The 60,397-nt window shown below is 36.5% G+C and overlaps 3 protein-coding genes across 4 annotated transcripts; 2 read left to right on the forward strand and 1 right to left on the reverse strand.

Moving 5' to 3' along the window:
* Positions 1-8,744: 8,744 nt before the first annotated feature.
* selenoe (selenoprotein e) lies at positions 8,745-10,271 on the forward strand. Its single transcript, XM_055039649.1, has 4 exons — positions 8,745-8,914; positions 9,208-9,284; positions 9,478-9,556; positions 9,944-10,271. Exons 1-4 carry the CDS (start codon positions 8,807-8,809, stop codon positions 10,085-10,087), a joined length of 408 nt encoding a protein of 135 aa, XP_054895624.1. The 5' UTR covers positions 8,745-8,806; the 3' UTR covers positions 10,088-10,271.
* Positions 10,272-10,537: 266 nt separating this feature from the next.
* On the forward strand, positions 10,538-14,273 carry zgc:112294 (transmembrane protein 17A). Its single transcript, XM_055039073.1, has 4 exons — positions 10,538-10,802; positions 11,674-11,780; positions 12,769-12,882; positions 13,181-14,273. Exons 1-4 carry the CDS (start codon positions 10,676-10,678, stop codon positions 13,487-13,489), a joined length of 657 nt encoding a protein of 218 aa, XP_054895048.1. The 5' UTR covers positions 10,538-10,675; the 3' UTR covers positions 13,490-14,273.
* A 12,015-nt stretch (positions 14,274-26,288) lies between these two features.
* On the reverse strand, positions 26,289-52,639 carry LOC129366254 (calcium-binding protein 7). Of its 2 annotated transcripts, none has more exons than XM_055039995.1 (5): positions 51,896-52,639; positions 34,009-34,152; positions 32,907-33,019; positions 30,638-30,788; positions 26,289-29,508 (listed from the first exon to the last, which is right to left on the reverse strand). In XM_055039995.1, the coding sequence occupies exons 1-5, from the start codon at positions 52,002-52,004 to the stop codon at positions 29,378-29,380; spliced, it is 648 nt and encodes a 215-aa protein (XP_054895970.1). In that variant the 5' UTR covers positions 52,005-52,639; the 3' UTR covers positions 26,289-29,377. The 2 variants fall into 2 exon arrangements, with proteins under 2 accessions (XP_054895970.1, XP_054895971.1); XM_055039996.1 differs by lacking the exon at positions 26,289-29,508 and adding an exon at positions 30,011-30,097.
* Between the last annotated feature and the right edge of the window lie 7,758 nt (positions 52,640-60,397).

Below are 60,397 nucleotides of genomic sequence, written 5' to 3' on the forward strand. Positions count from 1 at the left end.
ATGATTAAGAGCTTGAAAGCAAAGACAAGTTTATGACATCCTTTTTTTCTATTAAAATCTAACTTTGGTTAAAAGGGGTCTTGAAAAACATTAATGCCGTTTTGATGTTTCTTTGTTTCAAGCTGTGGCACAGTTTTCTGAGATGGTGTCATTTCCTTGCATCAGATGTTGCCAGAGGAGATTTTAAAAATACAATTTTCATCTCCCCTCTCTGTCGACGCTCAGTCTACGAGAAACATTGTCTAATTGCAGCCCTTCCTACACGATAAACGCTGCTCCTCAGCTCTGTGGAAATGCAGAAACTATGAAATGACATTTACTGGAAATGGAGCTGGTGCTTTTCTTAAGCCAAAACCGCTGAGAACTGAGGTCAGCGTGCAACTTGAATGATGGGGGAAGGAAGGGGGTACCACTCACATTGTATGTGTTCAGAGGTTTCCAGTGGCATCTACACACTCTGTGATTTGAGACTGTCTTATAATAAGACATGACACTACTCTGTCTTGGCACAGGGCTAAATTAGGGTATTCTTACTGCACAAATTAAAACGAACCACACAGCAAGGCGACCTCCCATACAGTCACTCAGACAAGCTGGTAAAGTGCAGAAAGTGGGTCAGGGCAGATGAAGCTTGAGGACATTGCTTTGGGTGGAGAAAATCTTCAGTGTTGTGCTTAATGCCACTTTGCAAAAGAGCTGCTGCTATTCTTTTAGTTCAGCCACCTTTCTGAAGTCCCTGATTTTTTTTTTTCTGACCGCCTTTAGCCTAATTTTTGCATCACTATTTTTATATAAAAAAGTTTTTCTCTAAAGAGCATACCTCTCTAAACTTGGAAATTTACAGTTCTTTATAAATGTTTATAAATTTATTTATTTTATTTGGATTTTATTGTACTATTAGCACACATTTGTTAAGAGAAACTTATTGCAAATCCGACAATTTTGGGTTCTGCATTTGTTGTCATCTCTTCCCCAAATTTAAAAGACTTGTCTCCATTCATCTAACCAGTTTTCCTGTCTCAGTTGCAGAAAAGCATGCCCATATCACTGTCACTAAAATGTTTCACCATGGGTTTTATGTTGTCAGACTGATGAATGATTTTCCTCGAGGTTCTTAGCTGTTTTTGTGACTAATGCTCTCCAGTTCTGTCCTGTCAATTTAGTTGAACAAGATTTCTAACCAATGTCATCTTGTTTTTACTCTTTACAGATTATCACACATTTACCATGACCACTTTGTCATGGTGGTTTAAGAACCAAACCAGTAATGCCTGTTGATGCATATTTTACACAAACCAATAAATATATTAGTGGAACTTTTGTGCCATGCAGCAATTGGATTATAAAAAATCCAAATTATAATTTTGCTTATTACTGCACTTACACATGAGCATTTTTTTAAAGATTTTCCCTATTTTCATTTGAAAATAGGGAAAAGGTGTAATGAGAATGGGGGAAACATAGGCAAATATCACCAGGCTGGGAATAGAAGTTGCTATTTCTGCCACGAGGACAAAGGCCTCCATACATAGTTCTGCTTTGCCCCTGCACCACCACAGCACCCCACCTGAGAAATGTTTAAGATAAAATCATGTGGGGTCCAGATTCTACTAAATTTAGAATCTGGACACTGAGCAGCCATGAAAAATAGCATTCCAGCTATTTCTGGCACATCTACAGGATTGTTAATTAATGTACACTGTCCCTACAAAACAATTCAGATGTTTGTTTTTTTTTTGTTTGTTTGTTTTTTTTTATGTAATTGCAATTAAGTTCAGCCAGCGAGGGTTTTTTTTAATGTCTTTACTGTTTCTTGGCCTTTATAATGTTTCTCCAAAAATGTTTTCTGACAAACTTCTAAGGACTAGAATTATATTGAGATTAATTTATTTTGTGACCTCTGCTGCTACTGATCACACCAGGTTATATTTAGCAGAATCAGAAAAAACAGGAACTAACCAAAAGAATTATCCCCCCCAAAAAAAGAAATGTAGAAAGCCATGAATGATTTTCCTTCTTTTTGGCAAATATGCAATATGTTGTGCTCTTCTGTCACATCAAATACCCATTAAAGTACACTGAGGTTTGGTTGCGTAACATTTGAAATAGGTTTAAGGGTTTCAAATGTTTTTGCATAGCTCTGCAAAAATGATACAAACTGTCAGATATATAATTAAGCTATGGGCCTTTTCCATCCAGACTAAGATCGTTCTGTTTTTCTTTTCCCATTGCATGTATGTGTGTGCAAACAGTTGTCTAGAACTTCAAATTGCCCTGGATTTTCCCCCTTTGTCAGCAGTATTCCAGGGAGTGCATTAGGGGAAAAGATTTGGATGGCTAATAAAAAGCAGATCAGTCATATGACTTTTCTCAGTCTTTGTCTTCTTCTTTCCTATTAAATCCTCTCTCTTTCTTTTTCATGTCTCTTTGTCTGTAGTCTATTGTGCTTCCTTTTCTCTGTCACTTATTCCACCTTCTTCTAACTGCTAGCTGTTCTCCTGTGCAGCCATCCAGCCAATATCTGTGCACTAAATGGGACTTCAGATTTCCTAATGTGACTTGAGGTTTCAGCTTTCATATAATTCCACACGATCACTTCAGGGTTTTTTTTTTTCCCTTTTCTTTCCTCCCGCTTCTTACTCACTCCATCCCAAAGCAGCCAAAGGGGAGATATTGGATGGAAAATGATCACAAGACCCAATGTGTCTGCCCAAAACCAAGGAAAATAAGCAGATGGCTTATGTTTTTATGCAGTGAACCCCAGCTGTCCCAGCGCTCAGTCCAGTTTGTGGCCGGCGGACTGTAGTTTGCAACAGCTTTGTTATTCGAGAGGCAAAGCTTCGCTAAAGTTTTTCTTTTCACAAAACAAGTCACAAGAGCATGTTAGTTGCTGTAAGCCTGAAGAAAAAGACCATTTAATTTGAAACTTCATCCATGCTTTTCCATTTTCATTACATTTTGTTATTTGAACAGTACTTTGATTTCATCAGAAAATTCAGGGGTTTCACAAATCGTGTGAAACCCTGAAACTCATGATCGTTAAACAGTTTCCTATTGTACTGCAACCAGAAATATCAATGTACTTTAATTGGGATTATGTGCTATAGATAAACACAATGAAGTGCATATTGTGATGTGAAAGAAAAAAATATTTTTATTTGCTTTATAAACAAAAATCCATAAAGTATGACCTGCATTCATGCTGGAAATTCGGACTTTCCAGTGTAAAATCAACTGAAATACCTTCTGACGTCAGATTTCCCACTGGGAAAGAGGGAGCAAGTCAAACTAAGGTCAACTTTAAGTTTCAGCTTGTCTGAAATCAAAGTTACTGTAAATTGAACAACTTAATATTGGTGTTTTTTTGTCAGAAATAAAAAAAAATTGAACAATATACGGGAATTGCCACATTGAAATCCCAACGGTATTTGATGTAGTAAAACTACTCCTAAAAGAACTTCTTTTCCACAAAGTTACCGAAGGAAATGTAATTAAGTACTACCCACCTCTGTCTTTATCACACACATTTTTCACAAGCATTTAAAGAAACATCTGTTTTAACTTGTTTGACAGCTGTACATAAGTTAAACTTACATACAGATGGACTATATTTATGTGAATTCTAAAGGGTATTTGTTGCATATTTAGGTGCATCAGAGCATAGGAGATATAGTTCTGATTTTTATTTTCAAAAATGTTTTCAAAACTTTGTCTTGCTGCACAGATATGCATGAACTCCTAACACAACTACACTGAAGTTTATGGTTGTGACATGAGAAATTGTTCAAAATTACAATTAATATAATTGCTATTGAACAGCATTGGAATTTAAAAGAATATCTTCATCACAATGGCTTTTGTCACTGTGTGTTTGTGTGTAGCAATGATACCACCATTTGACCCTCACAACTCATTCTGTTTCACAGTGCAACACTGGAGTCATTATAGGAAGCCATGTGTTTCTGATTAGGCAGAAACAGATTACAGGGTGGGGAACAGCGCTTGCTGTCTGTTTGCCCCCTGGCTTCTATTATGTGGCCAGAAACTGGACGTCTATAAGTGCAAAAACTCCACTGCGCTCACCTCATTCCCACTTCCCCGACAAACTCTTTCACACATCCTGTCACTCCTGTCTATTATTTCATCTCCTTCCCCATGGAAGTGTGCGAATGCGGGGATTACTGTCTGCTAACCTCTGCATGCCGAGCAGAGGTCTGTCACTGCAGTGTTTTTAGAAAGGTTCTATAGTTGGTAAGACAGCTGTGGCTATGGCATGTGACGACAGATGACAAAAGCATGGGTTCTGTTGTTGCTTTAGCAATCTGATACATTCATGACCTTAGAGGAGGGAAATTGTTTTTTGATTCTTCTCCCTTGAGGAAAGTTAGAAGTCAGGGTTAAACACAGAGAATGGATCGCAACCATTTCCTCAAGAACTATCTTCACAGGACCGAACAGCCAACAGCTGTTTGCCTTGATAATTTGCTGACATCCTCCATAAGTTCAAAAACTTACCTAGAGCTGTTCTTTTGAGAGATGTTTTTTTGTTTCTATTTCTTCTAACAAGGAAAACAAATTTGTTTTAATTATGAAAAATGGTACCACTGGCCAATACTTTGACTGTTTTGCTTGGTGCTTTTCATAACTTTTCTACCTTTTAATTAGAGTGAAAATGTTTATACCAAGAAAATAATGTACATTTTATAATAACTACATTCTGGGGGAAACATTGGTTGAACTACATCATTAAAAGATCAAAGTGGTGGCATTCATGGCCATGTAAAGTGCATATAAACATTTGACTGCAACTGAAGGAAGAATTATTATGTTGATGTCAAATATTCAAGCAAAATCAAGATCTGAAAGCAAACAATTTTCATTATAAATTCTATCCAGTGAAGTTGCAACATCTTTATTTTTTTAACAATTTCTGAATGATAATCTGAAGTACAATTGAGAAAATTAACTCATTTCCACCAAAAGACACCAGAAAATTTAACAACAGTCAGCTTAAATGCCTTCATTATCTTAATAAAACCAAAGCTAAGATGGACTTTAAATCCTTCAAATATTCAAGACTACAACTGACATATCTTGTTCCAAAGCTGGCATAGCTGGACAGTGTCTGCATGCCTGGAGCTTTTATGCTATTAAATAATGCTAACTGTAAGTTCAATTAACCATGGTGGCCCTTATTTAGCATGCAGGCACTTCAAAATAGTTTATTTGTTCTGCCACGACAAGTTAGCTCTATAACAAAGCTATAATTGTCTATTTTACATAACTTTGTTAAGTAGTGGCAATTGTGTATCACGACTTTAATGGTAGTTTTGCTGGTAGCTGACTGGAGCACAGCAGGGTGAGGTATATTATACTTTGTAGCCAATTGCCCTGAGGACCCCAACAGGCAAATACACACAGACGAAAGTCAGCAAAAACCTGAAAGCGTATTTGTGTCGATTTCCTCCATGTATTTGAGCTCACTAATAAAACTCAACAGTAATATATGGGAAGTCAATGCAATATATATATTTTTTACATCTCACATCGAAGGAAAACAACTACACCGCTGTCTACACAAGCTCTGCTGGCTCGAGTAGACAGCATCCGGTGCTTTGGAGAAACAGGAAGTGTGTGTCTCTTTATAACAAGCTCTGAAAAGTAAGCAGGATCTGAGCGAGGTGTTTAGGCGTTTGATCTTTTTTCCAGCTGCAAGTGTTGCATTTTGCCCAAAAGTGCTGCTGGAAAATGTTGCTCAGTCTGAACTTCGTAAACGTTTTCATCATCTGCGTTTCAGCCCCATAACTGCCTGGTTATAAATGGCTACAGTTTCCCTTTGTCAGCACATTAATAACAACAAACCCCTCCTGGCAGACACCATGTGATGTAAGCTAAAACATGCTGATTGTGAACACATATGGGACACATCCACATGTATAGACCTGGCCTCAGCAAAATCACCCCACCCCCACAGTTCATTGTATGTTCTCCCCTCTCATGTGCTGAGCTGCTTTTTTTTTAACATCAACTATTTAAGTTCTCCAAGGTTAAGATCCATTGTGAGAAAAGATTCAGACACAATGATGCAGATGTAAAACAGGAACAGTACAAGCCTACAGAGTTATGACAAATTCCAAAGGGAGGAAACCTTGTTAGAAAGTGGGACAGTTTTATCGCCTTTGGACATGTAATTTCTAAGAGTTGAATGCAGGGTGCAGAACTCTAAAGTGCACAGTTCTGCGTCTGGAAAAGATGGAGATAACAAGATGGTTTTGCTTCAGGATTCCAGGCACGAATGTTTATTTTTGTTGGAATCATAACTGTCTGTGGCTAGAAATTGGAAGAACATTTTTACCCACCAGACTGCCAGTAAGCTCACAGACAGCTGTTGCCACCCTCTTGTGGTGACCTAATGAATTTGCTTTTCTCGCAACATTAAGTGACTGAATAAACTTGGTGAGGAGAAGCTTTTTTTCCACATTCAGGGTGTTCATACACTGCAAATATGCAGCACTGTCACAAGGCCTGAATTCATGCAGAGAGCACAATGGAGTCAAACATTGGTTATCTTGGTAGCAGTAAAGAAGGAAAAGTCAGAAGAAAGGTTTAACAGTACCAGTGTTTGGATGAGCAAAATATAGAGACACAAAATAACACTGAGAGTGCATTGACATGAACCCTACATGTTACACAAAGTGGAATATAAGCCACTCTCATTTTCTTTATTTCCTTTAAGAACAATAGTATCTCTCTATCAATAAATATATATGAACACAAAACTTCCTCCTCAAACTATTCACTTCAGACCTAAGTTCTGTATCAGGTAGATTTGAGTTTTGTTTTTGTGTGTGTGTCAAATTTTAGCTGTTTTAAGGACTGGACTCTTCCCAGTTGAGGTCTTAAAAGTCAATGCTGAAATCTTTTATTTCAGGTTTCCTTGTGCACCTACAACCAACCACTGGCTCCACAAAGGCCAGTGGCTTTTCTGTTTGTGGAGAGTCAAGCAACATAAGTGCTTGCTGGCTTCAAATGTTTCTTTTTCTTGCTATTCGATGGCATTCCAACATATAGCAATATGGCTCACTGCTTTGTCTGCAACCTCAGGTCCAGTTGGATAACCATCACCTGTGCCTGGATCTAAAAAACCCTCAGGATCTTGTACTTATAGTTTTCAGCCGGTCTTGACTATGTCTTGCAGTTTTTCTGTGCTACCTCAGGGCTATCCTCAGCACAGACGATCTATACATTGCTCAGCATGCGACTTAATCATAGAGTCCTATGTACCTTTTGTCTGCCAGTATCTTTCGGCTATCTATTTTGTGTTGAGTCCTGTTTCTAATGGCAGACCCCAGGGTGTTTTGCTGAAAGCCTGTGTCTCTGCAGCCATGATTCGTGGTGCTGCTTTGTCTTTGAATCCAGCCCTTTCTGCAGGTAAGTGAAGAACATTAATCCAGCACAAATGATTCCCGGCTGAACTCACCTTCCCAAGCTACATGCCATTCTAAAACAGACCTAACTAATATAGTACCAAACAGTGGAAACAAACTCCAGCAGCTGAACTATGGCAACATTCCCATTCTAAACTTAGAAAGTTTCTAAATAGACATTGTGACTCACTCACTGCATTCAGTAGACTGAAAGAGGCCACTCTTCAAAAAACTGGCTCCATTTTAGGTTTTTTGACCACTTCAGACCTAGCTATATATTAAACTTCTGTTATTTACCAGATTAACTAAAGCAAGATTTAACTATCTTGAGCTGCATGATTGAGAGGTGGTTTGGAAGAAAGTGAAGCAAGTCTGTTTTTCCTCTACCATTGGCCAAGAAAAATTGGATGCAATTCAATAATAACCTTAAACTTTTGAACAAAATGTAAACTTTCAAAGATAAGTAACAGCTACAAACAAGCTCCAAGTTGTTATAAAAATTCAGAGTTTCACATTAGACTTGGTAAAGCAAATAAACTTCCACTTTAATTTTAATCATTTTAAGAGGCCCCTTCAAAGAAAAAAACACACGTTGAGTGTTTCGTCGTAAGTAGACTCTGTGAAGGCCTCCAGGGTCTAAGTTAGTAAACATGTAAACAGTGTTGGATAAAATGTTAGCAAAAAATCTCTGTGAAATTTCCATGAGAAATAATCTACCTGGTCGATTTAAATATTTACTAAATTTTCAAATACATTTTCTTCAGTTATTTGAAGTAAAGCCAAACATATGAATTACTTTTTAAGAAAAAAATATGCCAAAAGTAAAGCTCACAAAGTTTGAATTAGATTTTGATGTTACAAAACAAGCATATGTTTTACTTTTAAATGAACAAATTGCATTATTTTTACATTGGAATCGGGTCAGTTACCAAAGACTGAACTTTAGCTGTCAGTGAACGAGAGCATCTGGCTTGCTCCCAGGGGCTACATCTTGTGGACTGTGTACTGTATGGGAAAAAGTGATAACAGTAAAGATGTTCTGTGGACTTTCTGGAATCCTGCTGATGTGGAGGAGACTATTCCTCAAAACTAGGGACAGTAAATAAATCAAAAGAGACTGATAACCACGACTTTGGCAATACGACTACATCTATGTCAACCGGGTGACTACATTTGTTTTTGTGGTCTTCATTAATGTCTAAATTTATATAAGTAAAAACGGAAGAAGCACAATGGTTCACTCAGGTGAGCTGAACTACCCCATATGAGTTTCTTATGGACTCATCCATCCTGAAAACCTGTCCAGCAGAATTCAAAAGTTACACATTGCTGGTTATAACTTCAGCAGAAGGATTTAGAGACACAAGCTGATCTCTAGCATGTGGGTCTTGTTGGTGCTCACTTTTGGACTTGTTGCAGGAGCATTAGAAAGCAGCAACAAGACGGCAGATGAAGAGCGGCTTGTTATAGCCAGAGCTAAACTGATGGTGAGTGGAACTAAAAAAATAACACACACAGATAACTTTGAAAAATCACCTCGATTTATTTTCATTAAAAGATTTAACTAAATTTCTTGCTGAGAATGTGTTAAATTAAAACAATGATCTCTGCATTTACAAATAACAGTAGGAAGGTAAACGAAACAAAAGAAAAATAAGTACTACAAAGAATGAGCTGCAGGTTCATTGAGTTATTTTCTATTGAGATATAAGAGCAATGTTCACACAATGAAATACACGCGCACACCAGTTAGAACAACTGTCTGTTGTCAATTTTGCAGGCACCCAGTGTGGTTGGATGAGCCATAAAGAAAATGCCTGAGCTCCATCATTTCCTCATGGAGCGATCGGCTTTATAGTATCCTTCTGCTTCTGTCACATTTCTACATTTTCTTGCTGAGACATGGCTTCAAGCTGTTGGCTAAATCCTGTTCCAGATATGTGAGCTTTCCAAAAGTCTTGCGCTCCCAGTCTTATCAACTTGAGTCAACTGAAACAGACAAATGTGCTTCCTACCTGTTATTTTCCCTGATCTGTTTTTTGCCATACAGCCATAACTTAGAGTATGACTCATCAGAGGAGAAGAAGCCCCGTCTGATATTTTACAATGAAAAGGATGAGGTTGTAAAGGTAAAATTTGCATTTCAGAGGCACATCTCGAAGGTCCCTGACTAAATTATGTTTTTCTTTTCCGCCTGAAGTTTGCATATTCTACCTGTGCATGTGTGGGTTCTGTCCGGGTACTCTGGTTTCCTTTCACAGTCCATTGGTGTGACCGACTGGTGATGTGTGCAGGCTGCACCCTGGATCTCACCCAATTACTCCTAATAAAGATCCTCCACTTTGACTCATGAATTTACAAACCTTTTACTGTTTTTTACCTTCTAATTTCTGTCCAAACAGGAATGTGTTTCAATATAATTTCCAGTATTTAGCCAACAGAGTTACAACTAAACCCCTAGCTGTGGGATGCTGATGTGTCCTTGCTTTTGTTTTTTCTGTTTCCTGAAACATCAGACTGTCCCTGTGAAGAACATGAAGGCAGATGAGATCAGCAGCCTGTTAGAGTCTCTTGGTTTCTATAAGAGGTCCCAGAAAGGGGAAAAAGTACCAGAGGAGTTCCAGAACTTCCCCCTGCACGCACCAAGGGACGAGCTGTGACGACCCCATGTGGCCAAACCTCACATCTGCAACCCAGCCGCATTAATGATGAGTGGGGCTAAAAGGCAAGACTGTTACAGCCAGGCTCCATTCTGAGGACTCGCTGGTTGGATGCAGTGTGGAGAGTGTTCGGCATACTGAAGGCTTACTGTTGGTTTACACACTTAAATAAAAATTACAAAAACACAAATATCTAGATTCCATTTTTATCCATTTTTATCATTGTGCTAAATTGCCAGGAACAAAACAGCGTAAATTGCCAATGTTATCACTGCTGTCCTTATGTCAACTCAGTGTAACTCAATTACCAATTTATTCCCAAAGCATATAAACAGATTTACTCATAAAAAATATCCTCCAACAGACAAAGTATAATGTCAGTGTTTCAGACTAATCCTCAGCCCGCCTCCCTCTTGATAATCTGATTAGCAGTTGCATTGGACTGTCTGTCTCTGTGTAGCCATTACAATCTCTACTGTGCATTTATAGTATTGAGGACAACAAGAATTAGCTGCAGATCCAGATACAGACGCCACAATTAAAGTATTTGGATTGTTAGTTCTGCCATGACCAAAGGTTTTAGCCACCATGCCTGTGTTTTACTCGCCTGTACCGGAGAACCTGCAGATGGGCCTTGCCTACATGGGAGGCTCCGTGTTCACCAACAACAGGACAGCGGACAGTGACTTCAGCAGGGAACAGGAGGATGCATGTGGTTCGTTCAACACTCTGCAACTGTGCTTTTAACATCAGCCTGGCAAATAAATACTGTTTATAACTCCTGTTTACAACTTTACAAACACTACTCTACAACTACCAAGTTTAGGAGTTTCTATTTGATAAAATGCAGGATGACTAGAGAAGTTCATCTCTTGAATGTGCACCAAAAATCCAGGAGCAGCTTGGTGCTATACAGTATAGCACCAAGCTAAACAAGTTCAGGTATTTTTACCCACTATTTAAACTGTAGAAGAATCAAATATTCTTTAAAATAATGTATGGTCTGACAAAACATGTCACTGAAGAGATTTATTATATTTGGGATATCATTATATCTAGCTAAAGAATAACTTTTAGATGATTAAAAGTCAGCACATATACTGTTTCTTTATTTGAATCACCATATGCATATGAGCATGCAGCAGCCACTTGTGTTGTTTCAACTCATGAACTTGATGTTACACTTCATTATGCATTCATGAAAAGCATAGCCAATAAAAGCTGTCAGCATCTTCCTTGGTAAAACATAATCTATATGAATGTACAGTTCAATGTTTTTTGTGGGAGACTAAACTAGATTTAATAGAACTGATTGTGACAGATGTCATGTGTACTAACAACACATTATTTTCATATTCGCTCAGAACAAAACATATGAAAATTCACCTTCTTTATATGTTTTAAAATCTCTTGTAGTTACATGAGATTTGGATATTGTTATATTGCTTACATACTGTATTACTCTTTTTTGGTAAGGATTTCAAACAGATTATTCCACATGTATTTCCCAACAAACCACATTTATTTTAATGTTGCTGTAAAATTATCTAAAATTCTCTGATTTTTTATTTTTTTATTTTTTTCAGTGGTCAACGAGTTGATTTCTCACCTTCCCCTTCAAATGCTCTTGTACTTCAACCTGTTTTACTTTCCTTGTTGGTGGTTTTCTGCTGTATTTATGTTGGAAGTGAAAGTAAGTATTTGGAAAATCACTATTAACTTGAAATATTTCTCAAAACAACTGCATTAAATGGAAGCAAGTTTTGAAATATTTTTTACCAACCATAATTGTATGTAATGCTTCACTCTATATAAATAGAATTGCACTCTAAGTTTTACACCTATGAAGTGACATAATCAAAAACCGTGGAAACTGTGAACCTCCAGTCACAGAAAGTCAATCAAACATATTTTACAAACAAGTGACACAACGCAAATAATAAGTAAATAATCAAGAAAAAAAATTAAAGAATGGAAAATCATCAACTTCCAAATATGAAAAATGTCATATTATTCTGATTTTTTTTCTTTAAAAAAAGGCTTTAATTGTGGCACCACCTAGTGGTTTCTCCTAAAAAAAGTATTTTCATATGGTGACTCTAGTTCTCACTTTTACTCAATACAATTGTCCTTAAACCACAATAAACTGTATTAACCTTTTAAATTTTAGTCACATTTTCTAGATTCTTCATAGTACTATTTGTTTATTTGGTACTTAAATAACTTTTATATATATATATAAAAAAACATTGTTGTAAAAATGTATTTAAAAAAATAACGTTAAAAAACAATGTACTGTAAATAAGAGAAATGATTATGGAAGCAGTGTGCAGAAATTGATGGAAAACACAGTGAAGAAAAGTTATTTTATTAAATTATGAAATGCAAAGTTATTAAGAGTGAAGGAATGAATTTTTTTTCCCAGAGCAGCAGATTACAAACGACTCTACAAAGTAAATATTAAAGTAAGTAGTTAAAAAATAGGTTTTGCTGCTATTTGAAAATGCTTTGCTCTTAAGTTTTGTATGTAATATAATAAGAAGCCAAAGTGAAAATAATGCTTATCATGTATGCATATTAAACAAAGCCAAGGGACCTCTCAGAAGATACAGAAACAGGTTTTAATGCATTGTGTTTGTGTAAATTACAATTTTCTCATGACATCTCTTCTCTGTTTACAGTATCACTATCTTCCTGGATATTACCAGGCTCTGCTCATAACTGGGTTGGTCCTTGTCACGGTGATTGAAGTGATCCGACTCTATCTGGGCTACATTGGCAACCTTGAAGAAAAGGTAACTCAGAAACACATCCATTCTGAACCACAAGAAAAGTTCTCATGCGACAATACATCTCAACATTTATTGTTCCCTGCAAAACTGTTCATTCCCCTTTAAAAAAATATATATTTTTAATCCACATCTTAATCTCTAAATTTGAGTTAAAGTCTTTTTACATGTTTTTGTGTTCTCTACATGACTTGCAATTGCAAACTGGACTTCTTAAGAAATTGATTCATCAATAGCTTTTCTCAGGGATGTTCAGTCTTTCACTCTTTGCACCAGACTCTGTTTCTTTCCTCTCTGTCATCAGGTGCCAGCCCTGGCAGCCTTCTGGCTCCTGTCTTTCACGTTCCAGCTGCCCGTGCTGCTGTTCTTCATCACAGATGAAGGCGTTATCATTCTGCCTCTGGAGAGAGCCGTTCACTCCATCTATCTTACTTTCCTGATCGCCCAAATCCTGGCTTCCTTCTTGGCGCTGAGGACAATGACCCGAAAACTCACCCTTCTCTTCCACCTGCGGCAATTTGGCAAGGTGGAGAGCTTGCGGCATGCAGAGATGAGTCCCATCTACGGGCTTTCTTATAACCGCAGTGTGCTTCCACTTTCACCCACTCATTAGAGACAGGCAACAGTCTTTCTGACATGACTGTGGTTTTAATAAAACATCCACTGTTTTTTATTATTATTATTATTATCATTAGCGTACTTGCCCATGAAATGAGTTTGATAAATGAAAAGTTTAGAGTTATCGTACATGATTGGCTTTTTTATTGTAGCCCACAGATTGTTAGGATTATTATGAATGGATTGTTGTGCAGCATTTTAACCCACTCTAATATACAAGATGATCCAGAAGATGTAAAAGAACAGGTGTGCTGAAATAGATGGAAGACATAGTTTCAGCATCACAAAACTGATACGATGTCAAACCGTCAAAACCTGACTTGGTTTTTAAGGTGAAAAGGAAAACATGATCAAAAACAAGGCTTTGATCACTCGAAGGTTATTTTCTTTAATCTTGATGAATGACACAGGATGAAAATTTGCCAGGGCCTGATTTTTTGCCAAGGCAGATCTAATTTTTGTCTTGCTCCTTAGACAAAAGATAAAAGCAAACTGCTCTGGCTCCCCCCTCTCCCCCCCCAAAAAAAATGCTTTATTTACAGTTGTGCCATATTTGCTGGCAGATCTTTCATTGTAGTAACGTTTGAGTAACATTTTTTGATCTTGAAAATTGTATTCATTAATTGAGGACATCCTGTTTCCCCCTGTGGTTTTGTGTTGTTGTTGTTTTTTTTTTTTTCTAATTTGAAATTTACTCAATTTAAAGGTACATTTCTCAAAACATGACAAATTAACCTGACCTTGTTTTGTAACTGAATAAATGGAGTCAAATTCAATGAGCAATGAAACATTTTTCCCTTCTTTTTCTAAATTAAAACATGTATTCATTTTGACACTTTTCACACATATTCAGCAGGAGTGCAAGAAATGTGACCTTGACTCTTTTACAAATTCATTTATTGTCCTAAAATGGGGAAATTTCTGTCACACCTATGTCTGAACCTTAAATTTTGATACAGGCTTCAGATTTATTGTAGCTAGTGTGGGAAAAGACGGAAGCGGTGTTAAATATTTACGACCACAGAGTGGCAGTCAGAGATCAAAACAGGACGGTGACGTCTCTGACAGTGCTGCAAAGTCCAGTGAGGACAGATTATCATGCAGCACATGTTCGGATCAGGAATGCCTCTGGCAGAGCAAGAAAGGTTAGACCTGTCTACAGCTGAACATAATGTATTATTAGATGATTAATAACTCCAGGTTGAGCATACACGGAAATCAATTGAATATCTTGTCATCATGGCCAATTTTATCCTCTCGTTTGAAGACAGAAGGTTTTAAGTGTTTTGCTGGTTTTACAAGCTGACCAGCAGCAACTGGTGCCTCAGTATTTTGTTTCAGGGCAGAAATAAAGTAGAGGGTGGTGCACTAATATTCAATATGTCGGCTATTTGAGATGCACGGTTTTTTGTGAAATAACATGCTTTTTGCTGTGCTACTTCACATTCAGGGAACAACAAGCTGCAGTGGCTCTTGTTGTTCCCTGAAATTGAGAGGAAAAACAGTGAAATTGAGAGGAAAAACAGTGAAAACAAAGCAGAAACCGTATACTTTATTCATAAGTGCTTTCCTCAAAAGGTTTAATCACATAAAGAAATGAGCTGGAAAATCTTGTTTTCTTTATGTTCCAATTTCTTAAGCCGTGAAATCTGAAAAGGTTCAAACATGTTTATTTCCCGTTTCAGAAGAAACCAATTCACATACCCAACAGCTATATCCTGATATCAGTATCTAATCTGAATTTCATTTGCCTGACCTTTACAAAGTAAGAGACCAATTCTGGTAATGGACCATCTAGCTGTATTTTAAGCAGGGAGATAAAGAAACCAAGCAACTATGTGAGTAATGGAAACATGATATAACTGATTATGTTTCTATTTGTTGTTTTTGGTTTTGTAATGCACAGGTTAATTTTGAGCTTGAGGACAATGCAGTGGTGGCAATTCTGGTTACTTTCAAAAATACAGAAATATTTTTATGTTAGTATTAACTTCTATAGTTTCATAGACATGCATGTGTTAGCTTAAAATAGCCATAAATGTTGTTCTAACAGGGACGTTTTACAACTCTTTTATGAACAACAAATCTCCAAGAAAGGTCAGAATAGAATAGAATAGAATAGAATAGAATAGAATAGAATAGAATAGAATAGAATAGAATAGAATATACTTTATTGATCCCCAAGGGGGAATTACTTATTCCATTCTTATTTTCATTTTATTTCTTATTTTCTTCATTCTCCTCTTACCAGTGTATTTTTCCAGATAATGTAGAATTATCCTGTTTAATAAATAGGTTTTGGATGTTTGGTCATTAAAACAGTGTGTGAAAATCAGATTTTCTGTATGCCCCAAAAATAGAAGTTTTGCTTGAACATTCTGTGTACATTCTTCAGTACCTTTGTCAATTTTGCTGTTTTGGTTTGTTCCAATTGAAAATAAAAAGGCACATTTTAATGTGCAACAACTGGTACCTCAGTATTTTAATTCAGGGCAGCAATAAAGTAGAAAGTGGTGCACTAATACCCAACAAGTCTTTTTTCCTAGCCTAGCAGTCAGGCTAGGAATAAAGAAGCTTCCTGTGCTAATCACAAGCACCTTCACTTGAATACATAAGGAAACCTTTGATCCCTTCAGCAATTATATTTGAGTGGAATGAGATTGTGGGAAGCTGAATTTGATTTTATTTTCCAAAATATTTTTCTTTCCAGCTTCTTTGGTGCAGGTGTGGAGCTGCGGCTTTCTTACAAACTTGGAATTAATTTAGAAATAAACCAGTGAAAGGTTTAGCCTTTAAGCAGTTTGAATTGCTTTCTTGAGAAGGTAGGAGACATTAGTGATTTAATAATCAACCCCACAGCAAGAGGAAAGAGTCTGATTAAATGATAGAGAAGGTAGGAGGGGGAGTAAAACTGGCAGCAGCTCAGAGAAATTTCGTCAGAAATGTGTCAGCAGGCCAGGGGGGGAAGGATACAGCTGGGCAACAGCTGCTGATTTAGTGATGAGATGAGGTCAAACAGGACTCAGAAAATTTTTCAGGTGAGATTTTTTATGCATTCAGAAAAACAAAGTTGATTGGAAATGATTTTTATTTTCATTTTTATAGCAGAGCTGGAAACAAACAAAAAAATAAACAATTTTACAGTGTAATGTTGGATTTGGGATTGTGTACTGGGGAAAGATAAGGGATTTGATTCAACAAAATTATTAGCGCTTCCAGTGCAGAAGAGCCTAAAACTATGTTCACTGGTAAGAGACCGAAGGATGAAAGGACCTGACAGATTTTAAGAAACAAAGGTTGCTCATCTGGCAATATTTCACAGCTGACATGGCACAAAATGTAACCAGGAGTTTTAAACTGGGAAGACAGATTCAATGAGTATTGATAGAAATACAAATTATATAATAGGTATAACAGGAGCATGAGGGAGGAGCACAAAAAGCAAACCAACTGAATCAGATTGACAAATTATGGAGTTACATTAACAATGTAGAAATTCAGTAATGAAAATAAAACAAAAAGTAATATTAGTATATCACATATGCCAAACAACAAGCATTACACTTTATTTTACAAGTAGGATATAAATTATATTGATTTATCAATTCACTGTAATGCATCTACACTTAGCACTGTGAGACGGTAAGCTATTTGAAGCGCTAAAGTCTTTCACAGCCAGATGAAGTGTTTAACACAAATTGTGTTCTGACAAGTTCATGTTTCCTGAGCTTTTCAGGAAACATGTATTACCTTCTTTAGCCTGGAAGTGGAGACAAGCTTAGAGAAACATTCACTTCCATTTTCCACAGGGATTTAAAGAGTTGGGGTGGAAATCAGAAAAAAAGAAATCTGAGGAAACTCTGTGACAGTGGTTGGTCCGGGGAAGGGATGGAACCCCCTCTGGTGAGAAAAAACATAAGACCGGATCTGGAGTAGCCAGGTTTTTATGGTAAAAATACTCAGAAAACAGACAGAAAAGGAGCAAATCAGGATGTAACTGGCATTCAGCATTTCAGTCTAGTTCTCAGTTTAAGCCAATAGTATATGAGAACAAAATAAGCAATGATGGAAAGAAACTGTCCAATCCTATTGTGATTTTTATTCAGAAAGCAATGTGCTCTGTGTTCTTCTTCATCCTGCTTTCATCCTATACTCCAGAGAGGACTTTGTGTTCACCCATTCAGCTTTCTCTACATCCAATATCATTTCTTTTTGAAGCAGGAGAAGAGGATTATCTATCTTCTGATGGAAGAGGAAAATGAATAGAAACCAGAGACACTCCAGTCACATCTTTAGCATCAGCTCACTTTGTCTGCCCTAATCAAATTGCTTCTCTTTGAAGAATGATGAATCTCCTTCATGTGCAGATTACAACTCACAAACTCGCAAACTTTTTAAAAAAAATATTCATTGTTGGTGCTTTTTGAGCATCTGCAAGTTTTTGCTGAAGCCTTGTTAACACTTTGTCTGTTTCCCAATATACGACCATGGCTCAAAATCATCTGGGCTTTACTGAGCCTCTCATCAGGTTAATTATGTCTGGATACAGCTCGGAGGTAATCACAAAATGTGACCGTAGAGGCTGCGCTAAGCACCGGTGAGGAGCAATATCCGAGACATCACAGGGACATCCTCACGGCTTGTTTCAGTAATCCTTCATGGTGGCTCGCTTCAGCTGCCAAGACGGCTGTCTTCTTAATGCCAGATGGTTACACAAGAAGGGCTAACCCTATTGTCGCTCGCATCCATTCATAAAGTGTGACTGCAAGTTACAAACACGCCGGAATTGTTAAAGGATTAAAACACAGAAATGAAGTCATGGTTTTCATAATTTCAATGAAATAAATCCAGGTTCACACAAAAATACCGGAAGGATCCCTTCAAGGAGACTTAACCCTGACTCATTCATTCATGAACATCAGGACAAATTTATATTTAACATTCAGCTTTTATGAGTAATAACAATACAGAAAAGATTTAAGCAGTATCTCATATTCTAAAGAGCGCTTTTGAGGGGAGAAAGAAGCATAAAGTGATCACAAATCAACACCTTAGAAATCTGCCCCACAGTAAGAGAAAAAAACAAAACTGAGAAAGCAAACAAACATATTCATGTATTCCAATAACATCTACACATCACTAGACCAATTTCTGCAGTCTTAGCAAAACTGTACACCCTGTTTCCACAAGCAGCCAAAGTAAAATAACCTCAAAGATTTTATTACACAATCATTGCTTCTTCTTTTCCTTCTTATTGTTTCTTTTATTACTTGATGCCATTTCTACTACTTGGCTGCTCATACCATTAAACCCAGTGTAACCAAAAATACCTTTGAAAGACAGAATATTTGCAGAATTACAAATTCAGATTCATATTGGGGCATGGCATTCAAATCTCATTCTTGAGCCACTTGTGCTGTCTCTACCTTCACAGCCAGCAGAGAATGTAAGATCACACTGAGAATCAGGGAATATTGAAACTCAGAACTGATATCGACAGCAGGATGTTTTCAATTTGCATCTGATTATGTTGGTGAGGAGGGAATGGAAGAGCAATTCACTTCTGCTGGTAGTTTAAGTGTGCATTAATGCTACAGTGCAGATGAATATTTCATCACTGCTAAATCTGCTATACTTAATAGAACAGAGGAATCTTCTGCCTAGAGGAAAAAAAATCAAAATTATTTCATATTATAGAGGAGAATCTGCTGTGGTTTTGTAAGATTAGAGTTACATGATTTTTATAGAACTGATTATGATCCCTTGTTGTTTTGGTTTTCATTTGTGTTTTTTTTTTTATATTTGAAATATCAGACCGTATCTTGTTCATTATAGTAGAAAGGTGTTGTCAGTATTTTTTTTTCCAGGTTGAGTTCTCACTTATTTCTTGCATTCTGTTCTCTGTGTATCTTGATGTAGACTCTTAAATTGGTGTCAGTGAATCCCACAATTAGTTGTTAGTTTTGTTTTCCTAGTTTAGTTTTCTCTTCATGCTCTTTTGCTCAGTCTCCCTCTTTTTACTTACATTCCCAGATGTTCCACATTATTTTGATTAGCTCACCTCTTTCCAATGTCATTTTCCTCCCTTTCCTCTGTATAAAATCTCACTGGCGTCTTAGTTCATTGCTGCTTCCTCTCGTTACTCCTGCATGTTCCATGTCCAGCTTTTCCTTTGAGATTCCCTGTAAGTGTACTTGTTATTTATTATTCAACTCTGCTCCTGCCACATTCTGACTCAGCATTTGGGTCCTTTATGTACTCACAAATATGCCAGAATCTCCTTTTCATGTATGAACGTTTTGGTTTATTTATTTTTTTTGTTTCCCCAGATTTAACTCAAATACATATACTGTGCCATAAAAAAAAGTATTTCCCCAGACAGATGCGCTTTTTTTTTTTTTTTTTTTTTTTTGCAGGGTTGAGTTTCAGATGATCAAACACATTTTTAATGAGAAGATGATCTCACTAAAGCTATTCCAATAAAATTGAATCTGTGTTTTAAAAAAGCAGTCTGTGAGTCTGGAAAGGGTTTCGAAGCCATGTGTAACTATAGTGAGAGCCGTTATCCAAAAGAGCTTTTGCTCTTTAAGCATCGGCTCAGATTGGTGAGCATTGTGTGTTTAGCTTCACATTTTTTAAATCCACCATCAAGAATGATGTTGCATTTAAGAAAGGTTTTCACTACAAATTTCACAACATGTAGCAAGTTGTAAACAATGTGTTTTGCAAATATGTTCTGAAGGGAAAATAATTAGTTTACGTCCTTTAGCCAAATTTGTTGCACAACACCAATGTTTTATGCACCAAAACATTGGTGCATCAGCATCTTTCAGCTTCAAAGATTAAAACTTTGAAAACCATGGAAAAAATCTAACTACCCTAGGTGAAATGCAATGACACAGAAACCTGTATCGAATGCAGAAATAGTGTTCAAGACATGTTAGCGCTGAATTCTTTAAAAGGTCAAACATAAGCCTATCAATCCAGGCAGTTTATTTTTGCGATATGTCAAATGTATTCAGGTTTTACATTTATTATATTAAAGAAATGTAAACATAACATTTAAATACAAATATATGTAAATGTATTTCTATTTCATTTAAATACAAATATATGTAAATGTATTTGTATTTCATTTAAATACAAATAAATACATGTATTTGTATTTAGCACATAAAGTAACTGAAAAAAAGTGTATTTTAAATGTTTCTAAGTGATTTTTTTTCAGTCACTATGAAACATTTCTTGATCTGTTTTCATACCATGTTGGGTAAAAGTCTTGAATTTAAGATCCTGCTTCTTTTTGGTGTTACTTGACTTACACTTTGTTTGCTACCAAGAGACATTTTGATAATGTGACGATGAACATGAATATAAAGACCAGTATAAGAGAGATCCACCTGTAAGCTGGGATGAAGCTGTTGCTCTGCAGCCAGTATTTGATTGAGGCGTTACTCATATTCATATAAAAAAATAGTCTTTGGTCTCTGAGACTTCAGAAGGATAAGAAGTTAAGCTAATTGGGTGGTGGAATATAAGTCTGTTTTGGACATTAGTTTGTTCAATCTGTGAAAGCAGATCAGTTTTAGACTTCACTGGTATAGACTTATGTGATTTCTTGGTTCTCTATTTTTAATGATTTTGCAAATCACTGAAATGAAATTTCCACATTGCTATAATCCACTATTTGTGTGCAGAATTCTGAGGAAAGAAAGAAATGTTTACAATTAGGAATGCAGACCCATTTAAATCCTTTAAAATAAAGTACTAGTCATTATCCTGTGTATTTAAGTCATTGGAGTTAAGACATTTAGTTTTGGGAATGTCTTTTCTGGGGTGAAAAAGGTAATTCCTCTGCAACAGGAAGTGAAGAAAAATTCTGATGAAACTAAGAATCAGCAAAGTAAAGTAGATACTTTGGATGATGTCATACAAATTTGCTTTGCATCATAGACAACAGCTCAAGGTCTTGGAGGAAAACGGCAAATGGAATGAAATCCTGTTGCAATATCCTGTTTTCAATTTGTACTTCTCATTATGCTACTTGATCTGCACAGTGTTTGAATGCTATGAAAGGTGAACTTGTAAATTAGTTGCTGTCAGTATCCTCCTCCTTACAAATTAAGGTTTTTATACCAAAACACTTCATAAATAGTTGAATGAAAAGGATCATACCTACAAAACATAACATAATTTGGCATCATAGGCGGCCCCAGTCTATTTGCAGGCAGATCTATTTACAGATTATCTGTCTCATATTACACTGCCATGACATATTGACAGTTTGAACAAATATATAAAAGCATATTTTTGGAAAGCTACATACTGCAGCTTTATTGTCTTCTATTATTAGACTCTTAGTGTGGTGCTCATAGTTTTATGCCTGATCACAATTCTCCCAATAATTTAGTTTACATTTTGATGCAACAGTAAATGTAGCATCCACAACTAGAGACTCTAATAAAATTGTATCATTTTTTAAAATTTTCTCATGTTTTGTGTGTTGAAAGCAGCCATATTAATAAAGAACATCAATTTGCATGTGTCTGGCTTTCAATCTGTAATATCCACCCAATAAAGTAGTTTCATCCATGAGACCAGTCAGGCTCCGTTCTCGGTGGAAATGCATATGCATGCCTGTGCATGTGGAAAATTAATTAATTTTTTTGACTACTAATTTATTCATAAAACATGATTCATTATCCCAGCAGCCCTAAAAGTACTTGTTTATGAACTCTGTGTTCTGCAGTTTGTGGCCGTATGCTTTCAGTCGCGGGGCAGCAACAGCTGACGCGGGAGACTGCTGAGCTTCTGAGAACTCTTCACATGAGCTTTGGGGAAAACATGCTTTAACTGTGATACTTAGCCAGATGATCATGCTGCCTCCAAGCTGACAAACAGTTGTGAGAAACAACAGCAAAGAGTGATGAATAAACTAATAACTCCTCTCCAACCTGGGAGTTTTTCCAAGGGAAACAAAGCAAATCAAAGAGATGAAAACGTTTGAGAGAACACAGAAATGAAAATGTATGAGGCGAATAGGGCATAGCTGATATCTCATATGACCCCATTTTTCATCCCCCAGTTCATAAACATTTTAAGCAGGCACATCATGTAGCGAAAAACATTTATTTATTTATTTATTTATTGCAGTCTGAATTCAAACCACATGGATTCTGATCACAGTGTCAAAGAAGAAAAGTTACAATTTGATATTCTCAAGCTATTAACCTCCTAAGACCCTCCAGTTAATGTGCCCTTGCCCATCTCATGCATATTCTTAATGCCCTGCTTAGTATTTTCTACACCGTGGGCCACTGGTAGACTCCTGGGGAGACAGTGGATTCAATTCAATTAAAACTCCAAGTTCTGTGGCTTCTGATCCAATCAAGGTCTTGGCTCGAGTCCATGACCATGACAAGAATGATAATGCCACAGAAAACAACTGCAGACACAGGGAAAAACATGACACCATGAACTCTGTCAGGTGAAAACGCAGAAATTTGTGACAAGGAAAAATAAATTATATTAAATTTAAAACATAATGTTGGATTTAATATTTCAGCAAGAAAAATGATGTTTCAAACTGCAAAGTGGGATTCTTGGCAAGTAAGGCGTAATTGTCATTAAGTCACTTTACAAGTTTAGTGATATGCTCTTGCTAATTATTTATTTGTAAGGTTAATTTGTGCCTAAATTGAATTCTTTCCTTACTTCCATGTCTTAAGATGTTATTTTCACTATATGTTCTTTCTTTATGATAGCACTTACTTTGTAAAGTGCACAAGTCCCTGCTGAAGCACAACAGCTTTTTATTATGGCTTTTGCAATTCGCTGGAGATGAACATTAAAATATTCATTTTAAGTAATTTGAGAAAAATAACAAGTAGACATGATAAAAAGACACATTGTCTTTAAAAGTATACAGTTGTATTTTGCTAATCTACATTTTGAAATGTAAAAAAATTTACACACAAGCTTAATTTAGAAGTGATGTTGGTGATTTGAGTGTTGACAGGGATGAAGTAGAAATTAGTGTCAGTAGTTCAACACCCAACCAGATGGGAAATATGATTACAGTCTCCACTTCTTTTTATGAGTTAGAGCATCAAGTAATGACCAGATAAATTTGGTCCATGAAACATTCTGTAACAGTGAAGAAAACTTAAATAACCTTTTTTTTTTGTAAAGATTAAGAGGGCAATGTGTCAATTATGGATGTTTAGATTCAAAATTGCAGACTTTAGAAGAAGCAGAGCTGGATAAAAATGTTTCTATGCCTTTTTATCCAGCCTGGAAATCTGAACAACTTTCAAAAAGACCAAAACAGTTATAATATATCATACACACAGCTTACGTATCATATTGTGTTAAAGTGTTTGCCATCAAACACTGCTGAGAAAACACTCAAGGAAGAGATTTATTTATTCACTGTACTTACATTTTTAGAGACCTAACAGGATTACATGCTACATTTCCTGCTGCTTCTCTGCAGTGCAAATCTTCTGAACTTTTGGTACTGTGTGGTTATCCATCCGTTAGTCCCTGCAGGGCCATCTGACCAAAGCTGAGGGCCACAGGGCACAGAGAAACATGTCCTTATGTTTAACATTATGGTTTTCAACACTTTGAGGCATAAAATTATGCCATAAAAAGACTAGTAGAGTCTTTTACTTGCTGTGATGTCAAACTCTCAGTTAACAGCTTTGTAAAAGCGAAATAATCAAATGTATCCTAATCAGCAGAAAAGAACCTTCCAGCCTTTTCTTAGAACAGAAGCTCAGAATACTTGGGTTTTTCAGAATGAATCTCATGAAATCTTTGCAGTTTGAAGTGTCTTTCTACAAAGGCAAGACAACATTTTGGTTGGTGGTAGAAAAATTGGGGTTTCTAGTAATATTGGTAACATGATGCTTAATAATCAGATTCAAAAATGTTTTGCAGGAATTGTTTTGGTTTCTGACACCTTTAACAGAAGATTCTTTTAATAGACTACGAGTTAATATAAAACCGAGGGATATTTATTTGCAGATCAAGCACAAATGCTTTTTTTAAATTCTGGGAGACTTTAAATGGTTTCTCATCTTTCCATGCCTTTTCAGAGATCCTGTATGAATTGCTTGAGTTATTTCTAACATCTGGCAAGAACATCTATATATTTCTCATTAGAAATGTTCACATTAACTGTGTCCTCCATATGAATGTCAGCATTTACACCAAAAAGACAAGAAACAGAAGTAAATTGGCATTATTTTTAAATAAATGAGAAGTGGGAATAATGGCCATTTGTTTCTAAGGTGAGAACAAACTAAGTAATAAAAGATTTATTTAATCAGATTATGAAGTCATTTGTGACCAATATTTACTCATCTTAAAACTGTCTTACCAACTTTGTCCTTTTAAAATTTTCAAAAACAGGTTTCTATTGATTACACAAAGGCTTGACAAATTGATCCAAGTCACTAAATCTTGAGAGGAAAAAAGATAAAACGATTAACATTTAAAAGTTCTCATTCCTGCTTTCATCAACAGAGGCTATACCTATACCAGCAGTAATAAATGAGAAGTGCTTAATTTTTCTCCACTGCTGCTTCTTTGAGAGGTACCTTTTTTTAATCACTTGCTCATCGTGGGAAAATACCGCAGCTTGATATGAATACTGATGTGTCTGGTGAAAAAAAATGTGATCAGATGCAGCAAAACGAGCAGATATAAATTACCGTGCTGCATTTTGGAGCGAGCTTTGCTATCTGTATCACAAAATGATCATCTGTATGCAGCTTGTTCAGTCCAAATTTATGATGATAGGCAAACAATGGAGATGGTCTCCTGACGGTTCACTTTGTTGGGCTGTGCAAATGGCCTTAGTTTTATTTTCGGTGTAGATAATGATCTGACGTTTACAGGAGTAATGGTAAATTTAAAACTGGTTGAGTGAAACTTAAGTCTGATGCCTTTATTTCTCAGTTTGGGCCTAATATTTAGTGAAAATAATTTAGATGAGTTATGCCTCATAGTTAAACATTAGGAGTTTTTATAAAGTTAATCTTTTCCTAATAAATGAAACAAAAGGTTATCTGTAAAGCATGTACTTTATAAATAGCTTCCAGATAAATTAAATACTTAATTACTTAAATTATTTTCTAATTAATGTAGTTCTTGATCCTGCACAATGTTAGATTAATTGTCCATTTTTGATTGAAATAAAACGTTAATCTCAAAAATCTGAAATAAGACCCTGGCTAACAGATTTGGTGAAACAATGGAGTTACAACAGAGGGTGAAATTCAACCCTCCTACCACATTTTAAAACGAAGCACATAGCGATGATGATCAAAAGCCTCCTGCTTGTGTAGCTTTTTTTTTTTCCATGCAATGTTTGTGTCACATGAAACGTTACTTGTGGCCCTCTGGTGTCAATGTGTAATCAACCGTAAATCAGAAGCTGCTGAAAATTCTGTTACCACTGACTTCCCGCTGAGCCCATCCAGATCCATCAACTCCTGAGACAAAAATACAATTATAGTGTCTCTGGAACATTGTAGTTTGAATTTGTTTTGTTTTGTTTTTCTTTTAAAGACCTTACAATGATCTTTTTGGTTACAGTTTTTTATTTTTATTTTATTGTGTACATGTATTTATGTTTTCAGCAATATGTATGCAACATGTTGCTATTTAAGAGAATCAATAGTTTGAGATGCAATTTTAAAACGAGAATGTGGTTTAAAAGAGATAGTAGGGTGGCAAAGACACATGTTTTATTATAACACTTGACACATAATTCACATTTTTTAATCATTTCCCCCTTATGTTGTATATAGATCTCCAGAGATTTGCGTATCTCTGGATTTGAGGAATCCAGAGACACTCAATATTTCTGCACTACCATATCTCGGGATATGATAGCTTGATACGTTGAATCTTTTAATAAAACTAGTTTCACATAAAGATCCATGTTTATACGTTTGTGCTGCAATTCTTTAAGTGAAAAAAGGTATTACCAAATTACGTAATTCTTCTGTTGTTCATTTGACCTAAAAATAAGTTAAATTTACATTCAAATTTGAAATATTTTTATATACTGTTGCACTTTCTTGTACTATATTTTAGGCCTTTAAACATGTTAGCAGTGGAAAAAAGAGATGTAAAAGGCAATTTATTTGGGATAAATATAACAGATGAGACCAAAAGCACTCCTAAGATTTCTCAAAAAAAAAAAGGGAAAAGAGCAATCCATAAATTCAGTGAACCCTAAAAAATCCATTACTTTTTATAGATTTCAATTTGATATGTCAGGGCTGTCAGTCAATACAATGAAACTGATCCAGGGTGTCTCATAGAATCATCTTAAAGTCTACAACTGTGCATTTGGCAAATTGAAATTTATTTCACACATGCCTCACATAGACACAGTTGTTGTATGGGCTTATTCATACGAAATACCAGCCAACAGACAAAACATCTGAGTCAATGAACAGATATTATGCGTTCAATAAACATTTTTGCAATATTCAAGGACATGTATCAAAAGTACAGTACAGTGGAGAGAAAGTGTAGCAGACTAGCAACAAGTCTGGATAGTTTTTTTATTATTATTATTATTGTTACTCTGTAAATGTAAAATAAAGTTTTCTATAATTAGCTCTGTTGGTAAGTAATACATAGAACAGATTTCTATGTGTATGTACAATGCCAGTGTTAACAAAAATAAGGCAACAGATCAAATGTTTAAAACTCCAAGAATATGACCCCTTCCTAAAAAAACTGACTTATTATTTGCCCTCAGTTTATACCTGTTCTATGACATTCTTATCAAAAATAAATACATCCATGATAAGATTTGTTAATGATAACACTCTTCCAAGAAATGGATGAACAATCATGACACTGAGTTGTGTGTTGAAACACACTTTAAAGTGCTGAATGAGAACAAAGGTACATGTTGTAAGTGATCTAGATTTTTTATTCTGAGCATGTTCCTGATAAGGTTGCTTTTTCTTGTTTTGTTCACTTCAGCAGTATGTCATACAGCTCTGCAGAGACCCGTCAATGAGCCATTCATTGGATTCAGGCGCATTGGAGGAGGGATTTATGTAAAGTCACAGGATGGCAGCTGTGGAGGCCTGGACTGGCCACTCTCGCTCTAGGAGAAAATAGCCCAATTTTGTCACTGTCCATGAAGTGGCCATTCAGTACTCCTAATTAAGTGTAATGACTGGATGCAAATAATTCAGATTTCTGCATTATGGAGCCGAAAATGGAGAAAAGAGTGGAAATATTTCATTCTGGCTCTTTTGAGCCTTTTTTGTGATTTGTTATTTAAATTAAGGTAAAACAAAATGTTTCCTTGCAAAAGGGAAAATGCAAAACGTCGTGATTAAAACATTGTGTCTATATACCATGTGGCCTCTGAGCAATTTAAAATGTAATAAGTCTTTCCTTAGCTTTTGCAATTGATAATACGGACTAATAGACATCATTAAATGCATGCATAAGAATCCAAATCTACACTTCTAATGCATATGGTGCTATTTTTTTTATGTTATTGCATTATTTTACAACTTGTTTCAAACCCATTCTCTTTTAAATGTGGAGAAATTAATAATGTATTACTTTGCCAAACTCCATTGTTTCAACAGATTTCTACTATATGTAGATCCAGTAACAGCTGAAGAACTGCTTGTTCACAGCAGTACACATTTATTGTACGTATTTATTGCTGCATACAGACAGAAAAAAATTAATAAGTACATTTGTTCATATTTGAATCCCTACCACACGCCAGACTGGCTTAAATGGATAACAGCTGATATATCTTTAATACATTTGCTGCTTTGTGGTGGAGAAAGATGACTGAGAGCTGGCAATTGTAGCTAAACATTAGTAGCTAAACTATTTCAAAATATTTTTTTGTCTTTCGAAAAAGCAACCACTTTTTGTCTTGAAGTTGAATTGACTTTCATTTTATCTACCCAGATCTTTTACCACACATCTTGCTCACAGTTTTTTACCTTAATAAAAACAACACAGTGATGATGATTCATACATTAATAGGAACTTTTACAAATGTATCAAGACAACTGTTTAAATCCATGCATTTCATGCATAGATGATAGTACTCCTTTGAGGTCTCCAAATCAGAGTGTGCGAGGAATTTCCAACGTGTCCCATCCCTCTTTGACCAGTCACTTTTCTGTCACATTCTGTCTTGTTGAGAGCTTCACCTCAACAAGAACTGATCTCAAACTGTAAATGAATGAAACCATACACACAATCAACTTAAAGCAAACCCTTTGTGATCTTTGACTCTTGTCAAATGATTCTCAATCCCTACTGTTTTATCGATGCCGTACCTACCAGCAACTTCACTTCAGACCTTGTACATCTTAATCCTGTTGAATCTCTGTAACGCAATTCTGCAAACATTCCAATGATTTCTCTTGGATAACGTTTTTTTTTTTTTTTTTTTTTTGCCTTCATGCCAAACGACATGGTACACTCAACAAATACAAAACAGGACAGCCAAGACAGTTGTCTCAAAAGTGCACACAACTCTGAATGTAACTCTGCTTAATGCAAGCAGCTGATGAGTAGTCAAGGTTTTGTGAAGATTGATATGTATTGTCAATAGTACACACTGGTCTTTTTGAATATGTTATCCTTGTGTCTTTGAAAGGATATTTTTGTCTGTAATTAAGACAAATCCAAGCATTAAGTGTTCTTATTAAATTTGCAATCACATCGTTGCATGTTTTGCATGTCTTGCAGTTCTGGGATGTCCATTTTAAAGTCTTTTAACTGTCTCTTCAGTTGTTGTTTTTTGTTTTTCTTTTTTTATGGTAGCCATTAGGTGGATATCAAAGCTACTAGAGTTCCACAGGCTTTACTTCATGCCACTTCGCAGCACTTGATTGGCTGCAATGAGCATTACGCTGATGATGAAAGCAATGGCAAAGGCGCATATGAGGCTCTTGCGCACGCAGGTTTGCTTGACTTGCTGTGTTGGACTGGAGCCTATAAAAAAAAAAAAACAGAAGGAAAGACAGAAGGAAGACAAATAAAGATTTTGGAGGCCCAGTGACTCATTTAATGCCTGAAAGCTTCTGATAGTTATTTCCGTATGAACAATCTGATTGAAAACACAATGTTAGGGGGCCAACACTGCCACAATGATTTGTTTTCACACCTGTATGCTGCATAATTACACCTAGACTGAAATGCAAATCAGAGATTTGGGATAACAAACAAGTGGAATAGGAGGCATTTGGTGAGTTGAGACTCTTGAAGAGAAGCACAGTCATCTGTAAGTATCTGTAAGTGCAAGATTATTCCTTTTTCCATGCTTTATTGACTTTTTTTCAGTAAAGATTTGCACAAAGATAGACTAAGTAGGAATTTCTGCAATAACTTCCCAAAGAAGTAAGAAAGTGCTTCGCTGAGGTTTTATATCCTCATTTATTATACTTAAATTGTGATTACAGGATGTCATTCATCTTGTTTTGTTTGATTTTCCGCCAATCTTTTCTCTTCCTTCTGCCTCTGATCCTGCTCCTGGCAGGTTATGTCCGATGTTTCCACCGAACCCCACCAAACGGGATTCACCCTGCAGATTGCATTTACTTACTTATTCTTTGGAGATGTCAATTACTTGGCAGTTATTAAAGAAGGGGACTAAAATGAAACAGCGACACAAATGCTCAAATTGATACTACAAAACATATTGAGCACTGACTGACTGAAGCTCTTTAGAACATCCTGAAGATGAAGAATTTGTGAAAATGGAAGAAACAACAAAGTGAGCACCACAATTAGACTCTAACACACAGAGCAGAAATGTCAGAATAAAGTTAGAATGTTAGCTCTCTTTCATAATACCATCTATTAATTGCTATTAGAAAGTTATTACCATCAATTATTTGATGATGAAATGTTATATATCTAAAAAGTAAAAAAGAGCATAAAAATATTTAAAATATTTCCATATTTTCTCAGCCAAGTCACTGTTTTTGCTACAACTTAACATTGAAAAATATTTGCAAAACTTATACATCCAGTATTTTTTATGAACAAAAATGTTATGCATTTGTTTCAGAGAAGTAAAAACACTAAAGAGACAGGATTTGCTAAGAGGTTTGCTACTTACTGTCTATATCGACCTGGCAGTCCTCTGGGTTCTCTATGTGGTTCTCTTCAGTCATAATGATGTTCTCAATGTCTTTCATGGAAAGGTGATCACAGAAGGTGTCATACAAAAGCCTCTTCAGCTCCTCAACTGTCAACTTCTGCATGTCACACTGGAGATACACACACAAAGAAAATTACTATCACACACAGCAAACAAAGACCCACACTAACAAATGTATGCAATAAGCAAACAAACACAAATGGTATTAATTATGCATTACAAATGAACACCAAGATAACGGTCACCTGTTTTACCTATTCTGCAGCACAATGATCAATTTCCATTCTTCATCCCAATAGACACATACTGTACTAAACTGGGAAACATCGTCGATGACACGCTTCATTTACTGACATGAAGATTTTCAAATTGTGCTTCGATTGCATCATATTTAAACCAAGATGAAGCACAGATGCAGTGGTAACATACATAGATAGCAATAGATAAGGACCAGATAGAGATACAGAGACAAACAACCATTGACACACAAACTCATTAGGTAGTACACTTTTCAGTCCCTAATTAACCTTAAATCCACATAGGCTACATTCATTGGGAAAAAATGCAAACTCCACACAGAAAACCTCCAGCTGAAATAAGAGATAACAATCTTGCCACACGTAGCCAAATATTTTCATGTCTCAAGAAAACAAGTATTCTTATCTGAAGGTAAAATATTCAAATCCGAACTGTTAAAAAACAAGCTGTGTACTAAATATTAAACAACTTTTCATCCTCGGTGATCATGAAAATATTTTTTATGCTTAGCCTTAACTGACCACCACATGAATTATTTATAATTTAAATTATCTTTTTAAAAATGCTAAAATAGGTTGCAATACATTTAAATAAGAACATATTTACACCACAGTTAAACTGTGACATTTGCTGCAGTTTAGTGCTTTGAACATGCATCTTTGAAGAAACATTTTCAACAACCACTGAAAAAGTGAAAATAAATCCTGTTTTACCGATGATGATAAACTCTTGCAGAGGAATCGTGAGTTTGAAACTTATCTATTTACAGCTTACAATATCTAGGAAGAGCTCCCTTGCCTTCAAGTTAATTTGGTGTCACGCTGTTAGAAAATTGAAGCAACATTATTTTTTAATTAAAAGAAAACTGTTTCCAACATGCAAGTGCCTCTCAATGTAATGGAATCAGTCAGTAAATGAAACACATTATATGGATTAATTACACACAACCTGATGTTTTCGTGACTTTCTTTCTTGCTTACAGCTGATGGAAATATGGTATTTGAGTTCTTATAATATTAGAATACATAATTTCAATGACAGAAATGTGGGCTTATTAAAAAAAAATAATAATAATAACTGCTGAAAGGTTATTTCTCAAAAAATATGGCTCGTCTCCAGTCAGACTGTTATGTACCTGTATGTAAGTACTAAAATACTCATCATGGTTGGCAGGATTTGCATGTGTCTGTGAGTGCATGAATATAGAAAACAGAAAGCACAGCTAAAACTGTAGCTCTCATAAACAAATGCTGTGATACTGCCAGTCCTACGTTCACCTCAAATGCGATGAACAGAAATTATTATTCCAAAATAAAACAATTCTCACTGAATGATACACAAATATGTCATTTCTTAAACTTAACAAATAATGATCTATTATTAAAACTGAAGTCAACATTTCTCCAATCAGGCATCTGCAGCTGTTTGGATTTGGGTTTGTATTTTACTTATTTTCAGCTCAGCCTGAGCCAAGTGGTGTGACTGGAGGCTCTGTGTGAACAATCGAGCAGCAAACTACCACATGGTTTATGTAATGTTCTGTTAGGCTATCTGGCCCTTTCTGTTCTTCCTTCTCTTCAAGCAGAGTTTTATTATCATGCAGTGGATGTACCAAATGTTCAGAGACCTCCATTATTAGCTCTGTTTCAAGCTCTTCACTGCTCTTATCACACAAGTAGAACAGGAGCAGTTATCACCATCCTTATTTCCATTCCACTGTCAACCTGAGAAGACAATTACCTAATATGATGTCTTTAAATAATTTAGTAATTACTTTGCTATGATGATCAAAGCAATAACATTGTCATAGCAATGAAGTCGTCCTATTAATGCCCCAGAGAACATGACAATTAGAGCCACTTTTTGTCTGACATTAAATGGCTCTTTGCTGGGTAATGTGCAACACCTGAGACTCTTCTGTCAACCCCTCTGTCTCTTGAGGAAAAAATAATGTCTGAATAATAATCACCTTCCAAAAAACTGAGTCAAAGTCAGTGCCGTTGAACTTGTCTGGCATCCCGGCCGCTGTCAGCTTTGGACCCAAAAGAGTAACAAACTCCTCAAAGTCCACCTGGCCGTCGCCTGCAAGAAACAAAAAGAAATCACAGGAGGCTGTGAATTATTCTACAGTTAGGCAATTTGTGGGTGGGAAGAGGATTTCGAATGAGTTTTCTTGAAATGTATGTGTGTAATGTGAACCAGTAATTATCAAAATCTATAGAAGAGTCAATCAAAGTCCTGTCCATTAAGTCATCCTTAATACAAAAGAAAAGAATCAATGAGATTGTAGGTATGATTGTGTATTTCTTGGGACTAAGATTTTTTTTTTTTAATGATTACTAAATTAAATATTCTAATTATGGATTGTAAGACAAAACAACGGCAGCAAGAAACGTTAATCAATGGGCAAAATTCAATGAAAGTATTAAAACGCAATTATTGTAGATTCTAACACTAAGTGTATGCTTCAAACTACAAGTAAAAAGGGAAGATGTTTGATGACTAATGGTTTGATATGCCAAAATAATTAAACTAAAATAAGAGTGAAGATTTATTTGCATCTTGTAAGTCTAGACAAATGGCTTTTATGTATCGTTGTTAAGTTCTAATACTATTTTGAGAGGGAAATTAAAAGGAAATTGTCCTGTTTTTGTAAGCAAAGCTTTTTGTTGGGTTTGCTGGTTCTTTCTGAGTCAGAGTAAGAATCCAGATTAGTGCATGATTCCGGGAGAGGAACCAATCAGCCAGCCATATGCCACAAGGTACATAAATAATATAATTCTTGTATAAAACAAGTTATTTGTCAATATTTTTAATTTAGGACTATCGTAGTTTAAACTTTTCAGAATATTTCACATACAGCAATTTTATTAACAACCATTTGGACAAGCACTTATTTTGAGCAAAGTCTCTGCTTTAGTCGTAAAAGTTGATTACAAAAGAAATTTTAATTGGGCTCAATGGATCCAGAAAGGACAGTTTGAATAGACCTTGAGAAAAGTAATTTAAGTAGCTAAAAACTCAAATTCGAAGTGTTTGTTTAATCAGAAAAAAGGAAGCAAGAATCTTACCATCCATGTCAAGTCTCTGGATGATGACTTCCAGCTCCACCTCATTTGGCATGTAACCCAGAGAACGCATGGCCATTCCCAGCTCTTGCTTCGAGATAAACCCATTTCCATCACGATCAAAAACCTTGAAGGCCTCGCGGATTTCTGCGGAGAAAACAAGCACACATATAAGCTGAGGTTTTGGTCCAAATCAGGATATGAAAGGGGAAAAGCCTTCACAGACCCATTTGTTATGCTGCATCAATGCCTGAGTCATAGTTATTTAAGGAGATTGGCAGCTTAAGAGAACAGATTCTATTAGTTAACTGAAAAGAGCAAAAATAAAACGAATACTCCTGAACAAACTGAAATCAGAGCAACATTTTGGGGGCAGAGCTCTCTGCCTTGGGTCGTGGATTTTACAGGGATGAATCAAACCTCTCGCATATGTTCTTGGTTGCCAAAATCCGAAGTGCAACAACCAAAAATAGCTTAGAAGGAAGAGGCTTTGCTTCTATAAATGAAAGGAAAAGTGCAGCCTCCCAGTAGATATATTTCCTAGTCTCCATGCAATGCATTTGTAAATATAGACTCAAAATGTTTCACAAAACAACTACTGATCGAACAAGTTGTACGTATTTGCAAACCGTTCCATATCTCTGTGGTTTTGTGTATATACCAAACACAATTTTGACTCTATATCAGTGCTGAACTGGTCATGTGACAAATTTCCCCACATGTCCAAAGACTTCATGGCAACTTTGTTCATGTGACGATGAATAATAAAACAGAACTTTATTTAGTTATGAGCTAAATAAAAAGATAAGTGACATCAGAGCATGTTTTATTTTCTTGCTGCTGTTCAGGTTGTAGGTATGATTTTGGTTCTAAACAACATGTTGATGTATGGAAAAGGCTGCCATACTAAATGTATATTATAGTTGACAACCCATTGTGTGTGAACCTGTTTCTCCTTCAAAGGAGCTGCCATCTTGTGAAAGAGGATGGCTTTGCGAAGTCTAAAAAAGCAAAGAGATGTGAAATAAAGATGTGGCTGCCTCTACCAGAAAACAGCAGTGGTTGTAGGTATGTTAACGAGCCACATAACTAGAACCACTTAAATAGAAACAGCAGTGGTTTAGCAGAAAATGTTTTCCATGACCATCTCAGGTCACAGACAGAGAAAAACTGTGAGAGGAGCAAAAAATAAGAGATGATTTTAGAAGACCCCTGACTCTGGAGGATGTAGGGAGACTATGCAGACAGGAATGATCAAAGATTTGTCTCCTCAAGCTCCGTCCTTGTAAAATGTCACGGAAGAAGACTGCTATATTGGCCAAACGGGATGGAGAGGAACCATTAAATGCATGTACGCCAAAGGAAATGCAACGCCAGTGGTTTTGTGAGGAAAAAAGTACTTAAAACGTTAAAATTTTCACTTACCAAATGAAAGTACTCTTCTAAAATGATCAGTGGCAAGATTATAACAAATGGACTGAAGATAATTTTGAGGGTATTGTGTTGCGTAACGAAATAGATATTCTATTCTATATAGTCACTGTTGTAACGTCCGTATAGTTGGACATACATCGAGATTCAGGGCTTTTATAAGGTAACATTGGAGAAAAAAATTGTTTCCTGAAAAATGGTTGAGTGGGTTTGAGAAAATAAGAAAGCCAAACATCAAATGATTGTTAAATAATGTATAGCTTGTTGAAGGTAAACAGCTGATAAGAGCGGCCGTCTAGGTGAACTGAATTAAAATTCTGCTTGAAATTATCTTTGCCTCTGAGTTTGCAGAGAAAAAACTACTAAGTGAGTGAAACTCTAAAGAAACTTTATTAATTCACTGCAAAGCCAAAAATCTTGTAAATGAAAACTGCTGCACCAGTGAATCTATCGGGTGTCAGAACTGCAACAAATGGATACGCCTCAAGCCAAAAAAAAGGAAAAAAAAAAAAACAACATGACAGTTTGACAAATATTTCAGCTTAAAAACGAAACATGGAATATCAATGATGGCAGGAAACAGTGTCTCATTCAATGCATGATGTTGCAGCAGATCTCCAGGAAATGTTTTTTCATAATCAAGTACATGTCCATGCAGCAGACATTATGCCATTGGGACAAGCATCCCTGGCAATCATGTATTACAATGGATTACATCTGGGCATGCAATTTATAAAACAAATCGAAGTGACAGTCGGAGCAGCTGTTTTTCCCATTGCTTTTCGTTACAAGACGTCTTCCTGCAGGTACAGTTTAAATCATTGAATGCCTCCAGCAGGGTTTTTTTTTTTATGTTCTGGGTGGATCTTATTGTTTACAGAATAACAATTCTGAGATATCCACCTGAGGTCCTTCTGTTTACTTTAGAATGATGGGTTGAATAGGAGGTTAACAGTCTCTTACCATCAGAATGTTTAGTCTTTCATTTCAACCAAACAGCATATTTTTAGTAGTGAGTATTACGCAGTAAATTGCATGTGTAAAAAAAGAAAAAAAAAATGTTTTAGGTCTTAAAGAACAAGCTCAAGTTGCTTAGGGAGGTGCTTCCTCCTGTAGCAATCGTTTCAGAATAGAAATTCCCCTGCTGCATAAACCAGAAATACAATAAACCTCCTATCTACTCCAGAAACATGAGCAAAACAAATAAATTACCTAAATCTCTTGCGTCCACTTAAAACTATATCACACACACTCCTGCTGAAAGAAGTAAATATTCTCTGAGGTGAAGCAAACCATGCGAAATCTCTGCAAATGTAATTTGCAAAAAAAAAAAAAAATCAATTCTTTCCACATCCTGCCAAATAAATTCTAAATATCCTCATTTTATCCTGCTTCTACTTAATTATGAGCCCTAATTGAACTGGAATCATATCCCTAACAGTGACTCAAACTTAATTAAAAAGTGCTTCTGCCGGAACATTTATCCTAGTGAATAGATGTAATATTGGCCTTTATTTGCACAGATAACTTGAATTGTTCCATTTGAAAGACAATTAATTCTTACAGTTTTCTTTAAATCCTTGTTAAGGTTCAAATGCTCAATGACTGACATAAGAATTTTCTTATCTAATGCAAACATTCTGTCTATGAAGGTTATAAATTGTTTATTATTAGCTTTGTTCAAGATATTACTCTGCTTGGAATAATTCTGAAATTAAAATTGTAGCTTGAACAAAACTAAGAAAAGTAGCTGTAACAAATCAGATTATTTTTTAAGTTAGTTCAAAGGACATTTTAACAGCTCTCGTCAGAGGCAAACATGTCCGAAGGCTTTTTTGGACTACAACATGATAAGCGAGTTTCAGTGTTGTGAGTTATGTGTCTATTTATTGTCTTCCGTTTATCCTGGAGCAGAACATGTGGAGGTTGGACATCCCCAGACATCCCGCTCCAGCGCATTCAGGGGGATCACAAAGTATTCTTATGCAGGACAGAGCGTATCATACCTAAGCATGTTCTGGTCCTCCTCCCTTCCAGCAGCATAGATCCACAAAACACATGTAGAATGGAGAGGCATACACAGTTTGGTAGTAACTGGTTACATTCACTCAGTTACTTTTACTTGAGTAATTTTATTATGAAGTATCACTGTTCTTACTGGAGTAAAATTACTTTGCTGACTGAAGAACAAGCTTCTTTTTACCAAAATATCACCAGACACAGACACACACTTGCAGTTTTTGTTAAAATTCAATAGGTTTTATATTGAAAGAAACTCATTTGGGAAAATATTTATTTTGCCTTATTTTGTTATGTTGTAATTATGTTACGTATAGGAATTGTACCCATTTAAAAATACTGACTAATGTTGTGATCAATTATTCAGTGCTTGTGAAGCCTTTTTACCAAATATGTTTTTCAAATCTTAATGGAGTAATTTCTTGAATGGCTAGTTTTTATGTCTAATTGAGTAAAAATAAGTTGAAGTTGTGCCACTCTTTCTTCAGTACAATTTTTACTTTTTTACTTTCATCTTCGCCTCATGGCCAAGATGAAAGCCACATCGCTCCTTTTGAATGAGAAGTTCAACAACCAATCAAAGCCTCCGAGAGTAAAAAAATGGGAGGCTGAGAAGTGGAGCACACTCTCTGAGACAACCATCACTCCTGGTTGTCCCAATCCTCAAAGTGACATTAAAGAGGTATCCATGACAGGCTCACAATGTCCACAGCTTTCAGCATCTCAGACTAAATCTTGTCTTATTGAGCTGGAGAGAATAGTGCATAATACATAAAGCACACAGCTTTCAATAAGTTTAAAAACCTTTTTTATGTTTTAAACTTAAATCTTTCTATCATTTGATATATGCTTTGCATTGTTGTATAGCCCTTTGCATTAGTTGCATTTCCATTACAAAATTTTGTCAATAATCCACAAATGTTGTAAAAATACAATTTTGCAAAAATGTTGTTTCAATAAAATGAGAAAAGCAATTTAAATTACATCTGACTATGTTTGTTCTCGCTACAAGTTATTAAAAACCTTGCTGTGCCATGATCCTCAAATTACTTCCAACGATCTTCTTCTTCGTGGTTTTCACCTGTGGCAACATCTGCAAGCAGTTGTAGATCATGTGACTTGCAATAGAATATATTTCAGTTGCAGTTTTGCCAAATAAACCACGAGAGTTTTTACAATATTGCTAATTCATTTTAGAAATGTCTACTGTAATTAAACAATTTTATGGAAACACAGCTGCTAGAATGGAGGACATGTAAGACTCCTTCCACTAGATGTCCTATAAAGTCATTCACTCTGTGAATGACTGTATAGTCAGAGAGCAAAGACAGAAAATAAATGTGTTTTTACAAATGTTGCATGAGGGTAGCTAAACATTTGTGTCAAGCCACCAAAGCTCATACAGAATAAATCAAATATGTTCCATGTTGAAGGAATAAATCATTTTTCAAATGAAAGCAAGAATGAACATTTCCTTTAATATCTCTTAACATGCTCTATTTTACCTTTACTGGAAGATCAATCTCATTCTCATCATCATTTGTTTCATTTTATTGGATAACTACATTTCCATATGTTTCATTGTTTTTTTCTTTGTTTCTGACTGCTGCTGTTGCATCTTCTGAGACCGCAGCACCTCCTGGAAGGTGTGAATATGGTTGAATGTGTGTGGTATTTGTTTTGATCTTTTGAAGAGCTTTTGGTGATGCTAAGTCGCCTGGTTCCCTGCGGTGTGATTCAATGAAGGATGATAAACCCAAGTTGAGATTGAGATCCAAGAACCAAGCATCTAAAGCTTTTGAGGTAATGTGTAAGCTGTGTGCAGTACATACCACATATGTGGCACATATATATTACTGAGAAGCACTAGACAGATCATTGTCCATACCGTACACAGAAAAAGCAGCTAAACTCAGGTGATTCATGCAAACATAAAGAATCTTTACATAAAGATGCTTCTCAATAATATAATAGATTTTTTGAGCTATGGTCTATCTTCCTTTTGGACACTTTCAGCTTCTGTCTGCTGGGAAACTATCAAGATAACGTCAGTCACCCCTATGACAGTGTCAGTTATAACATTTTTTTTATGTATTAAATGTCATTATATTATTGTTTTCAACCAAATATTCTAATTCTCTGGGAATGATACCTTGGATTTTCATAATCCATAATCATTAGAAATAAGATAAATAACTGAAATCAATTACTCTGTGTAAGAAATGCATATACAATTTTATTTTTTTTAATTGATTTACTGAATTCAGTCCATATTTTGATGACGCATGGAGATGCACAAATGAAAAACATTCTTGCACATTACACATATTTACCCTTTTGAATTATCCCCCGAGCAGAGCATCAATACATTTTACGTTTAGTGCTTCACTGCTGCTAAAAATAACAGCAAAAAGAAAAAAAGCCAATTACATGTTGTGCACTCTGAGCATAACAACCTAATGCCAGGGTTTTTGTGAAAGTGAAGTATCCATGAACATAATCCAGAGCTTCTTTTTTTCCCAGAACCATAGATCCTCTTTGCTGCAGTCAGACCTACATCTGCTCAGGGCTGCTTTGGATCAGTAATTGCAGCACACCCACTCTTTATGTAAGACCTTATCAGGATGAGAAAAACACTGCGGTGCTGTTTGTGTGAACCTAGGGCGACTATTTTTAAACACCCATAGGAACCTCAGTTCATTTTTTTAGCGAGATACGGGCCTTCTCAAACACCCAGAAGACTTTCTATTACCATAATAGGCTACTAACAAGTCCCTGGAGAATACAAAAGGAGTATACGGCAAGTTTTTAAGTTGACTGAATGTTGAGGGAAAATCCCATTTGAGTGTTTGGGTGGCATGAAGTTTTCGGGATATTAACTTTGCTAGTGCAGCGCTGATATAAGCAAAGAAAGAAATAGGAAGAGAGGAAAAAATGTAGAGGTAGATGAGATGTTTTATCATAAAAAAAAAAATTCTCTGAGTTAACTTTTTAAACCCCACTTGACCTTGGATGATGGAAAACGGTAAACGGTAGTGAAATTTTCGCTGATTTTTGTTCTTTCTCTTTATTTTCCAGGAGGGAAAGAGTATCATTGATCTGTCTCCAATGTATTTATTTATTTTATTCTTTTTAAAGTTGTAAGTTTTCATCATCACAGCACAAACCCAAGCTGAGCCAGGCCAATACCCACAAGGCAAAAAAAGAAACTGTGAGAAGCACCTCAAGCCAAGGTTGGATGTGAGCTATCAAAAGCATTTGCTATGCTTTGCGAATTATTCATCAATGTCTTAGCAGGTTCGTCAACTTAATGGTGTCTTCTCATTTATAGATGAGTTTTTTTACGCTCCAAGTATTGTCTCGTCTATTGTGGACTGGGCTATATTGTTTATTAAAGGAAAGAAATATTAGCTGCAGGGGAAAAAAAACCTCCACGTTCCAGAACTCATCATAGTTGATTTCACAGGTAATAAAGTCTACTGGAGACACTCCTTCGTGGCAATCGATCAAAATGGGAATAAATTACTTTGATTCAACCTCCCCGACTGTTGCAGTCATCACATTTCACAATATTCTACGTTAATCTGCACCTCGTGTTTTCTATCAAGACCTATTTTGTCGAGGTTAGATGTCAGTGAAGCCAGAGAAAAAGATTAACTAAGAATTTGTGAGAAGACTGTGTTTGCTGACGTGATTGAAATGTCAACTGTAACACTTCAGCAACGCCGTATTTTCATTCTAATTTTGATAAAGCATTTATTATTACCGTAAAGACACAATTGATGTATATAGTGGAGGGACACAGCTTACTTTGATTAAGTAAAAATGGATGTGCAAATCTAGTCTAACTGATTTAAACTGTAACAATCTTCTTCTCTATTGCGCTTTTCTCCAGAATGCAGGTTAATAGTCCACTTGTAACCTGCAGGACTAAAACATTGCAAAAAAATAGAAGTGTTTGATCAATCATTTCTTTGTTGTAGCATAACTTCTAGGAGATAAATTTCATTATGTTGAAAGCTTGTTTATTTCTATTAAATGGTGCCACATTTATTAAGCAGAGTTTAGTAATTTGGGTAAAAACTTGTCTATTCTTCTACTAGTAATTCATACCTGCTTATTTTACCAATGACTCTTATTTGCTGTCAGTTGCTAAATAGGATACTTGACGTTTAAAGAAGAAGACATAATGTAAATATAGTTAATTATTTATTTGAACACCATTTAAAGAGACATAAACTGGTTTCTAATGCTTCAAGTGTCTTCCTCAGGGGGCCCTGTTAGAAGAAAATAACCAGCCAAATACAAATTGTTTTGTTTTTTTGGAACACTTAGAGAAAACTTAGAAATGTAACTACTTGGGAAGTCAGTGCTTCCTCACCAATACCAGCTTCAAAATTCAGTATGACTTTGGTCCCACTAAAGGTAGTTGATCTGGGTGATGTGAATGACTAAAACTATCTGTAAAGGATAAGAGACTGATTTAAAATTAACAACCTGATGCAATCAACCATCCAAAGTTGCCACAGACTTGCTCAGGAGGACATACCGGTGCAAAGCAATGAGTGGAACAATTGGCTTCTGCAGAAGCCAGGATGCAATAGTACATCTGTAAACATGATTTACATAAAATATATACGGAATATACCGGATGCATTTCATGTCTTATATTATGCACTGGGAAGTAAAGTCTGGAGGAGACTCATGCAAAGCAGCAAAACAAAATCACTCCAATGTGTCTCCATGAAGTTTGGGGAAAAAGCATCAGAGAATGGAGAAAAGACTAGCTCGTTTTTAGAGTTAATGGGTGAAAACTACAATTTCCATGTTTTGTAATGTAGAACCAGCGTGGAGCATACAGGCCCACACAAATGAAATAAATGGGAGAACACAAAATGGAAAAATCAAATTTTCTTCACAAATTGTACTGAAATGCAAAGAATTTTCACATTATCCTTTAAACAGACAATACATACATAATACAGGAAACTGTTAGAAAGACACTCTACCACTGATTGTTAAGATGGTTGAAAAGAGGTTGCCCTGAAGCAAATTATAATCCAAGCCAAATAATCACGCCTCTAAAACAGTTTTATGCCTCATTGAACTTTTTCAATATTGTGCAGCGTATTGATATTTGTGCTATTTGACAATGCCGTGTGTTAACATGCATTCACTTAGACATAACAAATAGAAGATGCACTTTGGCTATGAATGCTAAGAAGCTTCTCTGCAAATCTCCAGGAAAAATGTTTCAGAAATCTACAAAACAGAATCTTCAAAAAACATAATAAACAACTTGGATATAAGATTACATATTTGATGTAGAAGCTAAAGCCCCTTCAACACTTACTTTGTAATTATCCATAGCATTTCAGAAGCCCTAAGGGTTTTTTTTTTCTGTAAATTTCAAAAAACTTTGGGGAAGTAAAGTCTATTACCATGGCACTTCCAGATGGGCACCAGGAATGATGAGATTCGCAAGCCAATTTTTGAAGCTCTGATTCAGGAGGTGCAGCATGGTTTTCACTTTGAAGCAGTGCATCATATATTTATGCCTTGTAAAATTGCTGAAGAAAGCTGATAAAATATCTCATAAAGCATTTGAAACATAGGAGAAACAAACCCACTGACATGTATCACTCTAAAATGGATTAAAAATCCATTTTGGGGGCTTTGGGTTTGCAGCGAAAAGTAGATTGGTGTATTTTCTATTACATCTGATGCAAAATTTAGACATTTCAGAGAAAAAAGCATCATACCATTTAGTAGTAGTAGGAATGATCCCGGTCAAAAACAATCAATAATAGTCAGGTCTTAGAGGTGTCAATCAAGCTCGTGTACATGATGTTTTATCTGCCATCAGTGTAAAGAATTTATTTTTTTAAATAAATGTTACACTGTTAAGCTTTAAAGATTTCTGTAGAAACACAGAAATGGAAATGAAGTGTAAATAAAAACCTGTTTAAAATAATGCTCAGGCCAGAATATTGATCAATGTTGTACATTTCCACCTTGTTCTTTTTAGCAGTTCAAATATGTTATGGAAATAAAAAGATGTTTAACAATTACTTTATACATTTTAGCTTTCTTTGGATATGTACATAAAGAAGTACTAATACAAACATTACTGAAATGGTATAAAACTCTTTCTATGTTTTTCACAAGACGTTTGCCAAACCTGTGGCTCACCAGCTGAGGTGCTGGGTCACATCAACCTCTGAGACACGGCTCATTTCTACTCACGTCTTTATCACTATCTATGTCAAGTGGAGCTTTTTCATATATCAAATCCAGGCAGGTGACACATTCAAAAAATCCATTTTGAAATTCATCTCCGCCTGCCTGTCTGTCCGTCTGTCTGGCAGGTTGTGTAAGGCAGCCATGCATCCTGGAGAGTGGGAATAGTGCTGGACGGAGCCATGTGAAGGAGGAGACGAGCAAAGTAAGATTTATTGTTCTTATAACCATCAGCGCAACACATTGCAATGTCACAAATGTACTTTTTGTTGCCATTTAGTTATAAAGTTGACTTTGTTCACTTCTTATTTATTTATTTTATAGCAATATTCAGGAACATAATATTCTGTAACCCACAAATAACAAAAAATCATTTATAAGTGACTTAGTGTAGAGGAGCCCTAATCTTTTTGTTTCTTAATAGATGTATCATATTTTCCGGACTATAAGTCGCTCCGGAGTATAAGTCGCATTTTTGAGGGAAATTTATTTGATAAAATCCAACACTAAGAACAGACATGTCATCTTGAAAGGCAATAAAGAAAGAATAGAGGCAACAACAGGCTGAATAATTGAACATTACATGACAAACAACAAACTGAGAAAGTGCCTGGTAAGGTAACATAACATATTAAGAGTTATACATATAACTATAGCATAAGTAACATGCTACAAGTTTACCAAACTGTCGCTTGTAAACAACATCGAAAGCAGAATAACACAGGCCTAGAGCGCCCTCTTGCAGTTTAGTGTGAAAATTACATGTGATATGATATAATGATGTATTAATTTCCACACATAAGTTGCTCCGGAGTATAAGTTGTACCCCCAGCCCAAAAAAAAAACTGCGACTTATAGTCCAGAAAATACAGTATGTATCATACATAATCTTAATTATCTAAAAACAAAAGATGGTTAAATTGCAGAATATACAGTGCCTTGTAATCTATTCAAATCCCTGAACTTTCTCAGATTTTCTCACATTATAACCACCACCTTCAAACTGTTGGAATTTCTCCCAGACATTGTTCATATGTCTGTGTGAACATGCATTTATCTAAGCTATTCCACTGTAGCTGCCATATTTTGTTTTTTCTCCTTGATGAATTTCCACTAAGTCTCATTTTTCTTCACCATCTAATATACTCTCTTTTAAGATTTTCTGGAATTTAACTCCATTCTTTGTTCATCTTTTCTTCAACTCTAGATAGATGCTTTGTTCTATGAATTCTCTTCATGATAATGCTGTGATATATTTTCTCTTTTTGCCTCAATAAAATATAAAGATGCTTGTGTCAGTTTCTGTGAAATATATTTAAAGCTTCAAAATCAAAAGACATAATAAATGTGAAAGTTAAAGTCTCATGTTGCCAGTAATTTAAAAAGACATTTATTTCTAATCGTGTTCTTTTTTTGAAGGTTCAGTTTTTCTCTGAAATATTTGAAACATCTTGTTGGAATGAGAGCTCACCTGAAAGCTCATAGAAGTCAATAGCTGAGCTGAACACTTGAGAAAAATAGCGGTTTGACTTGAATAAACACATGTGCTTCATTTCCATGTGAAAACGAAAACAAGCCAGGATATCGTCTTCCATCCTGATTGGTCATTTTATCATGTGTGTTTTTGTGTTTCACTCTTTAGACACCATAAGTTTGAAATAGTCTCAACTGACACCTCAGATGTGCACCCACACACACCACCCACTGATTCTACACACTATACGTTTGTCCATAATTCCTGTCTCTCCTAGCAAACGCAGACATCTTTAAATATCTTCATTTGTATTCGTGTAAGTATTTCATGAGGAATAGAAGTAAACCCTGCAGCTCAGGGCAAAGAAATGAGTCAATGTTGGTGCTGCAGATACTGTAGGAGTCTAGCAGTAACATCAGCAATGCCTCACAGGCAGTTTATGCCATTAGAAACTCAGTTTTGTTTTGTTTTGTTTTTTCTAAAAGCTGTCAATCAATGCTATTTGCATTTGTAAAACTGATGGCAAGGGAACAACTAAAGCTCTGTTTAATGCTTCAGATGTTTACTACTGAAAACGAAACTCCTTCCTGGAATAAAAATGACTTTGGACCTCTGAGCAGCTTGAGGAAAGATTTTTGTAGGAGGTTTTATGAGTCAAAACGACAAATAACCACAATCCAAAAGAGCCAATTTTGTTTTTTGTCTTTATAAATTTGCATGAGGTGATAAATTCTCTAATTACTCATGGTGTTCATCATTTAGTGTTATTTCTGGTATTTCATAGTATTTTGAAATACATAAGTGTTTCAAAACCATTCCTATTCCTTCATCTATATTTTTTCACAATACAGACATCTTTGATTTTTACAATATTTATGTGGATTTTGTTTGATATACTAACATGAAGTAGTGCAGAGGGAAAATAAATGTTACCTTTTCCCCTTTTTCTTAATACAACAGAGCATAGTTTTGCCTGCATTTGTATTTCCTGAAGCCAATATTTTGTAAAAACACCTTTGGTAATAATCATAGAGGTAAGTCTGCAGAGTTTGTCTCTACCAGATTTCTACATGTAGAGAGGAGACGTCTGTTCTTTTGGTCATTGTGGAGGAGCTCAAGCTCTGTCAGATTGAAAGGGGAGTATTTATTTATTTATTTATTTATTTATTTTAAGAACAGCTTTCCAATAGAATTTCAATATCTAAAATATATGCATTGATCTTAATTTTCCTAATTCAGTTCTATGTTTGGAATTATTGTCTTGCTGTCCATCTTCCTGTAAGCTCAGACCAACTTCCCTGCCCTACAGTGGAAGGGGCCGGGCAGGGCATGACACCGTTGTAGTTTGCCTGAAGGTCTTGTAAACTTTTTATGTCTTTCTTTCATCGGTTGCTTAGTTCATGCCACCATAACTCTACCTCTTGTCATTAGCGAGTGATCAATAGGGAATGAATTTGCCGAGCTACACTGTGAGCACATTCTCCTGTCTGAGATATGGAGCTCTGGAGCTTCTCCAAAATTACCATGAACCTCTCATTATCTCTCTAATCAGTGATTTCCTTGCCAGGGCAGTAAGTTTTATTCACAACCAACTGAAAGTAGGTTTGTGTTAATATCTTCCCTTTCTTCCTTGCACTATATTTCGATTATTTTAGGCCATGCTATTTTGTCCCCCAGGTGAATAAATATAACATTTAGACTTAATATTTGACAAAACTACTATCAATCAGAGCAGTGATTATAAAGCTAAAAGCAGTTATGACTGTGACAAACAATGTCTTTCAAAGGCTTAAGTTTATCTTGGCAGAAGGAACAGTAAGCAGGGATTGTAAAGAAGGTAAGACAAATCTCTGTTGGAAATAATCAATAATCCTTCTTAACAACTATTAGGTTTAGGAGGCATGCCAAAGAGAAGATTGTTGATCTACATCATCACACAAGAGGAGTTTGCTAAGCACTTCTCAAACTTTAATTAGGCCTGTGTGTTTTGGACAGAGGAAACAAAGTCTGAGCTTTTCAGATACAAACACTCCAGGCAGGTTAGGATGAAAATCAGGATATGTCGAAAAAACACCTCAAGACAGACAAATTGTCTAGGAAACTGTAAAGGATTACTTAGACAGAAAATTGACCTTTTTTCATAATACAGAATGACAGAGAAAAACCATTGGATAAAATAAAGAGAAGAGAGCGCCAAGAGCACCCAGAATTCAGGATGAAAAGAATAAAAAGGAAACCCTCTTCTCATAAGTATCTGTGTTATTACATGTTAAATAAAAGAAACACTAAAACAGCAATGGGGATTGTACAAAGATAAATGTTATCAAATTAAAGGGAGGGTTTTTATATATTTTTCTGTGAGAAATTATGCTTCTGCAAAGAAAAAATAATTTTGGCTTTTTACTAATATTTTTTCAGAAGTACTATTAATATTTAGTGCGGAATTTTATGCGCTGACATACAAATCTGACCCTACACAGCCAGACTGCTTTTTTAAGCAGTTCACCTATGAATGTCAACCGAATTAAATTCCTCCAATGTAACAATTTGTGATTTGCTCTTTAATAAATTGATTTTTTTCATTCTCACCCCAAATTAAGAAAGGTGTTTTGAGGTTTTTGGGACATTTCCCTAGAGAGTCCGTCAGCGACAGAAGAAATCTGGCTATAATTAAGAAAATCATAGTATAAAAATAATTTAAAAAAACAGAACTAAATGTTCCCCATCAGCTTTGAGGAAAATGTTTTTAGTGATGAATTAGAGAACATTAACAGATGACTGAAGTACGTAAAAGTCATCAAGCAGACCAAACAAATAACAAAAATATTCAGCCTAAATCAATGGCATGACATAACAATGAATACTCCTGAGGCTGAGCCTCAAGCCAGCAGATTTTATTCACCTAAATATCAGATATTGACCATGTTTGTATCCTTATCGTTGTTGCGGGGATCCAAAGATGGTCAATATCTCATATTTAGGTGAATAGAAAACTCCTGGCAACTACCTACATGATTCACATTTTGAGAAATAATGCAAAGCTTTAGGCGCAGCCCCAGGAGAATTTTGAAGCTTCTTCCAATAGGGCTGTTGTTAGGCAGTGTGGAAATGGGCTACCCACTTAATTCCACCTGCAGTGATATTGACACTGAGCTTGTGTGTGTGAGAGTCCGTGTGTGGCTAGTGGAGGAGGTCTAAACTATATTGAGCTGCAGTAATATGATCAACTGTTTTTTTCCATCTTGTGTGGGAGGGGAAATTGAGAATATGGAGTCCAATTCAATTTATGCTCACAACATTGTGCATTAAGATACTTGCCACCTCCCTCCACATTCTGCCCACCCATCCTCCAAAGACATACACACACACACACACGCAAACACACATGCACGCATGCATGTATGTACAGTGTAAAAAACCCTTCCAGAGATTCTAAAAAGCTTTGTGTAAATCAAAGTTTGATAGTCTTCACAACCTCAAAGTACAGTGCCATTGGTCTGTTCCCAAGGTGTCCATTTCAATAATTGAAAATCAAATCCTCGGTTTGAGCTTTTGGTCCCAGTGGATGCAATTGCACACACACACACACACACACACACACACACACACGCACATATTCGCTAAAGCGCAATTTCTTTCTGTGACAAAACCCCGCGTCCCTGACGGATGAGCTGATGTATGTGCCACCTCTGTCTCCCGGCCAATTCTCGTCCATCTCTCCGGAGACGAGAGCAATGACGAGACTCTGTTGCTCAAGCAGCAAGTTTTCTCATCAATAAGTTATTTGTGAACCAAAACCACTGTCAAAAATTCAATCAAAATGTACTAAATGTTGCTCAGTGCACTTAAGAGTTCAAAACTGACCAATATTTAAAGAGTGGGCAGTCAGGAAGCCTTGACCTAACTGGTTTTGCCATCTCTTTTAGCCTTTCTTCATTGGCTCCCAGTTAAATCTAACAAAAATTGCTATATTATTTCTCTGACATAAAAAGCTCTGAATGATCAAGTTCCTTTTTATTTTACTGAAAATAGTCTTCCATTATGTTTATGATGGATTGCTGGTTCAGGGTATGTTCATTGAATTTTTAAAAGCAAAAGCTTACATGAATCAAATGATCATGTAAGTAGCTCAAAAATGCTACTATGCTACAAGTTTCTAATAAAAATAAATAACTGGTCCATTTAAACGAACTGAACACAGATGGTGTAAAAGTACCCTTAGTCTACATTATTATGGCAGCTGTGAAAGTTCACATGAACTCAAGTCTAGGCAAGCAGGCAAATTCTAGCCTGCCATAAGACATTGTTTAAAAGTGAAACAAATCAAAAGGTGTGAATTTTTTTCACATTCTCCCCCAAAATGATGCAAGTACTACTTTTCTTATGTGCTTTCTGTGAAAGCATCCTTAATGCAGTTTTAATACTAAGTTTTGTGTCACTAAATGTGTTTGTATCTTTAAAAAGCCATGCAGCATAAAAGTCTCAATGAGACTTGTAAAACTCCCATTTAAAGTCTCCTCTGTAACTCTTTCATCTGTCTTTGAAGACTTACAAAGATAATGGTGCTAAAAGCAGCATTTTTGTATGCATCTGCTAAGCCAAATAACAAATCTGACGTTTTTACTCTACTTCTCCCATCTCCACAAACCCTCAGTCACACTATCCAGGTAAGTCAGTGACCATGTGGGGAAAGCCTTCCTCTTCGTCTGAGATTTCTCTCCCATTGAATCGCTAATGATCTCCAAAAACTGAAACAGCTGCCTTTAACAGCAACAACCTCTGCTCCCATGTGCTGCCTGCAAAGCATCCCGGTGCTTCTCCTGTCACACCACCAATATGACTTGAGCTGCAAAGCCCAAATGGCTCTGTTTGTCTTGTGACAGCATGTGTGCAGCAGGCATAAGTAGATTTGATTAATTAGCGTTTAAATGAAGTGTTGCCTGTTTATTGCACTCCAAGCTTGATTGTAAATTAAATTGGAATGGCGGGAGGGAAAACAGAGATCCACTTTTGCAACAACCTTGGCTTCTCCTGGAGCAAATATCAATGACAACAACAGAGAATAGCCATGTTTATGGTCTGCAGAGAGTCATTTAAGATGCTGTTTAAAGTAACACTTTGTGAACAACTTAACTACAATGCCAATCTTAATCTTTACATCTTACAGTATTTTGCTAAAAGAAAACAATAAGGAAATCCAAATGAAAAATTCCTGATGTTCCACCTCTTTCATTTTGTTTTTTCATTAATTTAACTTTTTCCCATAAAAAGAAAATGTATGTTTTTTTTGTATTATGTAGGCATGTTCATGTGGAAGAGTAACATTACAATTTCATGGACTTCCTTGAAAAATCTGCAAAGAAAAGGTGTGCTTATTTCTGCCAATGCTTCAATGGGAGTGAATCAGTTTTCAAATAGAAGCATATAGTGATGTCTCAATCTGCCAATTAAGGCATTCAGAAATGTCAAAATAGCTTTTGTGCTCTGCACTGCAGTTTCCAATAGGCACACAAAGTGATTTCTGAAAAATGTAAACCAATGCATTCAAATCTCTAAACATGCCTTTTGAACACTTTGTCCACATGGAACAAAGTATGTGGACAATAGTATGTGGTAAGAATAAGAATCGAATCATAAGCTGTTCTTTTCTTAGGGGTTAAAGAACTTCAACATAACCAGTTATAACCAGATCATGTTTTATCTTTAGTGATTTCATTTTCCTTGTCTTATTGTGAAAAGCACTGCAATATTTTCTGAATTTGGCATCTCACATGTGACAGCGATTCCATTTAAGTTTATGCTGAGTTCCAACACGTCATTGTTCCTAGTGAGCTACTGACTGTATGATCATCAAAAACAGCAACAATGTGAAAGATGGGAGAAGAGCAGGCCATTATGTGTGACAGCTGAGACTGAGAGTCACCATAAAAATTTAGATTTCTTAACTGTTAGTTTTAGACTTAAAAATAATAAACTATATATAGTTTATCGAACAGAACCAGTGTTTATTTTACTTAAATAAATCCTATAAACAGTGAATCACAAGCAGTAACAATTAATCATTTTTGTCACTGCACCTCCTGTTTTAAACTGATACATTAAAAACAGATAAATTAGAGATGATGATACTAATGTTCTAGCTTTAGTACAAAAGTTGCACATCATATGATGAAGCTGCAAAATATATATTTATATAGGCTATACAGAAAATCATGACCTTTAAGAGATGTGTGCTTCCAGGTTTAATGAGCCAGGCGATTTCAGCTTCCATAAATCCATCTTCTGGCTATAAGCCCTCATTTTATTTATTTATATATTTGTCTTGCAAATTATTCACTGGTCTGATCAGGAGCAGCTTGTTATTACAATTTCTTTGAATAAAAATGTGACTCTTAGAATGGGCGGCACACTTAAGTCATTTTAAGATTGAATTTGATCTAAGTGACATAGTTGGCAAAGTTTGATTATTTGGCAGATTTTCTTTCATTCAACCTAATTATATGGCAACGGAAAACAAGCTTAACAGTTAGTACAACTAGGAATGCCCAAATGTGTCTGAGAGCTGTCCAAGGTCCTGACTGTGTGCCTCCGTCATACAACTACCTGCTGGAAGCTCACCAGCTCAGATGTCAGTGTATGACCCTGTCATGAATTCACACTGTCAACATTGACTCACAAACAGCCCTGTGATGGCCGCGCGGTCCGTGTGAACAGGTGCATTCTCACCTTCAACCTCGTCTTCGGGCAGGTTCACCGGAGCGCTGTAGGAGAGGATGTCGGGGATGGTGCAGATGCCCCGGTACATCAACGTAGAGGTGACTGGGTGCATCGGCATGACTGCAATCTGTGTCTCCCACCTCCAACCTCGTCATAAAGAAATGTCTACAGATTTGATTCCAACTTCCCCCTGCGGTCACCGAGGGAACGGAGCAGCGTGCTCATGGATGGAGAGCATGGGTGATGAACTGGGAGATGCGGTGAAATCCGCAGCGCGTTCGCTTCACGCTTCCTTTCGGTCCATGAATGAAGAGCAGAAGAAAAGCAGATGGAGTCTCACCTCATTCCAGCTCAGTTGCACGCGAGCAAAACAACACAGCAGCCTTTTGAAAAATGCACATTGCGCGCAAAATGCTTTGACCGCTGCACTACGATTGGTCAGGACGAGCTCCACGTTGAGTAGTGGAGGGTGTTGCTTCCTGACTTAAAACGTTTCAAAACGGCAGGTCACATATCACCCGACTGCCTGGTTTTAAATCTGCTTCCAGCAAATCCACGCTTCCACTTGTTGGATTGCTGCTGCAGGCGCGCTCACTCAACGCGCTCCGAGCTCCTGATACCCTCCCTTCGTCAGAAAGGGACGCGATGAAAAGCCTTTAGACTGATAAATAAAACGGGTTATTAACTTAACTGTCTCCCCAGCACACTAGGAATGATGACGGCTTGGCACGTGTTCAGATCTTCACAAGCATTAATTAATTTATGGTTCCCTAATTGGTCGCTGCCACAAAGACACGTAGCAATCCAGATGGGAGGAACGAGGTCGAATAAAGCTCCGAGCAGAAATCAGAAATGCTGTCAGTCTCCTTCATCTTTTCAGGTCTTTACACTGTCACCAGGCTTCATGTGCACACACACATACCCACGCACACGCACGCAAACGCACAGATCCACATACACAGACTTTATGAGAGTAGGCATTCCCCTGGTGTAGAACGCTCCCTCTCTTCTTTTGTATTCTTCTGTGTCTGTGACTATCATATAATCATGGCATATTTCAGATAAAATAACTAACAAAATGTTTAGTAATTATTATACTTCACTGCAATAAAACAATGCCATGCTTTGTTAAAGAGATGTTGGTCATAAACTTATTAAGGCAGAACTGCTGCCATGGGGTGACTGCAGGAAAGGACGGAGAGAACACCTGTAACTTTAAAACCAATAATGTTTCCCTGAATTTCAATGCGACGCAGCATTTTAAAAAATAAACTTCTTCATTTTGCAACAAAATGTTACTTTTAAATTGGAGCAACTTGAATATTTAATGGCTTTTACCTTGAACAGCATTTTGGCTTCTGGCAGAATGGATGACAGGTGAATGACTTCAGTACAGAGACAATTATTTGGAGCTGAAATATTCTCCTACACAGCAAAGTTCTTTATGGAGTTCTATGCAAAAGTTTTAATAAGTTTCTTATTTCTCTGTACTCTGATTTGATGAATCCAGTCTAAATTTGTAGCTCTATTCTGGTTCAAATTTAAATATATATACTATATGTATATACTTCCAAAGTTATCCTTTGGACAGGGGTTGCAAGCTATTGCTGTATTTTCCTAATGATAACTTCTCGGGAGTGTTTCAACATTTAAGAGATAATTAGACTACCTAATACTGACATGTAGTTCATAAAACTGCTGCTGTCATATTTACACAAATGTAAGTTACACAAGTTTAATGTAAAGAATTGTATATCTGGTTGGAAATGAGAAGCATCTCTGGAAAAGAAGTATCAATTGTGATGCAACAGTTTTTATTTTCATTTTTATAAAAATTATATTTGCAAACTTATTTTTACCCTTCAGTGAAGACAAAGCTTTCAATTATTATAATTATCTTTTAGTTGATAGCCACAATTTTACATGTTCTTTCTGGGTGATTATTTATCCATGTATTGTTTGTACAAATCTGTTAATGAATGAAAAGCTCACAATCATTACTGAAATAACTTGAAACTGATAACCGGAAAATGGCAATAAACGAAATTTACCTATACTTAACTTTGGTTTCTGAATCATTTTACAAAATGAAACAGGCCTGGAAAAACGATAGCATCTGTAATCTATATTTCACAACATAGAACAATTGTAACCAAACAATTTCTGTAATTGTTTGGTTACAATTCTGCACCTGTTCACACAAATTATAGTAGCAGTGCTAGGTAAATAATTCATAAGAATCAATGGCATTTTGTAGTTTTAGGCCACATTTGTATAACTGCTTTAAATATTACGTTCAAACATAATTTTTTAGCATGATAAGTCAATCAGCATGAAGTTCCGCAATCTGTTTTATTGTAATGAAAGTTTGTTTTAACTTGCCACTTGGCTTCACCATCATGTGTTTCCAGGTCAGTCTTTGGCTAAAACATGTAGCTGTTTTTTAAATTTATGAATGATGTACTAAATAGTCAGAATACTCAAAAAATAATGACATTTTTTTAATAGAAAATAGATATTTATTTGTATTAACAACAGCAAGCAAAGAGTGTGATAAATCAAACAATAATGTAATTTTTAAAAACTTACATCAATTAACAATTCAAAATTGTTTCACTATCAGGTGGTTTTAAAACATATTTGAAAATACTAAATGCACTTCACATTGATCGAGCTCCATAGTGAGTTCCAACAAACCTTGGACTGGCACCTCTCTTTTGTCCTATCAACAGGAGAAAACCCTGAAGGTCAGACCAATTTCAAATTCAATAACCACAGTTTTTAGACTCTCAGGCATCATGGGAGGCTTTTGTCACTGGAAATGTGCAACGATTACTTCAAAAAGGCCAGTGTTTTTCAAATTCCAGAAATGGGCTTTGAGCGTATGTAACCTTCTGTAGAATGAAATCTTGAGCAGAAGCACTGACACTCATTTTAGGTTTTTATAAACTGCAGATGGAGAAAAATATAAACCATATGGGGGAATAGGAATGCATTTAGTTGGATCTGGATTCAACTAAATAATGAAAACCATCAGTGAGCCGTCTGATCTGTTCCAAATTTATTCTGCTTTTGTGACAATTACCCAAAACACAAAGCAGAATTATAAAAAAATTATTCTGAGTTACAAGAGCAAGCAGTCCAACAGATGGTGTGATTCCCCCTGAGCCTTGATCTCATAATAAAGTCTGTCTGGGATTACATAAAGCAACAATGGAAATTCACAGAAGAATTACAAGTTTTCTGAGATGCTAGGAACAATCTTCCTGCCAAGTCCATAAAGCAAAGCCAGCGGATCCTGTCTTGAAGCTAAGATCGATCATAGCTTTCCTTCAGTTCATGATCCAAGTTACCTTTCAGGGTGTTTCATATATAAAGTATTAGAGCTTCCATATTCAGGACTCTGAATTATATTTCTGTTCCTCTAATGATGTCATTGAAGGAAATTAATTAACATCCAGTAAGGACTGATAGCTCAAATGTGACATAAACTACAAAACTGAGTCAATCAATGTGGCTAAAAATATTAGGAAAGTGCATGAAATGACTGAGAAATAAACTGCACAGATCCACCCTTCCCATCTGAAAATGATGAATCTAAAATAATTAACTCAACTAACAAAAATATGTCCTAACTACTCCACCTCTAGAGTGATCTAAAGTCAAAAACCGAAGTATTTACATTTACAAATATTTACATTATTATATACATCATTTCACAAGGAAAGTTATTTGCATGCTTTATCACATATAAAAAAAGAGCACACTTTTAAAACATAATTGTTTTATAATTATCTTTTATAATAATAATAATAAAAATAAATCAAGAATTTACTTATTTATTTATTTTTATTCTTGATTTCTATTTCTTTAAATTAAAAGTAAGACAGTGCTTAAAGTAAAGGTTTGTTATGACGCTGCCCCTGTACTGAAATCAATCTGCGTTCTGACTGCACCCCTGGCTTATGACCAACATAAAAAATACTAGAGTGAATAATGGCCCATACTACAAGTCCATTGAGCTGTTCCAGGATTATAAAAATGGAGCCAGAGAGCTGGAAACCAGACTGGATAAAGGAAGGTAAAAGCTATTCCTCTGTTTGGAGGAAACAGAGGAGACTGATATATTAATTCCAGATTTCTCCCCAAAGAGGATAATGTTATTAGGTGATGTGTTTTCAAATTCTAAAACTGCTGGAAGATATTTAACATGGAGGACCTTATTATTGCACATCCACAAATTCCATTCATAAAACTTAAATCGCTGTTTACGTCTGACTGTGCCATTTGTAAATGTTTCTGTAAAAACAGGACTTTTGCTTCTTAGAATTAGGTACATGTCAGTGGATGTCCACTGTGAATCTTCTGCATGATGCTGCAGGATCAACATAAGCTGCACTCAAGGCGCAAACATGTATTCCCCTGGTGTTTTGGCTTGCATTTATCTACATGATACGTCTTATTTTCCTTACTTTGGCGTATCTCGCCAAAAGCAGGATCGTATCAGTGGTTTTCAAACACTCTTGTGTCTATTTGAAGAGCTGGGTTTTTTTTCTTTCTATTTTAGGAGATTTCTGCCGTGAGGAAGTGTAGGAGGAAAATATTGGCTTTGAAAACAAGGACAACCTCTTTATTTGTGGAAGACACAAAACAGCAACCCCTTGTGGGGACACAGCCTACAGAAAGGCTGTGTCCTTTCTGTAGTAACTTTCTCTTGATCTCCTGAATAAAAATCGTCCAAGCCTTTTTAAGAATGAGACTTTGAAAATATCCCAGGTGCTGTTTCAAAAGAAAGAAAAAGAGCACCATGACTCAGAGGGGGAAAAAAATTGGCAAATCATTTCTGCCTGACAAAAGTGAACTTATATTACAGTTTGAGTCAAATATTTAGATGCACTGTGTAGAAAGACAGAAACGTTTCTCTTCACTATCTGGTACTAAGTAAGACAATACCTTCCCAGATTTCGGTCAGGTATGATTACCAAAATTATTTTTGTTTCCCAAATACCATAATTACAAGCAAGAGACTTTGTATATAACTTTTAAAAGCTTTTGTCAAAGTCAGAGGTTTACATGTATTGTGTTTCTTAGATCTATCTTTTGAATTGTGGCCTAGAGTAAAGGTCTTGGGCATCTATCTACAAGCTTTCTAATATGCCACACAAGAATGTTATGTGTTTTAGATGTCTGCTTTTTACCCCACATGTATTGTCTTAACATACCAGAAGCTAACTAAACCTATGAAAATATAATCTAAATTTACCCATCTCTTTTTTTCTAAAAGCATAGGTTATCATTTCATTGTGGAACATAGACCAATAGATTAGAAACTAGAAAATTCCGGAAGAAATTTAAACAGGGGCCTGCCGCTGTTTAAAGTGTGCCCGTCGGTTTGGACCCAGTGTTCTGATGCTAAACATCAGAACACTGGATGTTCTGATGTTTATACTGCAGTATAATCAGTAGTAGGTGGAAAGTTACAAGCACGTAAACTAACATGGACTTGCACCATGCAGTATGTTAAAAGTAATGTATAAGCTAAAATTAGCCAAAATGCTAATGTGAGCCTACATGCTTTCAGTAGCATGTGGGGCATCTCTAGCATGAAGTCTGTAATTGACTTACTCCATTCAGTATACTAACCATGGGTAATAAGTAAGGGAAATGGCTAATACCTCATTTAAGATAAAAGGCTAATGCTAATGCTCTGCCTTGCTCCGCAAAGCAGAGCCCTAACCTGAGTGAAAAGGATAAGGCAGGATAATCTCATTGCACTGCCTTCGGCAGTGCACTAGTCGAGAACAATGAAATGGTAATGTTTGTGCTAATGTTAATGCACCGTCTTGCTGCGCAAGACAGTGTCCTAACCTGACAGAAAAAGATAATTCAAGCTAATATTATTGCAGCGCCTGTGGCGCTGCAAAAGGCGGAGTGAAATTTTAAGGCTTTTATTTTGAAATTTTCGGTAAGCTTAATTTGAAGTGGCAACACTAATCTCACGTGTAACACTAGTTCAGTCAGTTATATAATGGCCTAAAGAGCAAAGTCTTGACATAAAAATGTCCAGGCTTTTATTTACGGAATAAGTTATAATAATAATAATAACTAGATGCGTTTCCATCGACCATATAAATAATAAATTAGCTAATTGGAAAAGCAGCAAGTTTGAAAAACACTCAGGTTTTGTGATAAAAGACGGATTTGACACACCAACAATAGAGTTCCTTCAAGAAGATTAATGGGACAGAAAATGCAGACTCATTACAATACAGTTGTAATAAAAAGAAAAAGTACATCCAGTTTCAATCCAAGGGCTTTATCAGGAAGTTATGCTTAGTATAGCATTGGAACAGTTTACACGACAAAAACATCACTTCCTTCAACAGAATATCCAACTCGTTTAAAATGAAAAGCTATCGCAGATTACTTTTTATTTTTCTTGAATACCGTTTATCTGTATTTATCTCTTTTGGTTTTTCTTGGGTAATAATAAATGTTTCACTCTGTCGTCACACATTGTATCTGCGAATAAAGTTTAAAAAAAAAATTCCGCCCCTCCCCCACCTTAACTCCCCCTCATGCAACAGACGTCTTGTGGCTTTGATGTGAAACTGTGATGTCACTCATCCTGTCTGTGACATCACTGGTGACTGTCTCTATATTCTCAGATTCCTCAGAGAGATTCATTTGCAGCTTCTGAAAGAATCAATGGCAAGAAAGAAAGCACAGTTTTCCGCAAAAGTTCAACCGACTGCAATGCTAGAAAAAATTTTTTTACTAGAGAATTGAAATTTTAAGAGCCGAAATATGTTCAAGAAACAGAACCAGGAACTTGAAAAAGAAAATAAAATTTTAAGAGAAAGGATTGAGCGCTTCCATAAATGTACAAACAATAATGCCATGAGCATTCAAATAAAAAATGATCGCCTGGAAACCAAAAATAGACACTACAAAAAAATGGCATGGAAATTAAATTATGATTTGGTGAGGGAGAAATCCAAATTTCAAAAATTAAACAGCGATTATAATGCCATGGCAAAGTCCTATGTGGTCCTCGATCGGACACATAGGACAACGAGGGAGAATGCCAAGGACGCTTACGAAGAGAAGTCCAGAGAAGTGGAGTCCCTCAAAGAAGAAATCTTGGGCTCCAACAACAAATAGTTTCTTTGAGGGAAGAACTTGAAATGATTACTGCAAAGGCGAAGTCGGAAGTGAGCCCACCAAAAGAGGAGACTCCACTTCAAAACCAAGAAGATGTTAATGAAGAAAATCCGGAAGAGAGGCCAACAGTCCTCAAAAGAATTGGAACTGCATTTATAAATTTATATAATTCGGGAACATTGCGGTACTGGGTACCTGCATGGATATTTTAATTTCTGAATGGGCTATTCATGGGTCGCTGGCACTAGGAGCCTTGGGGGACGCTGGAGGCAGTAGAGGGAGAGATTTTGGGGGCCGCTGGCACCAGGTCCCTTAGGGAACGCTGGCGGCAGAGGGAGAGATTTTGGGGGTCGCTGACACTTAGAGCCTTGGGGTATAGCGGCAGTAGAGGGAGACATTTTGGGGGCCGCTGGCACTAGGAGCCTTAGGGGACGCTGGCGGCAGAGGGAGAGATTTTGGGGTCGCTGGCACTAGGAGCCTTGGGGTATAGCGGCAGTAGAGGGAGACATTTTGGGGGTCGCTGGCACCACGCGCCTTAGGGAACGCTGGCGGCAGAGGGAGAGATTTTGGTGGCCGCTGGCACCACGCGCCTTTAGGGACGCTGGCGGCAGTAGAGGGAGACATTTTGGGGGTCGCTGGCACCACGCGCCTTTAGGGACGCTGGCGGCAGAGGGAGAGATTTTGGGGTCGCTGGCACTAGGAGCCTTGGGGTATAGCGGCAGTAGAGGGAGACATTTTGGGGGCCGCTGGCACCAGGTCCCTTAGGGAACGCTGGCGGCAGAGGGAGAGATTTTGGGGGTCGCTGACACTTAGAGCCTTGGGTATAGCGGCAGTAGAGGGAGACATTTTGGGGGGTCGCTGGCACCACGCGCCTTTAGGGACGCTGGCGGCAGTAGAGGGAGACATTTTGGGGGCCGCTGGCACTAGGAGCCTTAGGGGACGCTGGCGGCAGAGGGAGAGATTTTGGGGTCGCTGGCACTTAGAGCCTTGGGGTATAGCGGCAGTAGAGGGAGACATTTTGGGGGTCGCTGGCACCACGCGCCTTTAGGGACGCTGGCGGCAGTAGAGGGAGACATTTTGGGTCGGGCACCAGCGCCTTTAGGGACGCTGGCGGCAGAGGGAGAGATTTTGGGGTCGCTGGCACTAGGAGAGGGGTATAGCGGCAGTAGAGGGAGACATTTTGGGGGCCGCTGGCACCAGGTCCCTTAGGGAACGCTGGCGGCAGAGGGAGAGATTTTGGGGGTCGCTGACAGAGCCTTGGGGTATAGCGGCAGTAGAGGGAGACATTTTGGGGGTCGCTGGCACCACGCGCCTTTAGGGACGCTGGCGGCAGAGGGAGAGCTTTGG

This window comes from Poeciliopsis prolifica, unplaced genomic scaffold (genome assembly GCF_027474105.1).
Source record: "Poeciliopsis prolifica strain line A6 unplaced genomic scaffold, Auburn_PproV2 SCAFFOLD014, whole genome shotgun sequence".
In the NCBI taxonomy this organism is placed as follows: domain Eukaryota; kingdom Metazoa; phylum Chordata; class Actinopteri; order Cyprinodontiformes; family Poeciliidae; genus Poeciliopsis; species Poeciliopsis prolifica.

Excerpts from the sequence above, each read along its gene's own strand:
- zgc:112294 (XM_055039073.1), top strand. The coding sequence starts at position 10,676 with ATGCCTGTGTTTTACTCGCCTGTACCGGAGAACCTGCAGATGGGCCTT. Across the intron at positions 10,803-11,673 it reads GGAACAGGAGGATGCATGTG|TGGTCAACGAGTTGATTTCT; the intron begins GTTCGTTCAACA and ends TATTTTTTTCAG. Across the intron at positions 11,781-12,768 it reads TATTTATGTTGGAAGTGAAA|TATCACTATCTTCCTGGATA; the intron begins GTAAGTATTTGG and ends CTCTGTTTACAG.
- LOC129366254 (XM_055039995.1), bottom strand. The coding sequence starts at position 52,004 with ATGCCGATGCACCCAGTCACCTCTACGTTGATGTACCGGGGCATCTGC. Across the intron at positions 34,153-51,895 it reads GCCCGAAGACGAGGTTGAAG|AAATCCGCGAGGCCTTCAAG; the intron begins GTGAGAATGCAC and ends TTTTCTCCGCAG. Across the intron at positions 29,509-30,637 it reads CTGCCAGGTCGATATAGACA|GCTCCAGTCCAACACAGCAA; the intron begins GTAAGTAGCAAA and ends TTTTTTTTATAG.